The sequence below is a fragment of the Choloepus didactylus genome, chromosome 8, assembly GCF_015220235.1.
Source record: "Choloepus didactylus isolate mChoDid1 chromosome 8, mChoDid1.pri, whole genome shotgun sequence".
NCBI lineage: Eukaryota > Metazoa > Chordata > Mammalia > Pilosa > Megalonychidae > Choloepus > Choloepus didactylus.
This window is the reverse complement of record NC_051314.1, coordinates 124969324-125041412: the sequence shown is the minus strand read 5'-3', so window position 1 is coordinate 125041412 and position 72089 is coordinate 124969324. Positions and strand designations below refer to the sequence as shown.

Genomic DNA, 72089 nt, shown 5'->3' with positions numbered 1-72089 from the left:
TAGCTCCAGGAGCTTTGTTGTTGATTTTTCAGGATTTTCTGTATATAGAATCATATCATCTGCAAATAGAGAAGTTTTACATCTTCCTTTCCAATTTGGATGCCTTTTATTTCTTATTCTTGCCTAATTGCTCTGGCAAGAATTTCCAGTACAATGCTCAATAATAATGGTGACAGTGGGCATCCTTGTCTTGCTCCTGATCTTGGAGGGAAAGCTTTCAGTCTTTCATCATTAAGTAGGCTGTTAGCTGTGGGCTTTTCATATATTCTATCATCTTTATGAAGTTTCCTTCTATTCTTAGTGTTCTAAGTGTTTTTATCAAGAAAGGGTGCTCCATTTTGTCAAATGTCTTTTCTGCATCTCAACTGAGATGATCATGTGGTTTTTGCCCTTCATTCTGCTAATGTGTTGCATTCCATTAATTGATTTTCTGATGTTGAAACAAGCTTGCATACCAGGGATAAATCCCATTTGATCATGGAGTATAATTCCTTTAATATGTTGTTGGATTCAGTTTGCTAGTATTTTCTTTAGGAATTTTCCATCTATATTCATAAGAAGTATTGGTCTGTTGTTTTCTTTTCTTATAGTATCTTTACTATAATTGGCTTTGGAATGGGGGTGATGTTGGCCTCATAGAATGAGTTAGGGAGTGTTCCCACTTCTCCAGTTTTTTGGAAGAGTTTTAGCAGAGTTGGAGTTAAGTCTTCTTGGCATGTTTGGCAGAATTCCCCATGAAATCATCTGATCCTAGGCTTTTGTTGTTTGGAGGTTTCTGATGACTGATTCAATCTCTTTGTTAGTAATTGGTTTGTTGAGATCTTCTAATTCTTCTTGAGTCAATGTGGGTGGTTGTGTGTTTCTAAGAATCTGTCCATTTCATCTAGGTTATCTTATTTAATGGCATACAGTTGTTCTTAAGATCCTCTTATAGTCCCTTTAATTTCAGAGGCGGTTGGTAATAACGTCCAGTCTCTTCATTTCTGATTTTTGTTATTGGTATGCTCTCTCCTTTTTCCTTTGTCAGTCCAGCTAAAGATTTGTCAATTTTATTCATTTTTTTCAAAGAACTAACTTTTGGTTTCCTTGATTCTATTGTTTTTCTGTTTTGTATTTCTTTTATCTCCACTCTGGTCTTTGTTATTTCTTCTCTTCTGCCTGCGTTGGGTTTAGTTTGCTCTTCTTTTCCTTGTTCTTCCACTTTTGAGGTTAGACCTTTGTTTTGAAATCTTTCTTACTTTTTATGTAAGCATTTAGAGCTATAATTTTCCCTCTCAGCACTGCCTTCCCTGCATCCCATAAGTTTTGGTATGTATGTTGTATTTTTTTTTTCACTCCAAGATATTTCCTGATTTAACATCTAATTTTCTCTTTAATTCATTGGTTGTTTAAAAGCATGCTGTTTAATTTCCACATATTTGCAAATTTTCCATTTCTCCTTCTGTTACTGATTTCTAGTTTCATTCCATTGTAGTTGGAGAATATACCATGTATGATTCCAATTTTTTTAATTTATTGAAACTTATTTTGTCACCTAATATATGCTCTATCCTGGAGAATGATCCATGTGCTCTCAAGAAGAATGCATATTCTGTTTTTGTTGGGTGCAGTTTTCTGTATATGTCTCTTTGGTCTAGTTGGTTAGTGTATCATTCAAGTCCTATAATTTCTTATTGATCTGACCACACAGTCTATCCACTATTGATAATGGTGTGTTAAAGTCTCCTACTATTAATGTAGAATCATCAATTTCTTCTGTCAAATCTGTCAGTATTTGCTTAATATATCTTGGAGGTCTGCTGCAGTATTTATAATTGTTACATCTTCCTGTTGAATTGTCCCCTTTATTAGCATATAATGACTATCTTTCTCCCTCTTAACTCTTTTTGACTTAAAGTCTATTTTATCTGATATTAGTACAGCCATCCCAGTTCTCTTTTGATTACTATTTGCATGGTATATATTTTTTTCATCCTTTCACCCTCAACCTACTTGTATATTTGAATTTAAGGTGAGTCTTCTGCAGACAGCATATAGTTGGGTCAAGCTTTTTTTTTTTTTTTTTAATCTATTTTGCCAATCTCCGCCTTTTGACTAGAGAGTTTAATCCACTTACATTTAAAGTCACTACTGATAATACAGCACTTTATTCTGCCACTTTGCTATTTAGCCTTTGTAAGTCTTATTCCTTTTCCCCCCTCACTTCCATTGCCAGCTTTTTAATTTATTTGCTTTTTTGTGTTGTACCATATTGAGTATCTTTTCATTCCTATCTGGATTTATTTTTCATATATTTTCCTTATGTTTACCATGGGGTTAAAATTTAACATCCTAAATATAAAGCAATCATTTATGGTTTTATATGAAATGAACTTCAGTGGCATGCACATATACTTTTCCTATAACCTTCTGTACCCCTCCATTTTTTTGTACTTGGTACCATTTATACCTTTGTACACTGTACATCCAAAAACATAGATTTATCATTACTTTTTAGTCATTTACATTTTAGCACTGGTAGGAAGTAAGAAGTGGAGTAATGTACCAAACTATACAAAACCATAATACTGGCATTTATAATTACCCAAATGGTTACCTTTACCACAGGTCTTTATTTCTTTATGCTGCTTTGAACCACTGTCTAGTGTCCTTCCCTTTCAGTCTGAATAACTCCCTTTAGCATTGCTTGTAGGGCAACTCTAGTAGTGATGAACTCCCTTAATATTTGTTTGTCTGAGAATATCTTAATCTCTTCCTCATTTTTGAAAGACAGCCTTTCTGGATATAAAATTCTTGGTAGACAGTTGTCTTCTTTAAGCACTTTAAGTATCTCAACCCACTGCCTTCTTGCCTCTATGGTTTCTGATGAGGAATCCATGCTCAATCTAATCAAGATCTTCTTTTATGTAACACATTGCTTTTCTCTTGCAGGTTTCAGAACCCTCTTCTTGTCATTTGCATTCAATAGTGTGATCAATATGTGATGGGGTATATTTTTCTTCATGTTTATCCTGTTTGTTGTTCTTTGGTCTTCTTGGATGTGCATGTTCACATCTTTTGTTAAGTTTGGTAAGTTCTATGTCATTATTTTTTTGACTATTCCATCTGCCTCTTTCTCTCTTTCTTCTACTTCTGGGACTCTCATAGTGTATATATTGTTGTACTGATGGTGTCCCGGAGTTGTCTTAAGCTGTTTTTCCTTTCTGCTCCTCAGCCTGACTCATTTCAAGTGTCTGATCTTCAAGTTCATTGAGTTCTGCCAGCTCCAATCTGCTCTTGAAACCCTCCCGGGCATTTTTCATTTCAGTTATTGTGGTCTTTAACTCCAGTAGTTCTGTTTGTTTCCTTTTTAAAATTTCTATCTCATTATGTAGACTCATATTGCTCTTTCATTGTTTTCCTGATATCATTTAGTTCCTTGTCTGTATTTTCCTTTATCTCCTGGAGTACTTTTAATATCACTTTTTTAAAGGCTTAATTTCACATGTCCACATTCTGGTTTTCTTCATTGGTGTTTTCTGTATTTTTATGTTCTTCCTTTGGAAGTGACATCCTGTTTGTTTCTTTGTTGGTGTTATATTCTTTTGTTGCTCACTGTATATTTCTATATTTTAAAATTTTAACTCTGGGATTTATTCCCTGTGATGTTTGATTCTTGATTTTGTAAGCACCTAGCGATAATAAGAGATTTTCTTGAGCTTCAGCTCTCCTATTAGGAAGGTCTGCCCAAGGCACATGTTGTGTGCATGAGTTTTCCCTGTTTTTCTGGGTCTCTGGCTTGTCCAGGGCTTTTGCTTGTTAGATGTTTTGGAGTACCCCTGTTTATTGGAGTTTGGTTGTCCCCTTTGTTTCTCAGGAGGAAAACAGAGACTTCCCTCTCCTAGGTATTTTAAAGCTGGCTGACCTTTTTCCTAGACTGTCCACCTCTACCAGTTTTTATACTCCATTCATTGTCTCAAGCTACTTTTGCTTGGAGGGCAAATTCTGTGGGGAGAGGCACCTCAGGTAGTACTTTCCCAAGTCAATGTTTTGCAGCTAAAACAGGGCCAGGGACCCATGAAGGAGGTGCATGCTGGTTCCCAAGTGCTCTGTGGAGGAGATCAAGAATGGTTCCAAGAGTTTCTCCAATGAATCCCCATAGCTGAGCTTTCCTGGCCTGCGTGGCAAATGTAGCCCTTCACCTAACCCCACAACCCTGTGGAATCACTGCATCTTTAAATCTCCACTACCTCTGCCCCTGTCTGGGGAGGGTTGAAACAATTACTGACACATCCTCTCTCCAAGACAGGGTTGAAAGAATGGCTGCCACTGCCTTTGTCCAGGGAAGATGGAAAGAATAGCTGCTCTTAGAGTCAGGCCCCTCAGTGATCCAAATTCACTAATAAAAAGCCATGGTCAGTGATCAGTCATGCCTACCCCTGTTTCTGTCACCAGTGAGCTAGTCAGGGACTGGACCTGAAGGCAGCCTGCTGTGAGACAGGGGGAGGGGTGCTGCTAACCACCATGTGGAGAGAGCAATTTACTCTTCTTTACTGTAATTTATCAGCCTCTTCCTCCTGCTCTTCCCTGGATGCTGTACAGTGTTCTTCTGGCCGCCTGAGTTTCAAAATAGTTGTTTCAGACAGTTCTTGCCTGTTGAATAGTTGTTTTGGTGGAAGGACTGATTCCTGGAGCTCCCTACTCTGTGATCTTCCTTGGCAGTCCCACTTCAGAACAATTTATAGTGAGGAGTCTGAGGGCATTTCACAACAACTAGTTTTCATGTCTCACTGAAATAAAAATTTAAGGTTATTCTTTGTTATTTACTTGATTAGTAATTTAAAATTAAGAAAGAATTTACATGATGAGTAAATATTTTTAGAAGAAGGATCATAATGGAAAATTACAGATAATCAAATACTATAGCTTCTTTGTTATACTAGCCACTAACAGCTTTTTAAAAGTAACATGCTCTAGGGCCTTCTGGTTAAGGAGATCTCAATATTCTTTTATCTTTTTGATAAAAGAATGAGAATACAAAATATTGTGTATAAATCAAGAGGGTATATGATGAAGAAAAAAAGGAAAGAGTATGTTCACAGAACTTCAAAGAAAATGATTGAGTTTAGGCATGGATTAAGGATGGGGAAATAAATAAAGCAGAAGAAGCAAATATATTTCTATATTTACACTATTTCCCTTTGGAAGTTTTCTTTCATTATTAGTAACTCTGGCTTAGTTTCATCAGGCTGAACTAATGCATGCAGAGGTGATTAAAGTTTGAGAAGCAAATTTCACATGGAAAAATTGAAACTTCTACCTTGGAAGAAGACTTAATTTGTAAAGTCAACCACAGTTGCTAGAAGTGGGACAAGAATTCATTTGGGGGCCAGCAAGTATCATATAAATCTTAAAAGAGCAAGGGAAGTGGTTCCATACGGGTCAGGATGGCCCATCACAGAATAAACAGCAACCTCAAGCATGAGACTGGATAATGTTGGTATGTGTGTATGCAATTAGATGCCTGACAACCACTGATCCATTTCCTATCCACATAGTTTTGCATTTTCAGAGTGGCATATAGTAGAATATAGAACAGATACTCTTAACTTATGCTTCATCCATTTTGTTGTGTGTAAGAAGTTTGTTCCTTTTTATTGCTAACTGGTATTCCATTGTATGGATGTATCACATTTTGTTTATTCACAAGGTAAAGAAATTTTGGGTTGTTTCCAAATGAGGCAATTGTGAATGAAGCCACTATAAATATCCATGTACAAGTTTTTGTGTGCATATAAATTTCTCTTGGTTAAAGAACTTGGAGTGGGATTGTAGAATCCTATGTTAAAATGCATGTTCAACTTTTTACAATATTGCCACACTGTTCTCCAAAGTGGCTGCACCACTTTGATTCCCAAAAGCAGGGTATGAGAATTCTAATTACTCTGTATCCTGACTAAAATTTGGATTTGTCAGGTTTTAGAATTTTTTTTTTTTTTTATTTTGGCCATTCTAATAGCTATATAGTGGTATCTCATTGTGGTTTTAACTTGCGTTTTTCTAAGGACAAATCATGTTGCGCATCATCCATGGATTAATTTTCTATCTGTAAGATATTCTTTGGTGAAGTGATCGTTCAAATATTTCACATTTTTTATCAGTTTGTTATTTATTGTTAGTGAGTTTTCAGAGTTATTTTTATATTCTGAATACCAGTCCTTTGTCAGAAATGTAGTTGGCAAACATTTTCTCCCAATCTCTGGATTTTCTTTACATTTTCTTAGCATCTTTCACAGAACAAAAGCTTTTAATTTTGATAAAGTCTAGTCTATTAGTTTATTTTTTTTTCTTTTATAGATCCTGCTTTTAGTATCATATCAAAGAATTCTTTGCTTATCCCAAGGTGAAAATGATTTCTCCTGTTTTTTTTCCCTGAAATTTTCTTATCTTTAGGATTTACATATAGGTCTATAATTCATTTTGAATTAATTTTTGTATAAGATATGAGATATGAGTAGAAGGTGTATTTTTGTTTTTATATATGGATGCCCAATTTTTTCACATGCTAAGATGTTAGTTCTGTTTAGATTGGTCAATAGATACAAAAAATTAGCAGTCAGAATCCCAGAAATCAACAAGCTGATTCTAAATTTTATACAAAAAGAAAAGACTAGCAAAAGGAATTTTTAAAACTAAGAATAAATTTGGATTATTGTACTACCTGATTCCTAGGCTTATTATAAAACCACAGTAATAAAGAGTGTAATGTGATGGGGAAAAGCTGGACATTTAGATAAAACGAACAGAGGAAAGGAGGAAATGAGGGACAAAAAGATACAAATCAAAAAATAGCAAAATGGTAGAAGCAAGTCCTGCTTTATCAGTAATTACTTTAAATGTAAATGGAAGAAACTGTCCAATCAAAAGATAGAGAAGGAATAAAAGAAAACATGATGCCTCTATGTTTTTTATTGTGAACTTTAACATATATACATAACAGTGATAATATTCAATTTACAATTTCACAAGTAGTTAGAGAGCAAATCTCAATTAATGTCATGGGTCACAGTTCCACAACTTCAGCCAATTCCATTATTGTAAAATATAACATACATACAGAAAGGTGTCATCTCTTGATGTACAGCTCAATAAGCAGTCATATAGGTAATTTCAAAAATGGTTATGGGTTACAGTTCCGCAATTTCTGTTCTTTCCTATATTCTACTTTTGAAGACATTTGTTTTACATTTTTCACAGAGTTCACATTAGTGGTAACACACAATATCTCTCCTTTTAAGTCTGGCTTATTTCACTCAGCATTATGTCTTCAAGGTTCATCCACGTTGTCATATGTTTCACGACCTTGTTCCTTCTTATTGCCACATAGTATTCCATCGTGCGTACATACCACATTTTGTTTATCCATTTATCTGTTGAAGGACATTTGGATTGTTTCCATCTCTTGGAAATTGTGAACAATGCTGCTATGAACATCAGTGTGCAAATATCTGTTTGTGTCACTGCTTTCAGATCTGTGTATATGCTGAGAAGTGAAATTGCTGGATCATAGGGTAACTCAATATCTAATTTTCTGAGGAGCCACCAAACTGTTCTCCAGAGTGATTGTACCATTATACAGTCCCACCAGCAATGAATAAGAGTTCCAATTTTTCCATATTCTTGCCTGCATTTGTAGTTTCTTGTTTGTTTAATGGCAGCCATTCTAATTGGTGTGAGATGATATCTTATTGTGGTCTTGATTTGCATCTACCTAATAGCTAGTGAAGCTAAACATTTTTTCATGTGTTTTTTAGCCATTTGTATTTCCTCTTCAGAGACATGTCTTTTCATATCTTTTGCCCATTTTATAATTGGGCTGTTTGTACTTTTGTCTTTCAGTTGTAGGATTTCCTTATACATGCAAGATATCAGTCTTTTGTCAGATACATGGTTTCCAAATACTTTTTCCCATAGAGTTGACTGCTTCTTTACCTTTTTGACAAATTCCTTTGAGGTACAGAAGCTTTTAATTTTGAGAAGTTCCCATTTATCTATATTTTTCTATCATTGCTTGTGCTTTGGGTGTAAGTTCTAAGAAGTGACCTTATAATACTAGGTCTTGAAGATGTTTTCCCATATTATCTTCTAGGAGTTTTATGTACTGTCTCTTATATTGGGGTCTTTGATCCACTTTGAGTTAATTTTTGTGTAGCATGTAAGGTAGGGGTCTTCTTTCATTCTTTTGGATATGGAGATCCAGTTCTCCCAACCCCATTTGTTGAAGAGACCGTTACGTCCCAGTTCAGTGGATTTGGGGGCCTTATCAAAAATCAGTTGACCATGGATCTGGGGGTCTATTTCCAAATTCTCAATTTGATTCCATTGATCAGTATATCTATTTTTGTGCCAGTACCATGCTGTTTTGACTTTGGCTTTCTAGTAAGCCTCAAAGTCAGGAAGTGTAAGTCCTCCCACTTTGTTTTTCTTTTTTAGAATGTTTTTAGCAATTAGAGGCATCTTTCCTTTCCAAACAAATTTGATAACCAGCTTTTCCAATTCTGAAAAGTAGGTTGTTGGAATTTTGATTGGAATTACATTGAATCTGTAGATCAGTTTGGGTAGGATTGACATCTTAATGACATTTAGCCTTCCTATCCAGGAGCACAGAATATTTTTTCCATCTCTTTAGGTCCCCTTCTATTTCTTTCAGTAAAGTTGTATAATTTTCTGCATACAGGTCTTTTACATCTTTGGTTAAGTTTATTCCTAGGTACTTGATTTTTTTAGTTGCTATTGAGAATGGAATCTTTTTCTTGAGTGACTCTTCTATTAGGTCATTTCTAGTGCATAGGAACATTGTTGATTTTTGTGCATTAATCTTGTATCCACCACTTTGCTAAATTTGTTTATTAGTTCAAGTAGGTGTTCATTGATTTCTCAGGGTTTTCCAAACATAAGATCATGTCATCTGAAAATAATGACAGTTTTACTTCTTCCTTTCCAATTTGGATGTCTTTTATTTCTTTGTCTTGCTATATTGCTCTGGCTAGAACTTCTAGCAATAAGTTGAATAACAGTGGTGACAGTGGAATGCCACTATATGTTGCTTACAAGAGACTCAACTTAAGTCAAATACACAAATATGTTGAAAATGAAATTGTGGAAAAAGATATTCCATGCAAATAATAACCAAAGGAAGCTCTACATTAATATCAGGCAAAATAGACTTTAAGTCAAAATCTGTTAGAAGAGACAAAGAAGGTTATTATATATTGATAAATGGGTCAAGTCATTAGGAAGATATAGTAATTATAAACTATAATCATTTATGTGTCTAATAATAGAGTCTAAAAATATATTAACCAAACACTGATGGAAGTGAATGGGAGAAGTAGATGGTCCTACGGTATTATTATTATTTTTTTTTTTTAATTTTTTATCTTACAGTATTAGTAAGAGACAAAAACATCCCACTTTCAATAATGGTTTGAATATCTAGACATAAGATCAATCAGGAAACAGAGGAGCTGAAAACACTATAAAGCCAGAGGATCTAATAAACATACAGAACACTCCACCCCAAATCAGCAGAATACACATTCTTCTCAAGTGCACATGGATCATTCCTCAAGATAGACCATAAGTTAGGTCACAATACAAGTCTAAATAAAATTAAAAAGATTATAATTATACAAAGTATCATTGATTGCAATGGAATCAATGATGAAGGAAAACTAGAAAATTCACAAACATGTAGAAATTAAATGACACACTCTTAAACAACTAATGTATCAAACAAGAAACCACAAGGGAAAACAGAAAATATTGAGACAAATGAAAATGAAAACACAACATATCAAAACTTATGTGATGCAGCAAGGCAGTGATCCAAGGGAAATTTATAACTGGAAATACCCACATAATAAAATAAGAAAGATCTCAAATTAATAACCTAACTTCACACACAGAGGAACGAGCAAAAGTGCAGCAAACTACCCTGAAGATGATGACTGTCACCTCACTCACACCCCATCTCTGACTCCCGTCACACACTAAACTGATGAAGCCAGCTGCTGTGCTGTGAGCTGCCCAGGGGCAGGACTACATGACAAGAAACTGAGGGTGGCCTCTGGCCAACAGCAATGAGTAATGGAGGCTCTCTGTCCATCAGCCCTTGAGGAAGTGAGTCCTGCCAACCACTTCATGTATAGCTTGGAAGTTTATTGTTTCCCTGTTGAACTTTCAGAGGAGACCTCAGCAACTTTGAATGAAGCCTTGTGAGAGACCCTGAGCCAGAAGACCCAGCTCAGCCACATCTGGCTTCCTGACCCACAGAAACTCTGAGACAGTGAGTGTTGATTTGAGTCACTAACTTTGTGTATGTGTGTGTGCTTTAATGTAATTTTATTGAGATATACTCATGCATCATACAATCCATCCAAAATATATAATCAGTGGCTCACAGTGTCATCACATATTTGTGTCTTCATCACCATGATCATTTTTAGAACATTTGCATTACTCCAGAAAAAGAAATAAAAGAAAAAAGAAGACCCCAAATACCCAAACATTCCATTCCCCTATCCCTCCCTCTTTTGATCAGTAGTATTGCACTCTACCCAATTTTAAGATTTACAATAGAGGTAGGTTAACTAAGACAGTGTAGTATTGTCAGAGATAGACGTATAGATCAGTGGAACAGAACAAAATATCCAGAAGTAGATCCATACAAACACTTGAGCCACTAACTTTTGGGGTAATTTGTTATGCAGCGCTAGAAAATTATTATATATTTTCATACCAGGAAGTTGGCTGCTGCAGTAACAAATACTTAAAACTGTGAGAATGGCTTTGGCTTGGCAGTGGAGAGACATTGGAAAAATATTGAGGCATGTGTTAGAGAAAGCCTAGATTATCTTGAAGAGATTGTTCATTGTAACTGGAATAACTGGAACTTTCAGAACACTGCCAATGAAGGATCAAAGGAAGTGCAGAACTTTTTATTAGAAACTGTAATGAGGAGTACTTTGACGACTGCAATGAGGTACTCTCTGGGATATATTGTTATACATAGGACTCCATTTTTTGATGTGTTACAATTTATTCAATCAGCCTTCTATGGACAGCTATTTGGATTGTTTATAATTTTGCTGTTACATACAATGCTGAAAATGAATGCCTGCACATACACCTTTCCCTATATTTGATATATTTTCTTTCTCTTTGTTAGATTTTGGTTTTTAAAAAGATATGTATTATTGTTTTCAGTGTTACCTTTACACTAATATTTAAAAAATATACCTTTAATTTTCCTTTTTTGGCTAATGTTTATTGGTTTCTTACCATGAACAATATTGAAATGTTATTAACTCTATTTACTCCCTTCCTCTCAACTCTCCCCTAGCTTCTGTGTTGAATTAATATCTTTTTACTACTGGATAATCAGTAACTTTATCATACTATTTGTATGCACTCACACTTTCTCCACCATTTTTGATAATTGTAATATATTATCAAAGCCATTGCATACTATATTATATCTCTTACAGACAATATTTTATAAATAAATGATGTTCACACCTTCTACTGGTCCTTATGTCAAAGTCCCATAGAAATGCCTTACTGTTCTCTTGTGGAGCACAAAAAATTCCAAAGAACCTCAAGTTCTGACAGGGCCACTCTGAAATCATGAACACACAACTAAAGCATGAACATTGTCCAACAGCCCCCTCTCCTATCCTGGCTAATGTTAGTGACTGCTGCTCCTTTATCAAATAAAATGTTAGCCTCTCACTAGTTTTCCTTCCTTCATTAAGAAAATCATAGAATTACCCCACTTCTTGACTGCATTCAATATACAGCAAAGCCCCAATTCCTTAAGTTCCAAAAAATCAATAAACACAGACCAAATCCTAAAACAAACCCTTTCTAGCACCTTCTTACTGAGACAATCTAATGTTCTCCATGGTTTGCATTTTTTCTCACTGCAAAGAGAAATAAAAGTAACTTTGTTTAACTTTGGAAAGAGGACACTGACACAAGCAGCAAGGAATGCTGAGAGAGAATTAAGAATTAAGATAATGCTGCCATTTGAATCCTAGCTTCACCAATCAAAAGCTGTAAATTAAGCATGCTAAAAAAAAATCTCTTAGCCTCAGTTTCCTTACTTGTAAAATGAGAATAGGAGAAATACCTTTTTTACAAGATTGGGTTGAGGATTAAATGAAATAATACATGAATATCTGTTAGTTTGTTTTAGGTCTAAGAAACAAAACCTAAATAAAATTGGCTTTTAAAACAGGGGTTAAGAGCTTTCTGCCCCTCCTCCACACCTCCTCCAATCAGAATGGCTTTTCCTTAAACAAGATAGGAATTCTGGCAAACTAGAGATGTCTGGCATTGAGCTAGAAATAGGCTAAGCAGATAACAAAAGGCTGAAATTACTGGTTGCATAGCCACCTTACTTTTTCCACAGACTGAATTGCAAGAAGAGAACTGAACTGCCTGGTAGAGTCTCTTTCAGGAACAAACAGTGGAAAAGCAACTTCCTTTCCTTGTCTTTCTTGACAAAATGCTGGTTTTGTACACAGAACCAGGCCGCTAGGATTGCTCAGGGGCTTCCTTTGGGTCCAAGTCAAGCTACATGTCTTGATATGAAAACCTAATCTGTTTCTTGATGATGGCTTTGTAATCTTGCTCCTAAATCACGTCACCTTGATTAGAATAGCATCTTTTAATGTTTTCCTACTTTTAAAAATCAGCTTTATTGAGATATAATTTAAAGAAAAAAGGTGCCCATTTTTAGTGTACAGTTTGATGAGTTTTGACAAATGTATAGAGCCATGTAAGCAACACCACACCAAAATCAAGATACAGATCTGTTCTATCACCCTAAAAAGTTCTTTTGTGGCCTTTTGCAGTCAATTCCTCGCATCCCACACCTACCCGTTTCCCGACAACCACCAATAAGCTTCCTATCATTATAGTTTGCCTTTTCCAGAATTTAATATATATGAAATCATACAGTATGTATGTATGTATATAGCCTTTTGTGTCTGGCTCTTTCACTTAGCATAATGCTTTTGAGAATCATCCATGCAGTTGCATGTATCAACAGTTTGTTCCCTTTCTATTACAGAGAACTATTCCATTGGGTGGATATACTACAATTTTTTTTATCTCTTCACCACTTTCGATGAACATTTGAGTTGTTTCAGCTTTTGACCAAATTAAATAAAGTTGCTATGAAAACGTGTACAAAAAAAAATGGGGGTTAACATTGATATATAACAACCTTGGTCTTAGATGTCTGAGGGTGGTTGAGTGACTTACTGATGTTCAAGGAATCCAACCTCTTTACACCTTTTTCCTCTAACTTCCTCGCTGTGTCCTCAGTGCTGCCCCCTATGGTGGCAGGATGGTGTGGTCACTCCAAAGGTCACACTCACACAAGTGTCTTCAAAAGCATGAAGAAAGAAGGATGGCAGCCTGTCCTTCCATCTCTCTGTTTAGTGCAGGGAGAGCACAGTTTTCCAGAATTCCTACCAGCAGACCTTCCCCATGTCTCCCTGAGAGGCAGTCTTGTGCTGGTTAAGAGCTTGGACTCCAGAGCTAAACTGCCTGGTTCTGGCTCTGCCTCTGGCTCTGCCCCTGACTACCTATGTGTTCTGGACAAGCGACCTTGCCAATCTGAGTCTCAGCTTTTCACCTGCAATATGGGAATGATATTGTTTATGTTGAGAGTTGGTGTGAGGATTAAATTACATAACATATGTAAATAACTTAAAGCAGTGTCAGACACGCAATAAGTAGTAATTATGATATACTGTGTCACATCTCCATTCATATTTAAAGGGAGGCTGGGACTGAAAATATCTTCCCTTTTAAACCTCTATTTTAGGAGGCACTCTGTGCTTGCAAAGCAGAAACGAAAATGAAAAGGCTCTTATCTAGCCCTCAATAGAGCACTGAAAGAGAGGCGGGGCAAGATGGTGGCATAGAGAGGAGTGGAAGCTAAGTAGTCCCCCTGGAACAACTACAAAAAACCAGAAACAACTAGTAAATAATCCAGAATAACTGCGGGGGGACAAACGAGACCATCCACTCATCATACACCAACCGGAATTGGGAGGAATGCCCAAGAACACAGCATAAAATCTGTAAGTAAAACCTGCGGATCCAAGTCGTGAGACCCCCTCCCCCATAGCCCGAGCTGCAAAGCCTTGTGGTGCCAGAGAGAAGCTCTCGCCCAGCAAGCGAATATAGCTCAGCTGAGCTCCAACTGGGGTTTTAAGTAGTGAGTGTGAACTGCTCACTACAGGTACGCATCCCCAAAAAACAGAGGCTTTGGGTGACGACTGATCTTGGAGAGCCGGAGGGTTGCCTTGGACTGGGTCTGAAGGGGACTATCTGTTTCTTTTTCAGCTCAGTGGAGAAAGCCCCAGTCATTTTAAGTTTCCAGGGCTGTGACTCGGGGAAGGGCGGAGACAGCACAAGCAGAGAGAGAGACCATTGAAATGCTAATGACCTCCACCTGGAGGCTCTGTCTTCTCTAGGAGGAAAGGGGTGGGGACCTTTCCATTCAGAACCAGACCCCAGAGCCTGGGGGAACATAGCCATACCTCCTCACACCAGTCAAGAATTATAGGCTAACAGGCATCACCTGCTGGGCAGAAAAGCACAGTGACCTGAGGCATCAAAGGCTGGAGGAATTTTCTAAGACACACCCACAGGGAAAACAGATACTGAATATTTCTTCCCTCTGGGACCTGAGCCTGTTCTGGTCTGGGAAAACCTGATTTGGATAACCAAGGAAACCATGCCTAGACAACAGAAAATTACAACCTACACTAAGAAAAACAAAGTTATGGCCCAGTCAAAGGAACAAATGTACACTTCAACTGAGATACAGGAATTTAAACTAATGCTAAATCAAATCAAAAAGTTTAGAGAAGATATTGCAAAAGAGATAGAGGCTGTAAAGGAAGCACTGGGCATGTATACAGCAGAAATCAAAAGTTCAAAAAAACAACCAGTAGAATCTATGGAAATGAAAGGCACAACACAAGAGATGAAAGACACAGTGGACACATACAACAGCAGATCTCAAGAGGCAGAAGAAAACACTCAGGAACTGGAGAACAAAACACCTGAAAGCCTACACGCAAAGGAGCAGATGGAGAAAAGAATGAAAAAATATGAGCAATGTCTCTGGGAACTCAAGGATGAAACAAAGTACAATAATGTACGTATCATTGGTGTCCCAGAAGGAGAAGAGAAGGGGAAGGGGGCAGAAGCAATAATAGAGGAAATAATTAATGAAAATTTCCCATCTCTTCTGAAAGACATAAAATTACAGATCCAAGAAGTGCAGCATACTCCAAACAGAAGAGATATGAATAGGCCTACGCCAAGACACTTAATAATCAGATTATCAAATGTCAAAGACAAAGAGAGAATCCTGAAAGCAGCAAGAGAAAAGCGATCCATTACATACAAAGGAATCTTAATAAGACTATGTGCGGATCTCTCAGCAGAAACCATGGAGGCAAGAAGGAAGTGGTGTGATATATTTAAGATACTGAAAGAGGAAAACCGCCAACCAAGAATCCTATATCCAGCAAAGCTGTCCTTCAAATATGAGGGAAAGCTCAAAATATTTTCTGACAAACAGACAATGAGAGACTTTGTGAACAAGACACCTGCCCTACAGGAAATACTAAAGGGAGCACTACAGAGTGATAGAAGACAGGAGTGCGTGGTTTGGAACACAATTTTGGGAGATGGTAGCACAACAATGTAAGTACACTGAACAAAGATAACTATGAATATGGATGAGAGAGGAAGGTGGGGAGCATGTGAGACACCACAAAAAAGGAGGAAAGATAAAGACTGGGACTGTGTAACTTGGTGAAATCTAGAGTATTCAACAATTGTGATAAAATGTACAAATATGTTCTTTTACGAGGGAGAACAAGCAAATGTCAACCTTGCAAGGTGTTAAAAATGGGGAGGCATTGGGGGAGGGATGCAATCAGCATAAACTAGAGACTGTAACTAATAGAATCATTGTATCATGCTTCCTTTAGTGTAACAAAGGTGATATACCAAGGTAAATGCAAATAAGAGGGGGGGATAGGGGAGGCATGTTAGACACTTGACATTGGTGGTATTGTCTGATTCTTTATTCTACTTTGATTTAAGGTTATTTTTCCTTTTGCTACTTCCTAGCAGTCATATGTTTTTCCTCTTTCTTTTGCCTCTCTACCTTTTTTGACTCTCCCTCCTGCCTTGTGGAAGAAATGTAGATGCCCTTATATAGATAGTGGTGAAGGTGGTGAACACATAAATGTATGACCATGCAGAGAACCATCGATTATTCACTTGGGATGGAATATATGGTGAGTGAACAAAACCATATTAAAAAAAAAAATGGGTTGATGACAAAACCTCAAGGGCAATATACTGAGTGAAATAAGCCAGACACATAAGGACTATTATGGCAGGGTCTCACTGATAGGAACTAATTATAATATGTAAACTCATAGACATGAAATATAAGGTGCCAAGATATAGGACGAGGTTTAAGAATGGGGAGTGGTTGCTTAGTATGAGCAGAATGTTCAACTAGGATGAACTTAAATGTTTGGAAATGAACAGGGGTGTTGGTAGCAAGATGTGAGAACAACTAACAGTGCCGAATGGTGTGTGAATGAGGTGGAAAGGGGAAGCTCAGAGTCATATATGTCACCAGAAGGAAAGTTGGAGGTCAAAAGATGGGAATGTGTAAAACTGAATCCTATGGTGGGCAATGTCCATGATCAACTGTACAAATACTAGAAATTGCTTCCATGAACCAGAACAAATGTATGACAATACAATTAGAAGTTAATAATAGAGGGGCATATAGGGAAGAAATGTATGCCTATTGCAAACTATATACTACAGTTAGTAGTATTTCAACATTTTTTCATAAACAGTAACAAATATAATATACCAATACTACGAGTCAACAATTGAGGGGGGTTGGTTAGGGATAGAGAAGGATTAGAGTTTCCTTTTCTTTTTTTCTTTTTTCATCTTTCACTTTATTTCTTGTCTGGAGTAATGAAAAGTTTCTAAAAATTGAACAAAAATTAAGTGTGATGGATGCACAGCTGTATGAGGGTAACCAGGGGCAAGTGATTGTACACTTTGGATCTTTGGATAATTGTATGGTATCTGAACAATCTCAATAAAAATGAAAAAAAAAATTAGAAAAAAAAAAAACTGAAAAAAAAAAAAAATAGAGCACTGAAGAATCCCTGGCACGGAGAAAGATCTCAACAAATAATTTCCATTATTTGCATAATATTCTGCCCTGATCGAGTGGCACACTAGTCTGAAATAAATCATCATCTGATAAAAAGATCCCCAAATCCAACAACATTAATATGCCCCTTCATTGCATGGCCAACCACACTCTTACTCTGACCCCACAGACTCCACGGACTCCAGTGACTACATTAGAGGCAGGAGATTACACTACACAGAGGAGTGTTTTGAGGCAGTGGCTTACTCCCAGAGTGTGGACACATGTTCTGGAATTTCTTCTTCCTGCTCTTTGAGCTGTGCGAATGCCACTCTATGCATTTGAGCAGATGGCTCCCATCAGTATCCACTGAGGAAGGAAAGGGAACAGCTTTCTCTGTTAGACCACTTTATCCATGTTGCTTGGCATACTTAATTCAATTCTTAATTTAATTTCTTTTTCTCACTGTTTTTACTGCTTGCCCAACAAATTTTTCATCCATGACTCAGACTCAAGAACTCCAGGCTGTTGTGCTAAACTTCCAGCTCTAGTAGCTGACATTATAGAACTATGGGGTTAAAAATGAAAAGTATGAACTATGAGGGGAAGAACATCCAGCTGTCTATACCTAAACCTCAAATTAGATACATGATTAAGAAAGTCACTTATTCTCTTTATTCTAAAATGATGGGATTGAACAACAGTAAAAGATTTGTGCATCTAAAATACTAGTTTCTTGATTAGATTGTTCTCAGTCTTGTGAGAATTTGAAAAGGCCAGCAACTCTCAACAGAACTATGTGTCTGATTACTTACTATATAATTAATCTAAAAACATCTGGACCTACTTTCTAAAATAGTGACAAAATATAAATTAGGAATATCTGGATAATATCAACAATGAAAATTAAATAATTGGATTTCTAAATTATAAATTATTCAGGATCAGGATCTATCTAATTGCATATTCACTGGACAAAATATTTTGGAAGATGCAGTGTCCTCTCAGAAGGTAGATAATTATGCTAGTGACAAAGCATGTAGATAACTTTATAGACAAGCACGTAGATTACCACGTGATCAGTGACATAGACAAGCTTTATAAATCTAGGACACACTCAGCTCTTGAATCTCTTGGATGAGAGATATCTTTATGTGGGATTTAAAGACAACATTTAGATGCCCACAGATCAAAAATTTCTACCTTGACCCAAGAGTCAGAGTAAATTATTTCTTAGCATCAAAATCATTTATTCGTGCTTTAAAGTTCTCTCTAAAATATTATATCTGAGAATATAAAAGGGAGCCTTTGTCAATTTCTACCAAAGTTGTGCCTCATATGAGATTACGGAGGTTGCTTGGGGTAGAATAGATGTCATATAGTCACGAGAAACAGACATATCTCAGTGTGGGCTAATTGTGATAATGGACCAGGAGGTCTGGGTGGCCAGAGGAGCTAGAGGGCCCTGGGCCTGGCAAAGGCTGAGCCTGCTAATGTTGAGGGCACGGAGCAAAGCATCAGATGTGGCCAAGGGAACAGTGATAGTGAGCAGGTGCTCTGTAACAAACTCCAGCAACTTTATGATTGTGCTGAGCAACAGGTCTCCTGATACCATATTGAGACCAAATGCCAAAGTTGGCATCTCCTAAAGGGGTTATTGTTTTTATTGTTATGATGAATAGTTTGAGTTCCTTCATTAACACTGTTTTCAATTCTCTCCCCTGTCACTCTCAACCAGTAATTACAGTCCTTGAGAAGTTAGTGGCCTCTGGCTCTGCACTTGCCTGCCATTAGTACAGAGACAGAAGGTGAAAAATATGTTTGAAAGCATGCAAACCTCCAGGGACAGACTGACGTCTTCATTAAGCCTGAGCCTCTGAAGAATTCTGAGCTTTGAAGTTGTGCTCTTCTCTGGACTGTCAACAAAACCAAGGTCTCTGACAGTTCAGATTATTGCCTGGCCCAAGAGGCAGAATATTAAATTAGGAAAGTTAAAAAGAAGCAAAAAGGAACTCTGACAAGTTACAGCAAACAGAATAGACTTGTAGTCTCACTGATGTAACAAATTGAGAGTCTTTAAAACAAGGGAAGTCAGAATAATATAAATAAAAATAAAATTTTAAATTTCCAAAGTCTTCATAGTAAGCATTTATAAAATATAACTAAATAATCAGCAGGTGGCAAAAATAGTAGCATCCTATATATCCTTCTCCCAGCTTCTCCTTATGTTTAATATGTCACATAAGCATAGAATATCAAAATTAAGAAACTAACACAACTTATTAGGATCTCACCTGTTGTTCCATCCTTTTTCTGTTTCAGGATCCAATCCAGGATTGTACATTGCATTTAGTTGTCTGGCCTCCTAAGTCTCTTCCAATCTATGGCAGTTCCTTGGTTCCTTGGACTTACCTTTCATAACTAATACTTTTGAAGAGCACTGGTCAGATATGTTGTAGAATTTCCCTCATTTTGTGTTTGTGTGATGTTTTCTCATTATTGGATTGAGGTTATTCAGTGTTGGGAAGGATGCCACAGAAGCGATGTGCTCTCCCCGTGCACTATTTCAGGGAATATGTGGTGGCGATTCACGTGACTCACGACGTTAACCTTGATTGCTTGGCTAAGGTCTTTATGGTCTTTTTCTCATAATTTTTACAGGTGAAGAATGAAAGGCTTGATGAGAAAAAACCAAGTTGGCTCACATAACCTAAATGCAAAGTCTATGTCCAAAGTTCATGAACTTTCCAAAATTCACTCCATTGCCCCAGTTTTATTGGAACTGTAGAGAAAGCTATGTCTTTGTTTTGCATTGCACTTCCCTTGCTTAGAACCCTAGGTGAGGAGAGCAGCTGAAACTGTTACCCATTGTGTATTCCCACAAAGAAAATGAGGATATAATTCAAGAAAAAATTACAGAAAGTTAAAATCTGTGGTCTCTTGGTGAGCAGGGGTATCAAGCATCAATGACCTATCTTTTCTCCTGAGCCACACTTGTTTTCTTAAGATTCAGGACAAATCTAATTTTGTGAATGTAAATATTAATATTATCATCACTGAGAGATCTGCACACAAACACGCTGAAAATCAAAGATTAAACAGTTTTGAAGGAAGTTTTCTTTGAGAAATCACTCATAGCCTTGAGGCAAGGACTCTGTTAGGCTCAAAAATTGGAAAAATGAGAATAAATGTTCCTTTCTGCATCTCAATTCCATTTCTCCCCATATCAGTGCTGTACCTGAGACAATTTAGTATAGTTGTCCTGAGAAATATATCACATCTGATAGACTTCATATTCAATCAAGAAGAATTCTAATCAGTGGTATCATAATGTTATACAAAAAATTACCTAAATATTTTATATAGTAAAATAAAATTGTATTCAATTAGTTTATATTTATTTTTATATTTACCCATACCCAGAATAGATTTCTTACATTGGAATATGATAATATATGAATACACTATCTCACATAAGGCTCCAAATTCCTCCCAGTTGTTCTCTCATTTGGACAAAGCTATCAATGAGTCACTGATACTAGAGAGGACATCAGAAAGCATGTGGCCAGCTCATTCTTTCAACCACAAATATCATGTTCACGTATTAGAGTGAACATGAGCATTGAGGTGAGCTCAAGCATCCTGTATTCAAGTTTTGGATTCCCAATTTACTAGCTGTGTAGACTTCACTAAGTTACTTAATATTTCTCTGTCACAGTTGTCTCATTATAAAATAGTACCCATCTCGTCTGTAAAATCTGGATAAGAACAGTAACCACTCCAAGTGTTGTAATGAAGATTAAATAAGGAAATATACGTAAAGCACTTATACAGTTTTGCACAGTTTAATCACGCATCTCAGTTTGCCTGGGATAATCTTGATTATCCCCACTGTCCTAGCATTAGTTAGGATATTAATTGGACTCCCTTTCACTCGCATAATTGTTCCAGTTTGGAATATAACTTGCATAGACATCCTAGTTACAAAGCACATAGATAATACTATAAAGTGACTAGTTATAATCATTGTAACTTTGTTCTAGGCATTGGGGATACAGCAATAAACAACAACAAAATCATGATCCCTGCCCCTGTGAGTTTGTATTCTTGTTAGGAGACTCAATCAATGATCAACTCAACAGGTAAAATATGTATTATAGTAGATGGTGATAAATACCATGGATTACAACAGCACCTAAGTAAGTTCCTGGAAACTGCCTCATAGCCTATGGTTTCAAAATGCATTAATAAAATCTTTAAACTCACCTGAATAGAAAAATAAAACAAGGTTTGTGATAGAACAAAAATGTTATTTTCAGGGCATGTCTACTATGTTGAGTTAAAAGGAAAGGATTGAAGAAAGAGCCATGAATGTTTTGAGTAGGGTTGGTTTGAGGTCATCACAGTAGAGGGGTCCTTTCAAAAGAACACTTCACATAATATATAACCAGGACCCCCCACCTCAGTCTTCTTGTGGCAGACTGTTGATTGTACCCCATATCCATTATCCCCTTCTTCCTGAGTACTTGTCCACACAGGTAGAGACCACGTTTCCTGACTTTCACCCTTGAGTGTGGCTACATGATCCAGTACTTGACAATACCTGAGTGAATGTAGAAGTACAACTTGGTTTTGTTTGCCTAAAAGAAAATCACTTGTCCATTCTACCTTTAATTCTCCTTCCTGTGGTTGGACCATGGACATACCAGTGACCCAGATTTGACCATGAGAAAAGCCTTTCTCAAAATGGTTCCCAGAGAATGCCTTATAGACATTTATTTGAGGCACCATTTTCTCAGTTCTCTCAAGGATGGTATATAGCTTGGATCATTCTATGTGCATAGGAAATAAATGAATTCATTACATAAAATGAATACATTGGGCATTGGGGCTTAAATTCTCTCCCAGAAAGGGTTGAGGAGGATGATGGATCTTTAATGTAGAGAAATCCTGATTTGCTGAATTACCTCATGGAGCAAAGCTGCCCAGCCAGTCTAGATATGTCAGAATTTTACTCTGAAAGAGGAACAAAACTTTGTCTTAATTAGTCCCTTGTATTTCTGGATATCTTTGTTATAACTGTGTTCCCTTTACCCACAGCATTAGATATCCATTCTTATTTTAAGGAGAGTACATACTACTGCACTGAAGTGTATTGGGCTAAGGTAGACTGCTTCAATATTAGCTCATAGGTGGTTTGGATACCTAGGTATTTTTACCCTTACAACAACAGATTGATTTTGAACGATAGCTGTGTAGGTACACTGAATCTAACCTATCCCTTAATATATCATAGCAAGCGAGAGAAATTATTTGTTTCTCTCACTCAACTCCTTATTTTCTACCACTTCCACATTTGCCTTCAGTAATAGACTTGATGGCATAACTGGTTCTGATTTCACAGGAAATGACTGCATTGAGAATAGAAAGAAGAGAAAGATGGAGAGAAACCACAGAGAGCATAATAGGGTGAGATGGTGGGTATAAGGAAGAGGTGATTATCAAAAGGGAGAGAACAGAGAGAGAGAGTACAAAAGAAAGCAAGGAGGAAAAACAGATTAAATCTCAGGAAATAAAGTAAAAAAGCTACAAGAAGATAGAAAATCTTCCAGTATGGTAACCATATTCAACAGGTAGGCTATGATGTGGCAACAAGTAACATCAAAAATCTCAGTGGCTTAAAACCATAAAAGTGGATTTCTTGCTTCCACTACACATCTCATATGGATCAGTGACAAGGATGGTATGAAGCTCTACTCCATATAGTAATTTGGGGATTTTGGCTGAAAGTTCTATCACCAGTTGATGTCAACATTTCAATAGGAGGATTCACAATTTGCTGCAGCAGAGAAGATGAGAACTGGATGGCCTCACACCAGTATAAAGACTCTTTTCTTGAGTAAATACCTAGGTCTGGAATGACTGGTCATATGTATATGTAATTTAAGATGTATTCCTTTTTAAAGAAACTGCCACTTTGGCTTTGCAAAGTGGTTGCACTATTTTACAGTCCTAGTGGCAACGTATGAGTTGCAGTTGCTCCACATCATTAACAACACTTGGTATGGTCAAAATTTTAAATTATACATTCTAGTGTTTGCATAGTGATATCTCATAAAGAGCCAGTGTGGATTAAAACAGTTCAAAATAAAGGAGAGGATATGACTCTGAGTGACAGATGGGTCAGAAACTCTTGGCACAAACCCCAGCAGGACACCCAAAGCTATCTGCATGGTTATGGCTAAAATGGTATAGTGGTGGTGAAGAAACTTTATTGGGATTTCTGGACATTGATGCTCAATGTACTGTCATACATAAACCCACCAATGAAATAAAAGAGCAATATAATTAAATTAGGATGATGTGGTAGTGCATTTCTAGAAAGTATGCAGGTGAAATGATGACTGAAAATAGGAATTTATGAATGAAGATAATGTGTGTGCTGCCTCACCCTTACCAGATTGTATTATAGAAATGGATGTGACGTCTGAATGGATGACTTTTCCCTTACTCAAACCATTGGGAGAGGAATATGCAAATCTGCACTTCTTCCTGTTTTATTTGGGCTTTTTGGTTGGGAAACTTTTAAATCCCCTGAAGTGGTTGATGTAATGCAATGTAAGATGTCTGGGGGGTAAATTAAATCTCAACTTTAATTAAGGATCAGTTAGATAGAGGTGTATAACTGCCCGCATATTCTTTGTTTGGTATCCAGCATGGTTTGTAAGAAAACCAAATGGATCCTGGAGATTAACTATACATTATAGAGGACTGAATAAAATGATGCCTCTAATAGCATCAACCCAATACAGTATCAGCAATTCATGATTGCACAAAGTGAAGGAGTGATACTCGGTGACCAATTTGGCTAAGGTTTTATTTTCCACCTCTATTTAGGGAGGAAATCAAAGGCAATATGCATTCACGTGGGGCAGACTCCAATATACCTTTACTATGTTACCACAAGTTTGTTTAAATTCTCTTGCTTATGCCACTTAGATCTAATTCAGTGAGAAAGCTTATGATATAATGTTGATATCTCAAGCTAAGATTGAGATATAAGTGCTTGCTAATCATATGACCAGCAGATGATGGCTGATTAACCCAAGTAAAGTACAGAGAAAATGATAATATTCCTAGGCATCACATGGACAGGGGCAACTAAATATACCCTCAGACAATCAAAAATAAACAGTGTCTGCCAGCTCCAAAATCAAAGCAAGTGGCAAAAAGATCGATCGGGTTGTTTGGATGCTAGAGAAATTACCTACCCTTGTTCATATACCTATCAAGAAAAAAGCTGAATTTGAATGGAGTTTTGAGCAAGATTATGCATTCCTGGAGATTGAAAACACCATAATAGAGCCCTCTGGGGCCTTAGGAATCCCAAGCCCAAATGATTTTGGAACGTCTGCAACACGCAGCTTCTGGCAAAAGCCTGTTATTGCCACCTAGTGGGCTTGTGGGATTTAGAACTTGAAAGTTAATCCAAATCTCCTTTTGAAAGGAAATTGTTAGATTGTTAGTAGATATAAGTCAAAACTCTTTCTGTTACTGAAAGACATAGCATTATTTTAAGATCCAACACGTTGTGGTTTATTTCTGATTATTAGTCCAACAAGGATTGAATTGCATAAGTGAATTACTTCACTGAATGAAAAGGATGTAGTCAAGAGAATGTGATGTGGTACCCACTGCATAGATGAACAAGCAGCTTCATGTTTTTGATCCCTTCATTAGGTCCCCTTGAAGAGGTAGTTAAGCCCATAGCCAAATGGGCCCCTCTGTGGGATCAGGTATCAGATGATGACAATCAAGCAGTGTGGTTTACAAAAGTAGTTCAAAGTGTAATGGACCAGCACTCCATCTGGAAAGCAGCAGCTCTGTGATAGTTGATAACTGCATGTTAAATAAAAGGGCAAATGATAAATCTACTCAATGGAAAAAATTATATATGGAGAGCAACTAGATATTAACAATAATGCAATGGCATGGATTTTTACTGATTCTTGGGGAGTAGCCAATGTACTGCCAATATAGTTCGGGAAATAAGCCTTAGATGACTAGAAGAGAAAAGGAGCACAATTCTGGAAATCTTTATGGATGTGGAAGGGTGAATTGAAAGAGGGACATGTAGTTTGTCATAAAAAGAACCCCCTTTCAAATTACTAAGAGGGCTGGAACCAAAAGCTGGATGCCTTTGTTAACTCTTTAGAAGAGGCCTCTTGGGTATACAAAATGAGTGGCCATGAAGATATTCAAGCAATGAAACAACAGGCAGGAAAAATGTATCCCACTATTACCTTAGAAGCTCAAAATGTGACTAACAATTGCTCTGCTTGTCACCAGAACATGAGAGGTTACAAGTAGCCATGGGTCACAAACCAGGGAATTTGGGTATCCCACAGATTGTGGGAGGATTACAATCCATTACCCATGGCTCTGGGTGGATACTGATGAGTCTTGACTGGGATAGATGCCCATTCTGAATTTGGAATGGCATATCCAGTAACTGGAGAAAATACCTATAATATTATATTTGGATAGTTTCTTTTGCTGTGTCTTCGCGTTCACTGATCTTTTTTTTTTATTAAATTCAGTTTTATCGAAATACATTCACACACCATACAATCATCCATGATATACAATCCACTGTCCACAGTATGATAACATAGTTATGCGTTCATCACCACAATCTATCTCTGAACATTTTCCTTACTTCAGAAAGAACCAGAACAAGAATAAAAAATAAAAGTGAAAAAAGAACACCCAAATCATCCCCCCATCCCACCCCATTTGTCCTTTAGTTTTTATCCCCATTCCTCCACTCATCCATACACTAGATAAAGGGGGTGTGATCCACAAGGTCTTCACAATCACACTGTCACCCCTTGTAATCTACATTATTATATAATTATCTTCAGGAGTCCAGACTGCTGGGTTGGAGTTTGGTAGTTTCAGGTATTTACTTCTAGCTATTCCAATACATTAAAGCCTAAGAGGTGTTATCTATATAGTGCATAAGAATGTCCACCAGAGTGACCTCTCGACTCCATTTGGAATCTCTCAGCCGCTGAAACTATTTCGTCTCATTTTGTATCCCCCTTTTGGTCAAGAAGATACTCTCAGTCCCACGATGCTGGGTCCACATTCATCCCCGGGAGTCATACTCTGTGTTGCCAGGGAGATTTACACCCCTGGGAGTCGGGTCCCATGTAAGGGGGAGGGCAGCGAGTTCACCTGTTGAGATGGCTCAGTTAGAGAAAGAGAGGGCCACATCTGAGCAACAAAGAGGTACTCAGGGGGAGACTCTTAGGCACCATTACATACACGTTTAGACTCTCCTTTGTGGTAATGAGCTTCATAAGGGCAAGTCCCATGCTCGAGGGCTCAGCACATCAAACCGCCAGTCCCAATGTTTGTGACATCAACACCAGTCCAGCTGAGGATGTCCAACACATCCGCACCTTCCTCCTGATCCTCAGGGCTGGGGAGGGGGAGGCTGTAAATATATTTTTTATTATCTGCCCAAATTACTCTAGGATGTGTCACTATTTCACTCCAGCCTATACTAACCTACCGTATCTCACTTCCTATTCAAAGTTCCATGAAATTGTGGTGTTTGAACAAATAGACTGTAGAGTTGTACCGTTTAGAAAATTTAGATCCTGTACCAAATAGATATCTATTCCCTTGGTCTCATATGAAAGTTGAAGTTTTAAAACACAATCAGTTTCAACCTTTACCCTTTGGCCTGGCTTTCCCTGGTCTTAACCAGACCTGCTTCATTCATATCACTAATTGAAGTCTGGGCTCTTTTTCAGCTTTTTTTTTTTTTTTTTTACAGTGGCTGTATGCACTAATACTGACATTCATATCTGCCAAGCTCTAGCTCTGAGTTTCAGGTGTCTCAGAGATATTCATTGTTCCAGAGACCAATCAGGTTATACGCCATGGGATCAGCATCTCAAAGTTTAGAGATAGGCCTTACAATTCAGGGATAGAGTTAACTGCTGTAAGAGCTTACAATCTAGGGACTATTACAATTATTGTGTCCACGTTAGGCTATGTTCTAAGATTCAATTCTGAGTTTACACATTGTAGTTAGTCCATATTGGTGAGGCATCATCCCTCTCACCATGTTTTCTCCAACACTTTTACTCCTATATGTATATATTCCTACAATTTTATAGAGTTATATTCACATACCATACATTTATCCACAGTGTACAATCAGTTGTTCATGGTATCATCATAAAGTTGTACATTTATCACCACAATCAGCACTTGAACATACTGATTACTATAGGAAAAATTTTTTTTTTTTAGCAATAAGAAAAAATGATAAAAAGAAAAATAACATGTCATACAACACAATATACTACTAAGGACAGCAAATAACACCACTACTAAGAATCCCATATTACTCCCCTATATCCCCCTCTCATATACATTTAGCACTGGCATATTGCCTTTGTTACATTTAATGGAGGTATATTACAATGTTACTGTTGACCATAGACTCCAGTTTGCTTTGATTATGTTTTTTCCTGAATACCATCCCTTTTTCTAATTTCTACATGGTTGACATTCATTTGCATTCCCACATGCAAAAACATTTTTATATTTATATATTTAGTAACAGTCATTGGCCACTCCAGTTTTTGCCATGTTATACAGTCCCAGTCTTTATCATCTATCTTTACCTCTGGTGTCATACATTCTCCTATCCCACCTCTTTCAGCTTTACTCACAGACATCTTTGTTCAGTGTACTTACAATACCGTGCTACCATCACACAGTATTATGCTATCTATTTCTGGATCTATGCAATCAATCCTAAACATTCTGTAGTCCTTCAGCATCAAATGGCTGATCTCTGTCCTCTTTCTATCTCCTGGTCGCCTGTGTTGTCAGCTTTTAACTCCCAAAGTTTGTTCATTAATGTCTGTTCATATTAGTGAGACCATACAGAATCTGTCCTTTTGTTTCTGGCTAATTTCACTCAACATAATGTCCTCAAGGTTCATCCACATTATTACATGATCCATGTCTTTGTTCTGTCTTACAGCTGCATAATATTCCATCATGTGTATATACCACAGTTTGTTTATCCACTTGTCCTTTGATGGACATTTGGGGTGTTTCCATCTCTTGGCAATTGTAAATAATGCTGCAATAAACATTGGTTTACAAATGTCTGTTTGTGTCTTAAGTTTCAGTTCCTCTGAGTATATACCCAGGAATGGAATAGCTGAGTCATATAGCAAATTTATATTTAGCTTCCTGAGGAACCTCCATACTGTCTTCCAGAGTGGTTGCACCATTCTACATTCCCACCAACAATGAATAAGAGTGCATCTTTCTCCACATCCTCTCCAGCACTTGTCATTTTCTGTTTTTTGGATAACGGCCATTCTGTAGGTGTGAGATGATATCTCATTGTGGTTTTGATTTGCATTTCCTTAATAGCCAGTGAAGTTGAGCATTTTTTCATATGTTTTTGAGCCATTTGTATTTCCTCTTCAGAAAAATGTCTGTTAATGTCTTTTGCCCATTTTTAAATTGGATTGTTTGTCTTTCTGTTATTGAGATGCAGGATTCCTTTATATATTAGGGATATTAAACCCTTATCTGATATGTGGTTTCCAAATATCATCTCCCATTGTGTAGGCTGCCTTTTTACTTTTCTGACAAAGTCCTTTGATGTACAAAAGTGTTTAATTTTGAGGAGATCCCATTTGTCTATTTGTTCTTTGGTTGCTTGTGCCTTGGGTATGAGGTCTAAGAAACCACCTCCTTTCACCAGATCTTTAAGATATTGCCCTACATTTTCTTCTATGAGTTTTATGGTCTTGGTGCTAATGTTTAGGTCTTTGATCCACTTTGAGTTAATTTTGGTATAAGGTGTGAGATGGACATCCTCTTTCATTCTTTTGGAAATGGATATCCAGTTCTCCAAACACCATTTATTGAACAGGCTGCTCTTTCCCAGTTGCTTCAGCTTCACTGCCTTATCAAAGATCAGTTGTCCATAGATGTAAGGGTCTACTTCTGAACACTCAATTCAATTCCATTGATCAGTATATCTGTCCTTATGCCAGTACCATGCTGTTTTGAGCACTATAGCTTTGTAATATGCTTCAAAGTCAGGTAGTGTGAGACCTCCCACTTCATTCCTCTTTCTCAAGACATTTTTGGCTATTCGGGGCAACTTACCCTTCCAAATAAATTTAGTTATTGGTTTTTCTATTTCTGTAAAGTAAGTTGTTGGGATTTGAATTGGTATTGCATTGAATCTGTAAATCAGTTTAGGTAAAATTGCCATCTTAACTATATTTAGCCTTCCAATCCATGAACATGGTATGTTCTTCCATTTTTTCAGGTCTTGTTCAATTTCTTTTAGCAGTTTCTTATAGTTTTCTATGTAAAGGTCTTTTGTGTCCTTGGTTAAGTTTATTCCTAAATACTTGATTCTTTTGGTTGCTATTGTAAATGGGATTTTTTTCTTGATTTCCTCCTCTTGTGGCACATTACTTGTGTATAGGAACACTACAGATTTTTGCGTGTTGATCTTGTAGCCTGCTACTTTGCTGTATTCATTGACTAGTTCTAGTAGCTTTGCTGTAGATTTTTCTGGATTTCCTACATATAGAATCATGTCATCTGCAAATAGTGAAAGTTTTACTTCTTCCTCTCCAATTTGGATGCCTTTTATTTCTTTTTCTTGACCAATTGCTCTAGCTAGAACTTCCAGCACAATGTTGAATAACAATGGTGATAGTGGGCATCCCTGTCTTGTTCCTGATCTTAGAGGAAAAGCTTTCAGTCTCTCCCCATTGAGTGTGATGTTAGCTGTGGGTTTTTCATATATTGCCTTTATCATATTGAAAAAGTTCCCTTCTATTCCTATCCTTTGAAGTGTTTTCATCAGGAAAGGATGTTGAATTTTGTCAAATGCCTTTTCTGCATCAATCGAGATGATCATGTGGGTCTTCTGCTTTGATTTATTGATGTGTATTACATTAATTGATTTTCCTGTGTTGAACCAGCCTTGCATACCTGGAATAAATCCCACCTGGTCATGGTGTATAATTCTTTTAATGTGCTGCTGGATTCGATTTGTGAGTATTTTGTTGAGGATTTTGCGTCTATATTCATTAAAGAAATTGGTCTGTAATTTTCTGTTTTTTTTTGTAGTATCTTTGCCTGGTTTTGATATTAGGGTGATGATGGCTTCATAGAAAGAGTTAGGTAGCTTTCCCTCTTCTTCAATTTTTTTGAAGAGATTGAGCAGGATTGGTACTAATTCGTTCTTGAACGCTTGGTAGAATTCACATGTGAAACCATCTGGTCCTGGGCTTTTCCTTTTTGGGAGCTTTTTGATGACTGACTCAATCTCTTTACTTGTGATTGGTTTGTTGAGGTCATCTATTTCTTCTTGAGTTAATGTTGGTTGTTTATGCTTTTCTAGGAAGTTGTCCATTTCATCTAAGTTGTCTAGTTTATTAGCATATAGTTGCTCATAGTATCTTCTCATTATCTCCTTAATTTCTGCAGGGTCGGTAGATATATTTCCTTTCCCATTTCTGATTGCATTTATTTGCATCTGCTTTCTCTTTTTTTTTTTTTTTTTTTGTTAGCCTAGCCAGTGGTCCATCGATTTTATTGATTTTCTCAAAGAACCAACTTCTGGTTTTGTTGATTCTCTCTATTGTTTTCCTGTTCTCAATTGCATTTATTTCTGCTCTAATCTTTGTTATTTCTTCCCTTCTGCTTGCTTTGGGGTTAGTTTGCTGTTCTTTCTATAATTCCTCCAGGTGAACAGTTAACTCTTCAATTTTTGCTCTCTCTTCTCTTTTAATATAGGCATTTAGGGCAATAAATTTCCCTCTCAGCACCGCCTTTGCTGCATCCCATAAGTTTTGATAAGTTGTGTTTTCATTGTCATTTGCCTCGAGGTATTTACTAATTTCTCTTGTAATTTCTTCCTTTACCCACAGGTTTTCTAAGAGGGTGTTGTTTAGCCTCCATATGTTTGTGAATTTTATGACCTCCTGCCTTTTATTTATTTCCAACTTCATTCCATTCTGATCTGAGAAAGTGTTTTGTATAATATCAATATTTTTAAATTTGTTGAGACTTGCTTTGTGACCCAACATGTGGTCTATCCTAGAGAATGTTCCATGAGCACTTGAGAAAAAAGTGTATCCTGCTGTTGTTGGATGTAGTGTTCTATAAATGTCAGTCAAGTCTAGTTCATTTATCATACAATTCAACATCTTTGTTTCTTTAGTGATCCTCTGTCTAGATGTTCTAACCATTGATGAGAGTGGTGTATTGAAGTCTCCAACTATTATTGTAGAGGTATCTATTTCTCCTTTTAGTGATCGCAGTGTTTGCTTCATGAATTTTGGGGCATTCTGGCTTGGTGCATAAATATTTATGACTGTTATGTTTTCTTGATGAATTGACCCTTTTATTAATATACAGTGTCCTTCTTTGTCTCTTTTAATTGTTTCGCTTTTGAAGTCTAACTTGTCTGATATTAATATAGCTACTTCTGCTTTTTTCTGGTTGTTGTTTGCATGAAATATCTTTTTCCAACCTTTCACTTTCAGTCTATGTATGTCCTTGTGTCTAAAGTGAGTTTCTTGTAGACAGCATATAGATGGGTCCTGTTTTTTAATCCATTCTGCCAGTCTGTGTCTTTTTATTGGGGAGTTTAATTCATTTACATTTAGTGTTATTACTGTAAGGGCAGTACTTTCTATTACCATTTTGTTTTTTGGAATTTATATGTCATATCTTATTTTTTCTTCTCCTTTTACCTTTCCTGATAATCTTCATTTCTGCACTCTTCTCCAACTCTCTCTCTCCTGTCTTTTCCTATCAGCCTGTAGCACTCCCTTTAGTATTTCTTGTAGTGCCGGTCTCTTATTCACAAACTCTCTCAGTGTCTGTTTGTCTGAAAATGTTTTAATCTCTCCCTCATTTTTGAAGGAAAGTTTTGCTGGATATAGAATTCTTGGTTGGCAGTTTTTCTCTTCCAGTATCTTAAATATATCATGCCACTGTCTTCTTGCCTCCATGGTTTCTGCAGAGAAATCTGTACATAGTCTTATCGACCTTCCCCTGTATGTGATGGATTGCTTTTCTCTTGCTGCTTTCAGAATCCTCTCTTTGTCTTTGACTTTGGACAATCTGACCAGTAAGTGTCTTGGAGTAGGTCTATTGGGATCTATTCTATTTGGGGCACGTTGTACTTCTTGAATCTCTAATTTTCTGTCTTTTATAAGAGTTGGGAAATTTTCAGTGAATATGTCTTCTATTACTCTTTCTGCCCCTTTTCCCCTCTCTTCTCCTTCTGGGATACCCATAACATGTATATTTGTGCATTTCATGTTGTCACTCAGCTCCCTAAGACCCTGCTCATATTTTTTCCATTTTTTTCACCATCTGTTCTTTTGTGTGTATGAATTCGAATGACCTGTCTTCCAGTTCACTGATCCTTTCTTCTGCCTGTTCAAATCTACTGTTGTGTCCCTCCATTGTGTTTTTCATCTCCTCCATTGTGGCCTTCATTCCCATGAGTTCTGCCATTTGTTTTTTTAAGTTTATGAACTCTTCTTTATGGTCAGCCAGTGTCTTCTTTATATCCTTCAGCTCTTTTGCTGTATCTTCCTTCATTTCATCAAATTTATTTAGCATTAGTTGCCTCCACTCCTGTGTCTCAGCAGAGCTATCAGTTTGTTCCTTTGGCTGGTCCATGTTTTCCTGTTTCCTGGTATGGCTTGTTATCTTAAGTTGTCTAGGCATCTGATTTTCTTGATTAGTTTATTTTGGAGCTTGTTTTCTGTCTTTTACCTAGTGGTTTTCTTGTTGGTTGGCTTTGTTCTCTGGCCTCTGTTATTCAGTTCAACTTATTCTAGGCCTCTAATTTAGGTTCTATTTAGTTGATCAGAATTTTTCCCCTCTTGTTTTTTCTGTTTCTTGCTCTGCCTCTATGTAACCTTTTTGTGAGTGGGTCTCCTCAGATATGGTCGACCCTAGTCAGATTTTCCCAGTCTAGTGAGGCCCAGGTCTCATTGGGAGGGTATGGAGTTTTCCTGAGAATGAGACCCTCCTATGAGGCCTTTAGAATTGGTGATTTTCCTCTCCTGTCCAGCAGGTGGTGCTAGCCAGCCCGCAGCTTCCCCACCAGTGTAAGGAGGAGTGTAGACTTTAGTTCTCCTGGTGACTCTGATCCTGTCAGGGGCGTGGCTGACTGAAGCTGGAATCTGAATTCCAGCCCCTGGGGTCTGAATTCCCAGAAGGAGGACTGCCAGTTGAACTGGACCTCCCTCCACTCTCCCAATCCTCAGAACTCCAGTTGTCTCTCAGGGGCACTATTCCCTTCTCCCCTCTCCTCTTTGGGGCCTCTCCAGGTAGATTCCTTGGTCAGCCTGATTTGCCAATTAAAGATGGGGGTGGAGGCCTTCAGTAGTGAATATGGAATTCAAAGACACTGTGGGTACTCTGTCTCCCCCAAGCCCAGCCTAGTCCCTCAGCCTGGGCTTTCCAATAGAAAATAACCACATATATTACTTTTAGATTAAAAAAAAAAATAGAAAAGAAATCAAGAAAAAGAAAAAAGGGAAAAAAAAAAAAAAAAAAAAAGTCTCTTTTAAAAGTCTTTCCCCAGCCTGGAAGTTTTGTCAGTCTCAGAATAGAGCATTTAAAGATATGCTTTGGGCTATTGTCTGATAATTACTCTCCAACCGCTTCAGTTACACCCCTGCCGAGGGCTATTGAAATGAAAAAGATAAGGGATCAGTGAGAAGCCAGAAGGGACAAAATGTAGGGGAAAAAAAATGGCTTTTTTGGAGTCTAGGAATGGGTGCCCGCTTTTACGTGCCCCTACTTCTTGGAGCTCAGCCCTTCTTTAGCACCCCAGCTCCCAAAGTTAGTTAATTAATTTGTTAATTAATTCTGCAGTTGAGGCTGGGTTGAGCCTCCCTTCTTGCCCTAAGCAGATTGCTGTTTTTTGGGTTTTTTCCCCCCCTTTCAGGGAGCCAGCAGCAAGACAGCCTGTGAGGTCTGGGTGGGGAGGGGCGCCAGACCCCTGGTCCGGGGAACTTACAATGTTCGCTGTGACCTCAGCTTTTCCTCCAATTCCAAACTTGTGTCCAATGTGTGACTGGTTACTGGAGACCCCGAAAACGCTGTTTCATATAGTTCTTGGGTAACTGCCAGCTGCTCTAGGGGAGAGATGAAATTCTGCTCCTCACCACTCTGCCATCTTGCCCCGCCTCCTGACTGATCTTTTTTCAGCAGTGTCTAATCTGCCCTTAATGCTATCCAGTATATTTTTAATGTATACCTTGAAATTTAATTTGGGTCTTTTTATATCTTTCATGTATCTCCTTTGTATGCTCTTGTTTTACTTTGCCTTTTTGAACATATGAAATATTTTTAAAGTACTGGTTTTAGTGTGGTGGTCTACTAATTCTATCATCTATATCATTTCTGGGTCTTATTCTATTGATTAATTTTTCTTCTCATTATATACATGGCTTCTAGATTTTATTAGATGCCAGATACTGTAAATTTATATTGTTGGATGATGAACATTTTTTTGTATTCTTTTAAATAATTTTGACCTTTGTTCTGGGATGAAGTTAAGTTACTTGAAAACAGCTTGATCTTTGTAAGGCTTTCTTTTAAGCTTTGTTAGGTTTGACCAAGAAAACCCTTAGTCAAGGACCAATTTTTCCCTGTTATCAAGGTCATAGCTTCTGAATACTCTACCAATGCCCCATATAGTATGAGCTTTCATTTTGGCTGTTGGGAGCATGAACAATTCCTGGCTTTGTGTGAGCTCTGAAATTGTTCTGCATACTCCTTTCCAGTATATTTTACACTATCCTTAGGTCATTTTCTCATACAAGTGCAATAACTACTCAGCTGACTGTTTGAGGGGAACTCTCTATGGGTCTTCAGTGTTCTCTCCTTGTGCAGCATTCTTCTCTCCAGTGTGCTGCCTCTCTGCCTTGGATTCTCTGAATTCTCATCTCTGTCTCTTCAACTCAGAGAGATGAACCTTCTTAGGTTCTCTCTTCCTGTACTGCCAACTAGAAACTCTGTCAGGCAGTAAGCTGGAGCAGTCACAGGATTCATCTCATTTGTTTCCCTTCCAGTGGTCATTGTCCTGTGCTGCCTCATGTCTAATGTCTGAAAGCTGTTGCTTCATCTCTTTTAAGTGGGAGAGTAAATTCAACCCTATTATTCCATCATCACCAGATACAGAAGTGTTGCCTTTAATTTTCAGTCCCAAAATACTCTAAAAAAATTATTCTTCTCCCATAATTAATAAAGGTATTTAACTGTTCATTAGATTAATAAAATATTTTCTATTGCTCTATCATATCCATTTAATTCATGTGTCCAAGTTGTTCTCCCTTTTATTTGCTTTGTCTTACTTCTCAGAACAAATACGTACCTTGTTCATATTTTGTATCCAGACTTCAATAGTCAGAAACCTCTATAAGGAGGTGTCTTATTTACTATATTGGTAAATCAAACTATCTAGATTTGGAGAAAGCAAAAGGAAAATAATACAAGTTAGACCTCCTGTGTAAATAATAAATATCTTACATTCTATCATCTGTTCTCCAAAGCCAAGTTCATTTTGCATCACATGAAAGTGGTCTATCTAAAAAAAAAAAGAGACTTAAAGTAGATTAAATAAAAAATGTGATTTACCCATTGACACCCAGGCTGAAATTTAACTCTTTTAAAACTTTCATTTATATGTAACACTTAGGCCTTACAAAAATCTAAGAATATTGGTAATAAAATAAAGCCTTAGTTACCTAGTAAATAAGCAAAAGAAACAAATAGACTATTCATTTAAGAGGAAATAAAATTATAAATGAAGAGAAAATTAGGCAAACTCGGTAAGAATCAAAGAAATGGAATTTAGGAAAGCATCAGTGAATCAGTTGCTACATAAAACTTTGGTAACTAATAGATGGTAATATCACTTTGTGTGAACTATATTCATATATATAGGTTGGAGAGTTGAAAATTTAAAGAGCTTCTTGCAAAACAATATTATACTTCTCATGGAAACTTCAACAATGTTTCTACCTTTTGAATCAGTAATCGGAACTGCATCCAAAAAATTATGCTAAAGAAATAAATTTAACAACAATATGTCTATATGCACGGCATTATTCAGGTTAACATTATTTAAAATAGTAATGAAATTGTAAATGTAAGATTGTACATTCCCCACCTTTGGTTCTTTAAATTAATCTGAATCCTGGGAAACCATGTGTCCATTTCCTAGTATGGGTGAGCCGAGCATTCTCCAAGGTAACTTGCGGCCCTTCTCTTGTACCCCTGTTCCAGCTCTAACATTGTCTCTGTCTGAACATAAGGAACTGGTTCCAGTCTCTGGCTCTGACCTGCTGATGGCCCTGGGTTGGTTTCATGTGCCCCGTTCTCTAGGTTGCCTCATTCTCACCACCACTCTCCAAGTGCCCAGCTCTCTGCAGCTCCTCCACAAAGCCTTCCCCTGGTGATAAAACCCACATGCATTTTTTTCTTTAGTAATTTTAATAATGTAAAACTCTAAGTGTAGCTAGCATATGTTGGCTGATTTGGATGTTCATGTTTAAGACTCTTTTCAAACAGTTTTATCTAAATTAATTAACCTAATTCTCTCAGTGTTTTAAATATCTCTATTCTCACACGCATTCCAAACCCAGAAAAAGTTATGAACTATTCGCACTCACTTTTTTGACAGCTGCCTCAAGGAAAATAATGCTAACAACTATGGAGCGAATAAATATGTTACATCTCTTTCTTGCTATGTCATTCATTATTTATCACGTTTACCTAGGGTGCTTCAATAGGTTTCATTTTCTCATATTCTAAAAGAGCCAGTTCTTAAACCTAAATGTTTCCTACAAACAACCACAGAAGATAAAATTCAAATCACAGCAACAGATTTAGGAAATTCCTTAAATGAACTTGGCTTAATTTCCTTATTTAAAAAAGTGGAAGTAAAAATAGAAGTGTTATAGGGATGATGTGAAGGATACTAAATAAGATAAACTGTGAAAGTGCTCAGCATCTACTTGGAGTCTAGGTTGTCCCAAAAACTACAAGCTCAATTGGCATATACTGAATCTGAGTCTGTTAAAAGAATCATTTGGAAGGGCTACAAGAAGAAGAGAATGAGTTGAAAGTAAGTTCTGTGATCTGAGAGAAAGGGTCTTTGAGGATCAAAAGGCCTATATTAGGTTTAATTATGAGACAGCATGGGAAAAGGAAGGAGGAATTGAGATTATATCAACCCTACCCTTAATTCCTAAGCTGTTTTCATGTGCCTGCCCAAGGTCACTGGAAATCTTATCTTAGATTATTCCTCCTGGAATATTCTTCTTTCTCAAATGCCAACTATTTCTTCACATTGACTTTGAATTCTACTTCTTCCATGAGACCTTAACTTACCATGTTAGTCTTCTTTTTTTTTTTTTTTCAGTGTTCATGCAAAAGAAAGTTTTATTCTACTCATTTCTACAGGTCTTTAGAGCATACAAGGTAGTTTTCTACATGACTGCTCTCAGGCATTTCAGGGAGGGTACATTTTTCCTAAAGCCATGAGGTGTATTTACATATCTTTAGTCTTAAGGGACAATTTCTTTGGGGGCTAGACAGGAAACAGTGGGGGTGGGAGACAGGAGCATGGAAGGAGCCTAGCAGGAGCTCAGAGATTATTACCTCATCTAAATTGCAGTCCGCTTTCAGACATGCAAGGTTTTCGGCCTTTTGTAAGCCCAGTGTCCGCTTTCAGACATCTGGAGTTTTGGGAAGGCCCTGCTCTATAGTTTTTTTTGTTTTTTTGTTTTTTAATCTTCATTTTATTGAGATATATTCACACACCATGCAGCCATACAAAACAAATTGTACATTTGATTGTTCACAGCACCATTACATAGTTGTACATTCATCACCTAACTCAATCCCTGACACCTTCATTACCACACACACAAAAATAACAAGAATAATAATTAAAGTGAAAAAGAGCAATTGAAGTAAAAAAGAACACTGGGTACCTTAGTCTGTTTGTTTGTTTCCTTCCCCTATTTTTCTACTCATCCATCCACAAGCTAGACAAAGTGGAGTGTGGTCTTTATGGTTTTCCCAATCCCATTGTCACCCCTCATAAGCTACATTTTTATACAATTGTCTTCAAGATTCATGGGTTCTGGGTTGTAGTTTGATAGTTTCAGGTATCCACCACCAGCTACCCCAATTCTTTAGAACCTAAAAAGGGTTGTCTAAATTGTGCGTAAGAGTGCCCACCAGAGTGACCTCTCGGCTCCTTTTGGAATCTCTCTGCTACTGAAGCTTATTTCATTTCCTTTCACATCCCCCTTTTGGTCAAGAAGATGTTCTCCGTCCCACGATGCCAGGTCTACATTCCTTCCTGGGAGTCATATTCCACGTTGCCAGGGAGATTCACTCCCCTGGGTGTCTGATCCCACGTAGGGGGGAGGGCAGTGATTTCACCTTTCAAGTTGGCTTAGCCAGAGAGAGAGGGCCACATCTGAGCAACAAAGAGGCATTCGGGAGGAGGCTCTTAGGCACAATTATAGGGAGGCCTAGCCTCTCCTTTGCAGCAACCGTCTTCCCAAGGGTAAAACCTACGGTAGAGGGCTCAACCCATCAAACCACCAGTCCCCTATATCTGTGGTCATGTTAGCAACCATCGAGGTGGGGTAGGCCAATACCCCTGCTTTCTCCACAGGCTCCTCAATGGGGCTCTACGTATTTTTTTTCTTGTTTTTTTTTTTTTTTTTAACTTTTTTCTCCTTTTTAAATCAACTGTATGAAAAAAGAAAAATAAAAGAAAAAACAAAACAACAAACCCACAATAAAAGAACATTTCAAAGAGACCATAACAAGGGAGTAAGAAAAAGACAACTAAGCTAAGAAAACTACTTTACTTCCAACCTGTTCCTACTTTACCCCAAGAAAGTTACCTAATATAGCAACATTTCTGTGAATTTGTTCCTACTATATCCATCAGAAATTAACAGACCATAGTCATTCCTGGGCATCCCCAGAACATTAAATAGCTTATCTTTTCTTCTTGGATTATTGTTCCCCCTTCCTTAATTGCTCTCTATTGCTAGTTCTCCTACATTCTACATTATAAACCATTTGTTTTACATTTTTCAAAGTTCACATTAGTGGTAGCATATAATATTTCTCTTTTTGTGCCTGGCTTATTTCGCTCAGCATTATGTCTTCAAGGGTCATCCATGTTGTCATATGTTTCACGAGATCGTTCCTTCTTACTGCCATGTAGTATTCCATCGTGTGTATATACCACATTTTCTTTATCCACTCATCTGTTGAAGGACATTTGGGTTGTTACCATCTCTTGGCAATAGTGAGTAATGCTGCTATGAACATTGGCGTGCAGATATCTGTTCGTGTCACTGCTTTCCGATCTTCCAGGTATATACCGAGAAGTGCAATCACTGGATCAAATGGTAACTCTATATCTAGTTTTCTAAGGAACTGCCAGACTGACTTCCAGAGTGGCTGAACCATTATACAGTCCCACCAACAATGAATAAGAGTTCCAATTTCTCCACATCCCCTCCAGCATTTGTAGTTTCCTGTTTGTTTAATGGCAGCCACTCTAATCGGTGTTAGATGGTATCTCATTGTGGTCTTAATTTGCATCTCTCTAATAGCTAGTGAAGCTGAACATTTTTTCATGTGTTTCTTGGCCATTTGTATTTCCTCTTCAGAGAACTGTCTTTTCATATCTTTTGCCCATTTTATAATTGGGCTGTCTGTACTATTGTCATTGAGTTGTAGGATTTCTTTATATATGCAAGATATCAGTCTTTTGTCAGATACATGGTTTCCAAAAATTTTTTCCCATTGAGTTGGCTGCCTCTTTACCTTTTTGAGAAATTCCTTTGAGGTGCAGAAACTTCTAAGCTTGAGGAGTTGCCATTTATCTATTTTCTCTTTTGTTGCTTGTGCTTTGGGTGTAAAGTCTAGGAAGTGGCCGCCTAATACAAGGTCTTGAAGATGTTTTCCTACATTATCTTCTAGGAGTTTTATGGTACTTTCTTTTATATTGAGATCTTTGGTCCATTTTGAGTTAATTTTTGTGTAGGGGGTGAGGTAGGGGTCCTCTTTCATTCTTTTGGATATGGATATCCAACTCTCCCAGCCCCAATTGTTGAAAAGACCATTATGACTCAGTTCAGTGACTTTGGGGGCCTTATCAAAGATCAGTCGGCCATAGATCTGAGGGTCTATCTCTGAATTCTCAATTCGATTCCATTGATCTATATGTCTATCTTCGTGCCAGTACCATGCTGTTTTGACAACTGTGGCTTTATAATAAGCTTCAAAGTCAGGGAGTGTAAGTCCTCCCACTTCGTTTTTCTTTTTTAGAGTGTCTTAAGCAATTCGAGGCATCTTCCCTTTCCCAATAAATTTGATAACTAGCTTTTCCAAGTCTGCAAAGTAGGTTGTTGGAATTTTGATTGGGATTGCATTGAATCTGTAGATGAGTTTGGGTAGAATTGACATCTTAATGACATTTAGCCTTCCTATCCATGAACATGGATTATTTTTCCATCTTTTAAGGTCCCCTTCTATTTTTTTAGTAGAGTTATGTAGTTTTCTTTGTATAGGTCTTTTACATCTTTGGTTAAGTTTATTCCTAGGTACTTGATTTTTTAGTTGCTATTGAAAACGGTATCTTTTTCTTGAGTGTCTCTTCAGTTTGTTCATTTCTAGCACATAGAAACATTACTGACTTATGTGCATTAATCTTGTATCCCTCTACTTTGCTAAATTTGTTTATTAGCTCTAGTAGCTATATCGTCGATTTCTCAGGGTTTTCCAGATATAAGATCATATCATCTGCAAACAATGACAGTTTTACTTCTTCTCTTCCAATTTGGATGCCTTTTATTTCTTTGTCTTGCCGGATTGCCCTGGCTAGCACTTCCAGCACAATGTTGAATAACAGTGGTGACAGTGGGCATCCTTGTCTTTTTCCTGATCTTAGAGGGAAGGCTTTCAGTCTCTCACCATTGAGTACTATGCTGGCTGTGGGTTTTTCATATATGCTCTTTATCATGTTGAGGAAGTTTCCTTCAATTCCTACCTTTTGAAGTGTTTTTATCAAAAACGGATGTTGGATTTTGTCAAATGCTTTTTCAGCATCTATTGAGATGATCATTTGATTTTTCCATTTCGAATTTTTAATGTGTTGTTAATACACTGATTGATTTTCTTATGTTGAACCATCCTTGCATGCCTGGAATGAACCCCACTTGGTCATGGTATGATTTTTTTAATGTGTCTTTGGATTCAATTTGCAAGTATTTTGTTGAGGATTTTTGCATCTAATTTCATTAGGGAGATTGGCCGGTAGTTTTCCTTTTATGTAGCATCTTTGGCTGGTTTTGGTATTAAATTGATGCTAGCTTCATAAAATGAGTTAGGTAGTGTTCCATTTTCTTCAATGTTTTCAAAGAGTTTGAGTAAGATTGGTGTCAGTTCTTTCTGGAAAGTTTGGTAGAATTCCCCTGTGAAGCCATCTGGCCCTGGGCATTTATTTGTGGGAAGATTTTTCATGACTGATTGGATCTCTTTGCTTGTGATGGGTTGATTGAGTTCTTCTATTTCTTCTCTGGTCAGTCTAGGTTGTTCATATGTTTCCAGGAAATTGTCCATTTCCTCTACATTATCTAGTTTGTTGCCATATAGTTGTTCATAGTATCCTCTTGTAATTTTTTTAATTTCTTTAGGATCTGCAGTTATGTCACCTTTTTCATTCATTATTTTGTTTATATGGGTCTTGTCTCTTTTTGATTTTGTCAGTCTAGCTAGGGGCTTGTCAATCTTGTTGATCTTCTCAAAGAACCAACTTTTGGTGATATTTATCCTCTCTATTGTTTTTTTGTTCTCTATGTCATTTATTTCTGCTTTAATCCTTGTTATTTCTTTTCTTCTACTTGGTTTAGGATTGGTTTGCTGTTCATTTTCTAGCTTGTTCAGTTGATCCATTAGTTCTTTGATTTTGGCTCTTTCTTCCTTTTTCATATATGCGTTTAGTGCTATAAATTTCCCCTTCAGCACTGCTTTTGCTGCATCCCATAGGTTTTGGTATGTTGTGTTCTCATTTTCATTCATCTCTATATATTTAGCAATTTCTCTTTCTATTTCTTCTTTAACTCACTGATTGTTTAGGAATGTGTTGTTTAACCTCCAGGTATTTGTGAATTTTCTAAGTCTCTGATGGTTATTGACTTCTAATTGTAATCCATTGTAGTCAGAGACTGTGCTTTGAATAATTTCAATCTTTTTAAATTTATTGAGGCTTGTTTTATGTCCCAGCATATGATCTATTCTGGAGAAAGTTCCGTGAGCACTAGAAAAGTATGTGTATCCTGGTGATTTGGGATGTAATGTTCTGTATATGTCTGTTGAATCTAATTCATTTATCAGAGTGTTTAGGTTTTCAGTTTCCTTCTTGTTCTTCTGTCTGGTTGATCTATCTATAGGAGAGAGTGATGTGTGGAAGTCTCCCACAATTATTGTGGAAACATCAATTGCTTCCTTTAGTTTTGCCAGTGTTTCTCTCATGTATTTTGTGGCACCTTGATTGGGTGCATAGACATTTATGATTGTTATTTCTTCTTGTTGAATTGCCCCTTTTATTAGTATGTAGTGGCCTTCTTTGTCTCTCAAAACATCCCTGCATTTAAAGTCTATTTTATCTGAGATTAATTTTGGTACACCTGCTTTCTTTTGGCTGTAGCTTGCATGAAATATTTTTTCCATCCTTTCACTTTCAATTTCTTTGTGTCCCTGTGTCTAAGATGAGTCTCTTGTATGCAACATATTGATGGTTCATTTTTTTTGATCCATTCTGCGAATCTATATCTTTTAATTGGGGAGTTTAATCCATTTACATTCAACGTTATAACCGTGAAGGCATTTCTTGAATTAGCCATCTTATCCTTTGGTTTATGTTTGTCATATTTTTCCCCTCTCTCTATTAATATCCTTTATTTTATCCATACTGAATCTCTTTAGTCCTGAACCTTTCTCCAAGTCTCTCTGTCCTGTCTTTGTTTCTCTGTCTGTAGGTCTCCCTTTAGTATCTCCAGTAGGGCAGGTCTCTTGTTAGCAAATTCTCTCAGCATTTGTTTGTCTGTGAAAAATTTAAGCTCTCCCTCAAATTTGAAGGAGAGCTTTGCTGGATAAAGTATTCTTGGTTAGAAATTTTTCTCACTCAGAATTTTAAACATATTGTACCACTGCCTTCTCGCCTCCATGTTGGTGGCTGAGTAGTCACTACTTAGTCTTATGCTGTTTCCTTTGTATGTGGTGAATTGCTTTTCTCTTGCTGCTTTCAGAACTTGCCCCTTCTCTTCTGTGTTTGACAGTGTGATCAGAATATGTCTCGGAGTGGGTTTATTTGGATTTATTCTATTTGGAGTTCGCTGAGCATTTATGATTTGTGTATTTATGTTGTTTAGAAGATTTGGGAAGTTTTCCCCAACAATTTCTTTGAATACTCTTCCTAGACCTTTACCCTTTTCTTCCCCTTCTGGAACACCAATGAGTCTTATATTTGGACATTTTATATTATCTATCATATCCCTGAGGTCCGTTTCAATTTTTTCAATTTTTTTCCCCATTCTTTCTTTTATGCTTTCATTTTCCATTCTGTCATCTTCCAGGTCAGTGATTGGTTGTTCAACTTCCTCTAGGTTTGTACTATGAGTGTCCAGAATCTTTTTAATTTGGTCAACAGTTTCTTTAATTTCCATAAGGTCATCTATTTTTTTTATTTATTCTTGCAACGTCTTCTTTATGCTCTTCTAGGGTATTCTTGATATCTTTTGTATCCCGTACTATGGTCTCATTGTTCATCTTTAGTTCTTTGAGTAGGTGCTCTAGGTGCTGTGTGTCTTCTGACCTTTTGATTTGGGTGCTTGGGTTTGGGTTATCCATATCGTCTGTTTTTTTCATATGCTTTATAATTTTCTGTTGTTTTTGGCCTCTTGGCATTTGCTGAACTTGATAGGGTTCTTTTAGGATTTGTAGACCAATTGAAGTCCTTATCTCTAATTTATCAGATGTATAGCTTCCTGGAGTACACTTTCTCTAACTAACCAGCAGGTAGCATCCATGAGCCACCTGTTCTCCACAAGTCAGTTCTCCCCTGCTTTGCCTTTGTGGTGAGTGGGGAAGTGAGTCTTGTGGGGTCCAATTGGCATACCAAGGTTGCTTGTGTATTTGGTGTTGTCCGCCCTGTATATGGGGCCTGTTTCTGGGCAGTCAGGGAAGGAGGTGGCTCTAACAATCAAATCTCCCTGATGATCCTGGAGTTTTAAAGCTGCTGCAATAGTCTAATCCTTCAGTTCAGTCCTGCCACAGTTTGTCTCTGCCACTGACCCACAAGTCCTTGGTATTGGCGTCTGGCACCTGAGACTTGCGACTGCGTCCCTCTTCCAGGCCGTGTACCCCCTGGTCCTCTGTTGAGGGATGACTGTGCTATGTCACAGGTGAGTGCCATCCCCCCAGGGTGGTTCTGGGCTTCTGGGCTGTGTAGGAAGGCTCCCAGGCTGCTGAAATGATGGCTGAATGGGGCTTTGTTATTTCACACTGCTTCACCTTCCCAACTCTGGGACAATCAACTGAGGTTGCAGGGAAGGCTAATGTCCATGCCCAGTTTTGTGGTGTGTGCCTGTTATTTGAAGCACTTCCGTCACACTGGGTTGTCTGGGGCAGCTCTGGGCTATGGGGTTGGCAATGGGCAGGAGTGTTTCCTGTCCACCAGGATGATGTCTGTGAGCGGACACCCCCCTTTTCTTGGGAAGTTGTGATGTTTAGTGAATTTTCTCAGCCACTGGATTATTGCCTTTTGTCTCAGAGCTCTCTTAGTTCTGCTCTTGTCTTGACCTGCCCAAATTGTAAGTTTTTGAAGCTTTCTGTATTGGGCTTCTTAGAGTAATTGTTTTAGAAAAAAGAAAAAGGATTAAAAAAAAAAGGGGGCCCTCCTCACAGATCTAATGGGTTATTGAAATGCTAAGAGACAAAGCAATTAGGGCCATTGAGGAAAGGTCCACAGGGCAGAGAGATCAGCTTTTCTTCAGGATTTGCATATGAGCCTCAGGGCCTGAGCTCTGTCCTTCCCCTTTCTATGTTCACCAGAACTCCAAAAATCCTCCGCTGTTATTTTGGAGTTTTTCGTGCTGTTTTTTTCTATGCCTGTCTCCTCTCTGCTGGGCTGGCTGCCCTCAGATTCTCTGGTGTCTGGTCTCAGTCTATCTATGGTTGGAGTTTAGATCAGTAGAATGAGTTTCCGATAAGAGCCGCCACTGAAGTTCTCCCTTCTCCTCCCTGGAGCTGACAGCCCCTCCTCTCATGGGACTGAGCCTGGCAGGGAGGGGTGCGGGTCCCCTGGCCACAAAAACTTACAGAGTTCACTGATCTCAGCAGTTTGATGTGTTCATAAGTGTTGTATGAAATATGCCCAAAGTCAGATTGCTCTGTGGTGTCCAGTCAACGCAGTTCCTGGTTTTCTACCTATTTTCCTGGAGGAGTAACTAAAACATACAGCTCACCATTCCGCCCTAGTCTTCTCCTTTATACTCATAGCAACCTATAAACCACCTTGCAGTTATTACAGGGAAAAATATATTTGGAAAAGAGCAAGAAATTTGGATTCATTTGCTCTTCCATCATTCTAGCTGGGTGATCTAGAGCAGGTCTTTTATCTTCTGGTCCTAATCTTGGCTATATGTAAAATGTTGAGCTACCATCAACATTCTTTTTGAGTTTCTTACATAATCACCATCATCCTGATTGATCTAATAGACTCCAGGGAAGACAGGAAGCCAACATCAGTATATACTATTCTTAGGCTCTTTCTACATTTATTCTTTATAAGTGAAGAGCACAGATTTGGTGTCACATTGATACCAAATTTTACCAAGAATCTAAGACTTTCAAAGGCAGAAGTTCTCTATTTCAGCAAATATTGAATCCTGCTTCAGTAAAATTTTCTAGCTTCTGGGCTTCTGCCTCAGCTCTTGGCTCCTGGCAGGGCAGATAGCAATTCGATTTGGAAACAGGATTGTTTTTATTAATGACAAGCAGAGGCATTCATCTAGAAAGATATGATTAATAGAATGACAGAATGTTAGAACTGGAAGGAGTCTGGAACAACATATCACAATTCTTATGTTCTGAGTGAAAAATCTAACTCCCAGAAGGATAAAGTCAATGACCCAATGTTTCACTAGAGGCAGTGTAGAATGGGGGTGGGGCGGGGGGATAAGGTTACCTGAGACAAAACTGAGCAATTCCGACTAAGTCTGTGATATTAGCCAAATCATTTAAATTCTTTAGACTTCAACTTCTTAATCTGTAAAGTAATAATACTTTCCTAAATAAAAATACCTACTCAATGTTTAGTTTACTTGTACCTGTCACCTGCATGACTGGCTAGTGGTTAGTCATAATTAAAGATTTTTTTCCCCTTCCTCTCTCTGGCTAACTTTCTGCATTAAATTCACACTCTATAAACAGTTTCAAGATGCTGAAGAGATGCTTCTTTTTCACATTTAGATTATGTGCTTTCTTGAGCGGAGAGGTGAAAGTACAAGAAAGAATCTATTTGTTGTGTCTTTTACATAAGCATTCTGTTATTTTGTCCATAGAATGATCTATACCCCAGAACAGTCTCTCTGTTCCAATCATCTCCACCTTAAAAAAAATCAAACTCTGGTTTGTGAAAAGAAATATAAAATAGAAGACTCAATAACAATGGTGTTATTTGATACCTATAACACCATTACAAAGGTGTTATTTATAACATTGTGACTTTTATTCATAAGAAAAGCTCTTTAAAGCAGACATTTTTACAGCTTTACTGAAAATTAATCTCTAAGAGTCACAGCATACCTAGACCAGTATATCAGGACAAGCACAATATGTAAGAGGAACAGACTTTAACCAAAAGAATATGAGTTGATATGTACTGGAGCACGTTTCACTGAGGAACCTTTATTACCTACCAATCTATCACTGTAGTGACGTTCCTACCATCTCATAGAGTAGGCATTAGTTGACCTTCCCTAAATGGGCCATGTGTAGCTCTGTGGGTCTGCAACAGTCAAGGCAACTCAGCTTAGTCAGTGGACACAGATCTGGAAGGAACAGGACATGCCATCATTAGATTTGGATTTAAAGGTTCTTGTAGGGAGGGAGGTAAGTGGAGCATTAGGTGTTCACTTAAAAGGCAGAGCCTGACATCCACGAGGCATTATAAAGGAATAGAGCAGAAATAGAAAAATCCCCATCTAGGGCCAGGAAAACACAATAGTGGCAAACATAATGGTAGCAGTGACAAACTTGAGCATACTGTTCAAACTTTTAACAACTTCATTATAGTGCCTCGGGAGCCTGTTACCTGCAGATTATAGAGAGTCTGGTCAGCAGCCCAGTGCTCTGAGAGGGTGAAGCCTGTGCCCTAGCATTTGTGCAGAACCTAGTGACCATCAAGAGACTTGGAGAGGGTGGTGCCTTCACCAAATTGTTCCAGGAGGACATGGCCACTGGGTAAGTTCTTGAAAGGTGTGGGTCTATCACTCTATCAGGAATGGAGGACAAAACATCACTCTATAGATGACTCTCAGACCTAGAAGTATGATGGTGCATGTTCTGAGGGATTTCAGAATTGTTTCAGAGCCACGACCTCTGTTTTCCTTCCAGTTTCTCCCTATGGGAATGGGAATGTTTACCCTATGTGTGCCCCTCCATTGTAAATTAGAACCAGATAACTTGTTCACTAAGTGTCACAGGTCCACAGACAGAGGGGAATTGACCCCAGGACGGACTCATGTATAAACAGTTTTGATGTGACTTTGTACTAAGCATTGGTTCTGGATGCTTGAAATGACGTAAGGCTTTGGGGATATTGTGATTGAATGAATGTGATTTTTGCATGTAGAAAAAAAAGCCTTTTTATGGACCAGAGGGTGGGGTGTGGTGGTCTGAAGCTGTATGTAACCAGAAAAATATGTTTTTAAATCTAACCCATTCCTGTGGGAGTGAAACCACTATTAGTAGGACCTTTTGTTGAGGATATTTCAGTAGATTAAGGTCTTAATCCTCCATCAGTATGGGCCTTATTCTTATTATTGGAGTCATTTATGAGAGAACAGAATTCAGTCTGAGAAAGGGAAAGCCATAGGAGGCAAGAAGCTGAACCCAGAAGAGAAAGGAGAAACCATGAGATGATGCCTTGTGCCTTGCCATGTGACAAACAAAAGACCCCAGAATCACCATTACCAGCCCCAGAATGTCACATTCTTAGGAGAGAAAACAACACGTTGAGGCTGCCTTGATTTTGTTATTTTTCGGGGGTCAAAACCATCAGCAAATAAATTCCCAATGTAAAGCTGAAACCAATCTATGGTATTTGCTTAGGCAACCTAAGAAACTAAAAGTAGTTTAACATATTGCAGGTGATACGTATCACTAGTGTGGAGAGGTAGAAGATGAAGTGTTTGAAAAATCTGACTATATTAGTAAGCAACTCTCTTCAAGTAAGGTTGGGATTCTCTCAGTAAGTCCACTTTCTCTAGCTATGTGATGGTCATCCTCAGTGATAAAGCTCTGTTGTTTCCCTGAGTTGCTCCATTATTTTCCCTCAGGACTTTACCTAAGCTTTGATCAATGAGTTTTATTGGGAACTCATGGACGAATACAGGATACAATAAAAAGTACTTTAATCAAATATCACTGATTCTTTCTACCATGAGAACCAATAATTCTATAAAATTTAACTTTTATTTAAATATGAAGCAAATAATAACCAGAGTAAGAAGAACAGAAAGGAAACATATTTTTGAGTGCCTAGTTTATTTCCACATTCATGATTTCATTTAATCCTTACTGTAACTTTCTGTTGGTTTTCATTTATTATATGTTGATGGAGGTAAGAAAATTGTGACTAAATGACATGCTGATTGAGCAAAACGAAAGGAAGAGTAAGCTAGGAAAGGTGCTGAATTTGAACATTTTTCTCAGATCACAGAGCTTTTTCAACTATGAGTTGCTGTCTCCAACGATAATGGTGTCACTTTATGAAAGAGCAATTTTCATTGTTTTACTGAAATGCATTTAACTCATGTAACATCTTGAATCTTTGTTTCCATATTATTGCTCATTTCATAGCAATCATGCAGCTTGAATATTAAAATCTTTGCATTTGGGAAGGAACTTGTCCAAGTAATTTTTTTCTTGAATTCTTATCTGATCTCAATAGAATTATGTAGCGTTTGGGAAAAAATATACAAGCCAATAAACCAGCACTGGAAGCCAAGATTGAGAAGGTTTCCAAAGCCACCATGGCCTTGCCTTTGGTGCTCAGATAGGTGGGTATGAAAGAAATCCACACACTGCAAAAAACCACCATGCTGAATGTGATCATTTTTGCCTCATTGAAAGTGTCCGGCAGCCTCCTGGCCAAAAAAGCTATCGTCAAGCTCAATAATGCCAGAAAGCCCAAGTAGCTTAATACACAGTAGAAGGCAGTTGTAGATCCCTCGTTACACTGAAGGATGATTTGTCCAAACTCGGATTGTGTGTCCATGTCGGGGAAAGGGGGGAAAGTCACCAGCCAGAAAGCACAGATACAAACTTGATCAAGGGAGCCACTATAGACTATAGCATTTGAGAACTGGGTCACCTTCCACATATGTAATGTGTTTCCTGGTTTGATGGCTTTGAAGGCCACAACAACAATGAAGGTCTTTGCTAAAACAGCAGAAACAGCCACAGAAAATATAACTCCAAAGAATGTTTGTCTCAGGATTCAGGTGACTGAGTTAGGCTGACCAATAAACATCAAGGAGGAGAGGAAACAGAACATTAAGGCAACAAGGAGGAGGTAACTTAGATTTCGGTTATTTGCTCTGACAATGGGTGTGTCTTGATACAGAATAAAAAGTCCTAAAATCAGAGCAGTGAGTAGAGAGAAACTAATGGCCATACAAACCAGAAGAAGTCCTAGGGAATCTTCATGAGACAAAAAAGTCATAATTTTGGGGAGACATCGATCTCTCTGTTTATTTGGATATTGGTCTTCAGGACACTTGACACATTGATCCATATCTGAAAGGAACACAATGCATTTATTACATTCCATCACCCTATCCCCTAATATGGGTATAAAACAATATATCTTGAACTGAACCATATGTGCATTCTGAATGTAATGTACCCTTTTTTATACATTGAACCAAAACATTTAAAAATGAAGACCTTTCTTCATGAGTTAGGAATAATCTATTATACATTTGAATCCATAGAAAATACAGAAAGGGGAAGTTCAATTGACCACTGAAAGGGCTAAGAATTTATGAAACGATGCTGAAGGAAAAACACAAACTGTAGGAAAAATGGTGTTGAATAATTTACAAAAGGAACATGGAACATCTTCTGAGGCTTCTAGCTTAAACTGTGGAAGGAACATCAAATAAATGGTCTTAAAATTTTTAGTATCTTTGATTCAGAAACTATGGTTGGTACATCTTTTTAAGTTATAATTTGATTTTGATCACAGCTTTATAAGGCATTTAGCACTATTTTAGAGTTTAGAGTAAAGAACAGAAAAGAAAAGAAGAAAAGGGACAATTACATTTTTAAAGGGAAATATTTTGAAATTTAAAAATAAAAATAGTAAAATGTAAATTTGTGTTCATTATGGTAAGACTTCATTCACTCTGAATGATACTCAAACATGGCACTTTTTTAATCAGAAAAAAGCAATTACCTATTCAATGTGTGTTTAAACCACATGAAAACTTTACCAAAACTGTTGAAGATATATTGACCAATTTTAATGAGTTAAATCTTTTTTTTGAAAGAGTGATATGAATCAGTTGATTTTTGGTACAACAACTTGTGTTTATAAAATACGTCTAGTATTTTGTAAAAACTTACTAGTATTGGTTTTTTAGTGCCATACATTCTCCATCTTGCTTTCTTATGTATTCCTTTAGCACACTGGGGATTCCAACAAAAGAACACAAGAAATCTAAATTCATTGTAGGGGAAAGGAGGAGCAGGATCACTGGACAGAGGTTATCAATAGGAGGTGAAAGATGTATTAATAAGCATAGCTAAAAATATAAGCCTGTGTGCCATAATAAGAAGTCTGACTTTATTTTAAGAGATGTAAGAGGAGCTCTTGTTGGAGTTTAAATAGAGTAATAATATTAGATTTGCATTTTTGAAAGACACTCCAGCTTTATTTCAGTAATTTGGATCTGAGAGAACATGACTAGGGGATATTTAGGGATGCTTTTTCAATGTGGGGAAGCTATTTTAACCATTACAAAAATAGAGAATGGAAAGTGAGGAAAACACAGTTCCACACTGTTTACAGTTGTCTGACTTGGGAACCTTAGTGAATGGATGGTGCAGCAATTCACTGATGAATCAATGTAAGGAAGAGCAGGGTAGGAGTGGACAAGAGGCACATTGAGTTGGAAAAAAATGAGGTGCTGTGTTTGTTGATATTTGCTGCATCATCCCAGTTGAGGGGATTATACTTGGTTGAATCTCAGAAGGGAAATGTAAACTGAAAATTTAGGAATCATCAGTCTGTAGAAGGTGGTTGAAGTCCTGGAAATCAATCAAGTATTAAGAGCCTTGGAAGTTAATTCCCCAAGCCTTATTCTTCTTTGAATCCCTCCAACATGCTAGAAATATCTCCTGTTCTAATAAAATTGTAAGACAATCTTGGTGTGTGGAATTATGTACTCCCAGAAAAAACAAAAACAAAAACAAAAACATGTTCATAACCTATATCCATTCCTGTGAGTGTGAGACCATTGTAAAGCAGACCTCTTGGAAATGTTATTTTTAATTAAGAAATGGCCCCTGTGAATAAGTTTGTGCCTTAGTCCTTAATTACTAGAAGCTTTAGGTCACAAAGCCACATGGAAGAAGAAGATGGAAGTCAATGGAACCTGGAGGTGGAAGAAAGGACATATTGATGTCCATTGCCATGTGATGGCAAAGCCAGGGACCAAGGATCACAGGAAGCCGGCCCCAGAACGCCAGTCTTTGTTGACTTGCTGATGCCTTGCTTTGGGCCTTTAGCTTCAAAACCCAGAGCTCTAAATTCCCATTCTTTAAGCCAATCTATTGTATGTGTTTGTTTTGCAGCTGTGAAACAAAAATATTTGGCAATAAAGAAAGCTTTCTATTTTAATTTCTACTGGTTTCTGTCATTCAATTAGCTCAAATACAATGCAAGTTATTTATTTCTTGAATCTCAAAAGCCTCTTAGTGGAAATCGAGATGCACTACCCAGATTCCATTCAGGATGGACTTCTCAGTAGCCTCAAGCTGTGAGCTCTTCCAAGTTTGTCTCAGCTGCAAAGAGACCCTGCTGGAGAGAAAACTCTTACCAAAGCAGCCCCGAGTAAATGACTTACTGCAAGATGACCATAATGTTCTAGACATTTTTGCCCATCACAGGAAAACTCTGAAGGGCCATATATGTACCAATGTTCCTCCTGGAGTTGGCACAGGCTTTGTCAGAAATGCATCTCTGCTTGACTCCCTGCCAACCCCTTCAACAGAAGTGGATCCTAGTAAATACTCTGTATGCAAAACTTGATCTCAGCATCTGCTTCTAAATAACCCAACCTTTGAAATTCCTATAAATTCTGATTCTGTCCAAGCCAGTTTCCATATTAGCAAACACAATGGTTTTTAATGTGAATCTTACCAAGACCCTACCCTTTTTACTGACTTCCAAGATCTCTGGCCTCTGTCCACATCTCTAATATTGAATAGAGACATTCCTCCATTCCTTCTATCAGGACTATCAAAATTCATATACTTTCCATTTGCATCAAGCTTGTTTTTCTGCCTCAGATATTGGTATATATTTTTTCCTTGCCTGGAACTATTTTTGCTGTTCTTTTTAGAAGCTGGTTCCATTTCATCACTGACACCTCAGTTTCAATAACAACTATATAAAAATGTCTTTTTGAAAAAAATATGATTCATTGTTATGCTGTCTACCAGAGACTCACCTTCCCCCAAGGATAAAAACAGGTAGAAAGTGAAAGGTTGACAAAAAGTCACCACAACAATGATAAGGGTCAACATTAGGGGGTTTAGGAAATATGGGGTTTCCCTTATTGGGGTATTGAAATCATGTTACAATTGTAATGTGATTGTAGGTTCATTACAGTTGATTGTGGTGCTGAATGCACAACTTTGTGATTATATCAACAGCCATTTATTGTCCACTTTGCATCGAGTGTATGGAATGTTATTATATGTCAATAAAAGTGCTTTAAAAAAATACCCAGAATCCAACTTTCTGAAATGAAAATATCAATGAAATTAACATACTTATCTTCCCATTTCCATGAGAGTTTATCTTAGGCATCTGGCTCCAAACTGTAACTACATTCATGCCATAGACAAATAGGAAGTGTTATTTTTCTTTTGGATACTAATAATTAGCAACTCAAAGTCCACTCAAATTTCAAGTTACATTTACAATTAACTGTGGTTGCCAAATGGTGCTGTAAAGTCTCCTTATTTAAGAAATAGTGTTTTCTTTATCTTGAAAATAGGAATATAATATGTTATATCTCCTTGGCTATGTAAGAGTGAGATTTCAGTCATTCTGTAAAATTTCTTTGGCAGATTGCCTCTGATGCATCACAGAATTTTGGTTTTGTCTTATGCAATACTAAAATTGTTTTTCTTCTTCTAACTTTGTAGTTAGGTGTTCTGGATTAAAAATTTTGTTTTAAATTATATTTCCCCAGTACAAGGCAATGGGGAAAGATGAGAATATGTTTTATATAAAATTGGCTGCAAGAGATATACTTTTAAAAGGAAAATGTATTTAATCATCCAATAAATATTCAATCATTCAATAATTATTTAGGAGGCTTCTCTTATGAACTGCAAAGTGTTTCTCAAATACTGTGACTGTGGGGTACTAGATGACTAGAGATGTACCTGACATTGCCCCTGGAGTGCGAAGGTTTCTAAAAGGAACTCTGATTTGACACACCCCTAGATTTTGTCTGAGCTCTGCTCCTTAGCTGCATAACTTTGGCAATTTTTCTATCTGCAAAATGGGCAATAAAGAAAATAAGGCATGTAGGGTGCACTACACAGTTTTTGGTATATAGGAGGTGCTCAATAAATGTTACCTGGGATTATACTGTAACAAGAGTAGAGAAATCAGGGGAAAGTAGGAAATGGAAAGAGCAGGGCCTGGATTCAATGCAGAAATCCTGAACACAGCTGAAATCAAGAAGTTGAAAGAAATCACTTGGGAGCTTGTATGATCACATATCCTTGGGAATGATCAATCCATTTCTTTCGTGTGCCATTCTCACATGCAGAATAAGTTTCAGAACCACCTATCTGTTTTATTTGCAATCTCCCCATCTAGACAGGGAACACAATCATAACAACAAAATGGTTTCCCTTCTTGAGCTGCTTTTCTGAATCCAGGTGGACACACGCGACTGCAAAGGGCATAGGGAGTCTAAGAGGAAAGAGAAGAGGTAAACAGCTTCAAAAGCAAACTCAGTAATGACATATAGGTGGGAGATGTTATTACAAGTTATAAGAGAATTTGACTGTTTAAAAATATTTGTTAGCATAATTTCTATAAAAGATTAACATAAAACCTAAAAGATTAACCAAAACGTACTGATCTTTGGAAAAGGTTTTATTGTCGCCATTCTCCAATCACAATTGTATTCATCAGAACTATGCTTCAGAAAGGTCTACTCTTTCCATCAAAATAATGAGCAGGAATTAAAATAAATGTGTGTATAACAACCATAATCTGAAATGGTAAAAAACTCAAATTATCATGTCCCATTGCTGAGACTGTCTTTTTCACAAAGCACTCATTTCTCTTCTTTCACATCAAACCATTCTGGATACTCCCCATGCCATGATATGTCTCATGTATCTACTTTAGAAAATTGATGAATGTGATTTTTCTTTTCATGTAAGTAACAGATCTACTTGATCATTACAGAGACATTGTATTCAATGGTTTCAAATAATTCAAAATAAATAAATTGTATTCACAGTGATTCTGAGTCCAGAAAGTTCCAATATCTGGTCCTACAGCAAAGGACAAATTAACATGAATGATGCCCTAATGGAATTCAAAGGAAGCTTACACTGAATGCTACAGGGTGGGCATCCATCTTTCTAAGTATAACACTGTGTTGCCTGTTGAAGATTCTTACCTCATTGTAGTATTCACCCCATGTGATCTGTTCATCATTTAAAGAGAAGTGCTGAACATTGTGAGATTCAAAGATGAACTCTCCAACTTTCACTTGAGCTTCAGTATCATTCAGCAAAGACTGATAGTTGAAGATATCAAACTTGGTTGATGAAATTCTCTCATTCTCTATTTTCTCCTTACCAATACTTCTATCAAGTTGATGTTTTTGCAGGAATGGATGGAGCTATAAACACAATAGAATTCTAAAATATGCAAGGCACAGAAATCTGAAAGAGCCTTATTACTTCAATTGCCTTCTTTTCTTCTAAATATAAGTTCCAAGAGAATCCTTGTATTTGTTAGTCTATCTATCAGACACTTATATAGGTGTTAATATGAACCATACACCATTCTATATGCTTTAAAATATTAATTTATATCATTCTCACATTAAATTTCTGAATTAGTTACTAAAGTGATTCTGATTTTACAATTAAAAAAACTGAATATCCCATGGTCACAGAGCCTGTAAGTGATGAATATGTCACTCTATGAGCACTAGGCGCTAATTCTTAGCTGGAAACTAGAAATATAGATGAACACTTTTTAACTCTCTAAAATGATTGTTCAAGAAAAATATTCTTATTCTTTCAGAAACAAGAAATAAAATATTTAAGATATAAGACAATAAACATGTCAGTAGAAATAAGTTATCTTATTGTTTTTAATAATGTGAAGTACAATCCTCTGAACTTACATTGTTTTTCAGGTTTATATTGTGCTCAAACAAATTGAAAATTATTTTCATATAATATTGTGTGGACCTGTAAAATCTAAAAACAAAAATCTAAAAGTTTTAAGAAAAAAATAAGAATATAAGGAAAATAAAAAAATACAGAACTAGAAGAGAGAAGTCAATAGTGGCCCTCTGATTGGGAGGGCAATGTGTAAAGGCTTTGGAAGATTTCCATTCCAACCTCAGAACAATAAATAATCTGAATAAACTGAAAATCAGCAATTGTTTTGAGTCTTATCAGAGAATTGATGTCCCTGGAGAAACTGTTATGAAATAAAAACAAACAAACAAACAAACAAAAAACCATGCTTACAATTAACAAAAGACATTGGATCTAGGAAAAGGTAGGAAAATTTAAATTGGAATTCATGAACTGCTGGAGCTGGGGAGTAGACTAACTGAAGAGTTAAAAATTCCTGGGGTACCAGTCTTAAAGTGGCCCCCACATTTTCATGAATTTGCCTCTACTAGCTATAAAAGTTCTCTTAAATAACTTGTGGAGTTCAGAGGAAAAAACCCTACTGCTTCCAGCATGAGGAGGTGAAACATAACTACTTTTTAAATATGCCAGGGGAGAAGTATCCAGTTCAAAATATGCCCAAAGAATTCTATTCTGCTTCTGACATCAAAGAAACCATTTGACCAGAATGAAACCAATATTGGGGGAAGGGAAGGTGTGAAAGTCCTTCCCGTCTCACCTGAGATGGTAAAAAGGGAGGAGGAAACATGTGAAAGTCAGAGACCAGAACAGAGAGACCTGGCTTATTATTATCTAAAGCTTCCCATCCCACACACCTCACCACCACTCCCACAGGGCTACTATATAATGATAAAGTATTACAGCAGAAAGAACAGCAAGATTTAGAATCCATGTAAGAAGGAGTTCACTGGGCCATGCAAAGACCACAATGGAAGCAAAACCAGCATGTGAGGAAATGCAAACTTCTAACTCCTACATATAAGCCATCAGCACAGACGGCCTAACTCCTAAGCAGGTCAACACAAACCTTCAAGACTAAAGGCCTATTCACCCCAGTTTCTAGTACTGATGCCATGTCTGACTTTCAACAAAAAAATTACATAGCTTAATGAAATGTAAGAAAAAAACCAGTTTGAAGGGACAGAGTAAGCAACAGAAACAGATTCAGATATGATGTAGATATACCAAGTGTCTGTCTAGTAATTTTGAATGACTATGCATCACACACTAAGGGCTTTGTGTAAAAGTGGACAACACACAAGAACAGATGAGAAATCTAAGCAGCAATATTTAATGTTGAAGAAAAATCAAAAGGAAATGCTACAAATCAAAAACAGCATGGGCAAAATGAAGAAGCCTTAGACAGGCTCATCAGTAGGCTGCACATGACAGAGGAAAGAATGAGTAGGTTTGAAGATATGTCAGTAGAAACTTCCCAAATAGAAAAAAATAACAATACTTAAATAAGGAACAGAATGTCTGTTGACTGCTGGAAAATTAAATAAGGTGTAACATATGTATAATGGGAATGCCAGATGTGTAAAAAGAGAAATGAACAGAAGATATATTTGATGTAATAATTACTGAGAATTTTGCAAGATTAATAATAGCAAAGCAGAGATTCTGTAAACTCAGAGGACAAGCAAGATAAATATCAAGAGAAAAAAAGATATTTATGGATATCATGGTCAAATTACAGAAAACCAAGGACAAAAAATAATCTTGCCAGAAGAGAGAGGAAATAAAAACACCTTACCCATAGAGGAAAAAGCATAGCAATTACATTGTATTTCTCTTTACAAAGCATGCAAGCAAGCAAGTGGAATGAAATATTACAGGATTGAAAGAAAAAAACACCAACCTAGAATTTTGTATCAGCAAAATTGTGCTTAAAAAGTGAAGGAGAAATATAGAGATATCCAGATAAACAAAAACAGGGAATTTATTGAGAGTTGACATGAAAAGTTAAAGAAACTGCTTGATAGAGAAGGAAACTGATAGAGATCAGAAACTCAAATCTACATAAAAAAGGAAGAACAGTAGAGGAGGAACAAATTAAGGTAACATTAAACTTTTATTTTCCTTTTTCTCAATTGATTTCTTAGGAAATCACTCCAAATAATAATAATAACAACCATGTATTAAGTGAGTATAGTTTATGGATGAGTAGAATGAATGAGAGCAATGTTACACATCACAGGAGGGAGGAACTGGGAGTGATGTGTTGGAAGGTGTGGGTGTGAAGCATGCTCATGAAGTAGTGCAATTAAATTGAAAGAGGACTGAGGTTAGTTGTCATGTATATTCCAAACTATATGGCAACTTAAAAAATAATATAAAAGAGGTATAATTGACATGCAAATAGAAGGGAGAAAATTGTAACATATAAATTGCAATTAAAACATGAGAAAACAAAAGAGTGGAAGATAAAGAAAGAAAAAGAGGACAAGGACAGAGAATTAAACACTTACAAATATGGTAGGTATTTATCCAATTACATCAGTAATCACATGGAAAATGAATGGTCTAAATACACCATTTGTTAAAAGACAGATTGACAGTGTATTTCAAAAATACTTAACAATTGAATTCTAACAGTCACCAATGTCAAAACTGAAGATAGTGGTAGATTAAAAGTAAAGGGATGGAGAAAGATATGCCATGTAAAAACAAATCAAAAGATAGCAGGAATCAGACAAAGCGGACTTCAGTACAAGGAAAATTATCAGGGGTAAAGAGGGGCATAACAATCTTTAATGTATATACAACTAACAACAGAACATTAAATCAGATAAGCAAAATCTTCTAGAACTGCAAAGAGAAGTAGACAAATCCACTACTTTAGTAGGAAACTTAAATGCATGTCCATCAATAATTGACAGATCCAAAAAAGAGATCAGACTTCAATTAGAGATTTGAATGAAATGGACTCGGTAAGCACTTAGGTAAAGTAGACTAAAGGATAAAGGATGATATTGATGGTGTTTTTAAAACTTCATTGTCTGTGTGACACCAAAGGAAGAGATATTTATTAGGTGGAAAATCTATATTTTTTGTAACACAGTATATAATTGAATTGTATGGTCATTTTATTCAAACAGCATAATTACATGGAACATTGAATAGCCAGTGAAATCTGTTTGGTTTATACAGGTTAATGTGACGCTCCAATACATCCAGAGTAATTAGTGCAGAGAATAAAGATGTATTTGCAAAGCCCCCTTCAGTGATGGGGAAAATTTGGGAATATTAAATTTCCCCACCTGGGAATTAATGATATCCCCACAAGCACTGGGGAATAGCACTCTAGAAAGCCGAGCCCATGATCTAGGCGTTTGCCCTTAAGAAGCTTGTTACTGCAAAAGAGAGGCTAATCCAACTTAAAGTTGTGCCTAATAGTCACCCCAAGTGAACCTCTTGTATTGCTCACATGTGGCCTCTCTAAGACAACTCTGCAGGTGAACTCACTGCCTCCCCCATATGTGGGACATGACTCCCAGGGGTGTGGATCTCCCTGGCAACATGGGATATGACTCCGGGGGATGAGCATGGCCCTGGCATCATGGGATTGAGAAAATTTTCCTGGACCAAAAGGGGGAAGATACATGAAATAAAATAAAGTTTCAGTGGCTGTGAGATCTCAAATAGAGCCTAGAGGTTTTTCTGGAGGTTATTCCTATGCATTATACAGCTATTCTTTTTTAGTTTTCTCAATGGAATTAATCTAGATATTACTAACAGAGTGAGAGGTGGAAAACTCCCAAAACAGCTGGCTATCAAATAAAATATTTCTATATAATGCATGGTCAAAGAAATCTCAAGAGAATTAAAAAAAAATATATTTTGAAATAAATTAAAAACAAATCTTCAATATTGCAAAATTTGTAGGATACAGAAAATCAGTGTCTATAGGGAAATTTATAGCATTGGATGCATATATCAGTAAATGAGAAGATCTAAAATCAATAATGCAATTTTCAACCTCAGCAGACTAAAGAAAAAAGAGCAACATAAGTTGGAAGCAAGTAGAAATAATAAATAATAAAAATTCAGAGTAGAAATCCATAAAATTGAAAACATAAAAACAATAGAGGAAATTGATAAAATCATAACCTGGTTTGTTAAAAAGATCTATAAATTGATAAACCTCTAGCAAGGGTCACCAAGGAAAAAATGGGCAGGTACACTACTAACACTGGAAATGAAAGGATATCAGTACTGGTCCATAGACATTAACGGGTAATAAAGAAATATTTAGAACAACTCTAGACCCACCTAATTTCATAATTACATAAAATAGACCAATTCCTTGAGACACACAATCTACCAAAAGTCACATAAGGAGAAACAGATAACCTGAATAGGCTCAAATTTATTAGGGAAATTGTATCAATAATCAATAGTTTTCCATAAAGAAAAGCATCAGGTCCAGATGAATTCGCTGGTGGACTTGACCAAACACTTAAGGTAGAAATGATAGCAATTCTCCACAAACTGTTCCAAAAACTAAAAGCACTGGGGACACTTTCAAACTCATTCTGTAAGTACAGTGTTACCCTGACACAAAAACAGGATAAAGACATTACAAGAATGGAAAACTAAGATCAATATGACTCACGTACATAGATACAAAAATCAACAAATATGAGCAAATTGAATCCAACAATGTGTAATAAGAATTAAACACCACAACCACGTAGGATTTATTCCAGGTATGCAAGTCTGGCTCAAATTCAGCAATCAATAAAGTAATCCATCGTATCAACAGGCTAAAGAAGAAATATTATATGATCATATCAATAGATGCTGGAAAATCATTTGATACCAAAGCAGGATATTTGTGAAGAAAAATTAACCCAGGCAGTGCTAATGGAAAGTCTTATAAGCCATGACCTTGAATATTCCACATTAGCAGAAAACTGGAAATGGGAACTCTGTGAGAGGTAACTGCTTGTTCCCATAGGAGAGAGAACATGTAAGTTTTGAGACAAAAAAGAACAGCTTAAATAATATCAACTGTAAAAAAAAAATGCAAACAAACATAAGCAAGTCTATGGAGAAAAGAATCTTTTCAGTGTAATGACTGTGAGAAAACTTTCAGCAATATCTCAACCCTTACTCTTGATCAAAGAATACATGCCAGAAAGAAGCCTTAGGAATGTATCAAATGTGGGAAGCCTTTAGCCAGAGTGTGCATCTTAATTAACACAAGAGATTTAATATGAAAGAAAAACATTATCAGTGTAAGCAATGTCATAAAGCCTTCAGCCAGCTTCACACACTGTTCAACATTGAGAATTCACACTGGTGAGAAACTTTATGACTGTAAGGAATGTTTTAAGGCCTTTGGGCAGATTGCATATGTTGTACAACACCAGAGAGTTGATACTGGTGAGAAGCTTTGTGAATATACTGAGTGTGGGAAGGCCTTTTGCAATAGCTCATACCTTGTTCAACAACAGAGACTCCACACTGGCAAAAGAGCATATGAACGTAGGAATATCTTCAGACAGAGGGCATCCTTTATCAGGCATCAAAGATGTCACACTGGCAAGAACCTTAGGAATGTAATGTTTTGGGGAAAGCTTTTAGCCATCGTAAATTGTTTACATCAGGGAATTCATACAGGAATAAAACTTTCTGAGTGTAAAGAATGTAGCAAAGCCTTCAGTCAGATTGGCCATCTTACACTACATAAGAGAATCCATACAGGAGAATGTCCCTATGAATGTAAAGAATGTGGAAAAGCTTTCAGGCAGGGTATATCTTACTCAACATAAGAAAATTTATACTGGAGAGTCATACCCAATCATTCTGTCATTCTCATTCCCACACCACCCAATCTCTAGATTCATCTCCTGAATTCTTATGGAACCCATCCACTTTTTTCTATTCTGTATCCCATCACTGTAGTCCAAGACACAACCATCTTATGTGGATTAATGTGAGTGGTGCAATCATTTTTTTCTCTTTCTCTTCTCAGAAGCATTTTTAACACAATAGCCAGATTAATCTTTTGAAAATAAAAAAAATTATATTCATATTAATCCCCCCCCCAAAATAAAACATATAAAGCAAAAATGGGCAGAACTTAAAGGAGAAATGACCAAATCCTTTGAAATGAGAAATAATCAAATCTATAATCATAATGGAAGATTTTAACATGTCTCCCTCAATGGCTAATATACCAAATACCCCCCAAAAAAGCTACATGAAAAAAATAAACATAAAAATATCAAATGCACTTCTATCAATCAGCTGGAAATAGAATTGAAAGCAATATTTAAAGTAATATAGCTCTTACACTTGCATCAAAATATTAAATATCTGTTATGACTTCAATGAAAAATGTTCAAGGAGTTCACAATGAAAACTAGAAAAAATGTGAGAACTTAAAAGACTTGAATGGAGGGATATATCATGATCATGACTGGAAGAGTTAATGTTAAACAAATGTTAACTTGTCCAAATTAATCTGTAAATTTGGTGCAATCCCAGTCTAAATTTCAACAAAATGTCAAGAACAAAAAGCCAATCTTCCACAAGAAAAACAAAACTGAGTAATTAAATGCCAGATACTCAAACCTATTATAAAGTTATACTAATTAAGACAGTAAATTTTGAGCAAGCATAGACTAACTGACTATTGGAGCACAATAAAGTGTTCAGAAACAGATTCACATATTTAGAGTCACTTTATTTATGACTAATGCTGATAACACAGACAAAGCATTAGGGAGGGTGTATTTAATAAGTCAACAGTGCTGGGATAGCTGGATTTCTATAGTATAAAACAAACTCTTCATCTCTCACCTTATAGGATGAAAAAAATCAATTTCAAATGTATTGCTGACAGAAAGGTGAAACATAAAACAACAAAGTGTTCCAAATAAAGCTGGAGAAAAACTTCACTACTATGAAGTTGGAAAAGATTTCTCAAACAGACAAAAAAACACAACTAAAAACAAAAGAGGGATACATTTTGCTATACTGAAGTTAAGAACTTGTGCTAATCATAAGAGACGTTTAAAAAAGAGATATATCAGCCCACAGAGTAGTAGAACATATTTTCAATAAACATACCTAATAAAATTTGTAACAAATTTCTATCAATTGAAGTCAATAAGAAAAAGATAGAAAATAAATAGAAAAATGAGCAGAAGTCTTGGGCACCACTTCTTAAAGAGGATATCAAATTGCAAAGTTAACCTATGAAAAGACTCTCAATATTTTGAAATGAATGAATGAATGGTTAAAGAAATTATTCAATTACCATGCCACAATGAAATAAATGAGAAACCTCTTATGTGCTGATAAGGAACAATGTATACATCATAGCCTAAAGTATGTTATCATTATTGTTTTTTGAAAAACTAAATAAATACAAGAGTACATATCTATACTTGGTCATTTCTGCCTAGATTTGAGTTATCTCCGTAAGGATGAACGGGAAACTGTTAATGAAATTACCTGTGTCTGGCAAGGGAAGCTTGATAGATTGCAATGAGTGATTATTGACAAGGTAACTAGAATGTACATGATATATGCTCAGTAATATAAAACAATGAATTTCTGGATTCAGAGATAAACATATTTAATGAAAACAGCATTATTGAAATTAAAAGACTTGAGTACACCTGATACACATTTAGTTCAATTAATTTTGAAGAAGCCACTTATCCTTTCTAAACCCATTTAACAACAACAACAAAAAAAAAACTGTAAAATGATGTATATGGATCAAAATATACTTGAGTCCATTCTAATGGTTTATTTGCATGCTTGTGAAAATTCTTTGACTTACGTATTTTATTTTGTCCCCAAAGGAGGAACCATTGAGGAAGTAAATGAATTTTCAAAGATGTATAATAATTAAAGTCTCAGCATAACTGATTAAATATGTTTATGTTCTGATAGATAATTTCTCACATATTGTGGAAAATTTTTAGATGAAAATATTACATTTTGAGGACATGAATAAGGAACTTTCTGAAACTTATTTTGTTGAAAAAGGACACATTTTCTTAAAACAAGTCAGTCTTTCTCTCATTTGAGGATAATGAGAAAAATATCATTAATGCAGAAATAGAGTGAAAAATTCTAGCCCACTGCCCTAGGAAAATGAAAGATGAGGTATTGCTACATGCCATGGATGTGGAGCCAAAGTTGCAGTTTTGTCCAGTGTCTCTCCCTCCAGTTTCAGTGTGAGCTGTTCATGAAGTGCGTGGGCAAAAGCGTATACAGCAGTGTAGACACTGTAACTCTGGAGTGACATATTCGTTTCCCAAAGATGAAAAGGAAGAGTGTCCAGGGTGTCATTGTGGTCACACTGTCTAAAATACCTCAGCAAATTTTCATCAAAATATGCACATCTAAACAGTGTAAACCGTATATCCTTAATAAATATATCACGAGGATATTTTACAGGGTGAACACTTTGGAGAAAATCTTTAAAACCAGGAATCTCATCAATGTGAAGAGAAAGTGATAAGCATCCTCCAAAATATTTATATGTCACACTTTCTACAGTGGATACTAGAGTTATATCCCAATCAGAAGTTGTGACCCAGACTCTACCTAATAGAGTAGAGTGTATAATGTGAAATACAAGTCTCATGAAATAATGGGTATTGCCAAATGCAATGATGACATTTATAGCTGTGAAACTTTCTTTAAAAAGCTCTCTGTTAATTACTTCATTCGGAAACTCTGGAATCCTCTCTGTAAAAGCAACACAGAGTCCATTGTTGACCATTTCCTCTGTCATGCCCCTGAGGAATGTTTCTCCTCTGAGATCATCTGGAACCACAAGGCCAACCCAGACCCAACCAAAATGCAGCATTAGTCAAATAATCCCCTGATGCAGAGCTGTAGGGTTCATGGGAAACTGGTAAAGAGACTGGAACTGGGCTCTGTCCATGAGGCTTTGATCAAAGGCTCCATAGGAGATCTAAGGAAACACAAAATTACTGCTTACAGAACATCGTGATGTTGCCCCATAAACCACATAATTTATCCTACCTCTTACATACCCTGTGGAAGAAATGAAATAAAATGAATAAATAATTTTACTAAGATAAAGCAATATGATGCATATCATTCATCAGTTAATTTTTACTGCTTACAGTTTATGTTGTACTTAATTTTCACTGCTTGCACTATGCTTACTACTTGTATACTCCTCTAGACATTGCTGCTTGAAACTCTTTTTTCTGGCTTTTATCCCCATTTCTCGTGTAATTTTTTAAAAACTAGGTTACTATTTACTTCTAAGTTGCTAAATCAAAGGACCAATTATCAAATCTCAAATTCCCTGTCCAGCACTGGCATATAACACTGTCCTCCATAAAACACTTCCCTTAGTCGATTTCCAGCATTCTGTTCCCTCAAGTAATTTTAGGATATGAACCCATAATCAGGCTTTATTGATACTTTCTCATTTCCCAAACCTCTTTATGCCTGAGCACCCCGAATTTCATTTGTCTTTTGCCACAAGGACGAATATTTGAATGATCACATTCAGCTACATTATATGTCCACCCCAGAGAGTAACCCAAACACTAACCCTTTGACCATCAGCTTGTCAAATACCTACATTTGAGTGATTAATAGTCCTCTTACACTTCTGGGATACAAAATAATGATCTTTAGACATAGATACTTAATAAATTCTTGAATAAGTGGGTGGATTAATGGAAGGTTTTAACATTTAATATTAAAAAATGCAAAACCATAAATGCATTAAAAATGCAGACATGAATGTTTGTCAGATTTTTAGGAGATGGCACAAAACATAAAGAATCAGAATGAGATGTGAAAATCAGTATTTAATACATGTCTTCAAAAGAGCAAGAATTAGAAAAGAAACATTAACAAAATTTTGATATTTGTTGAAGATTGGTCTGAGATACATGGAACCTTTATAAGCCAGTCTAATTAGTTTTATGTTTGTTTAAAATTTTCTAAAATACAAAATTAATAAATGATCTTTTAAATTCTCAATTTTAAAAATATATATTTGAAAGATGTGGCTGAAAGGCTTGATTTCTTTAACATAGTTTGAAATTTTGTTTATGGTAGAAGGATAAAGAGGATGATTTTGAAAATCAGCAAGAAAAGGATGACATTACATACATGCCAGCATATATGAAAAATATGATTACAAATAAATGAAAGAAGTGAATGTGACTCAACATAGAGAAATTCAAAATAAATAAGTAAAAAACAACAATATAACTGAAATCAATTGTAAAATATTTAGAAAACAATAGCACCCCTCCCCATCCCTAGGTAATGATAAACAGGAAATCAACAGTTTTATATGCAATGCTAACTACCGACAGAGTAAACTGATACGTTTCTAAATGACAATGCTGCAATTCAAGATAAAACCTTACAAACCTGAAAACAATTAATGCACGAATGCCACTACTAGGAAAATATCTGAAGGAAATTATCATGGAAAAACAGAAATGGTTTTTTAACGGAATGCAAACTGAAAAAATCTTCATAACGGGGGAATTGAAAACAACCTAAATGTCTAACTACAAGAAATCAGTAAAATAGTTGTCAGAAATAAAGCGGTACCTGTAAGGGAATAAACGCTCTCTCGGTTCTGGAGGAGAAAAGAATTTATTTATAATCTTGCAAGATAGGGCGTCCAGCCAAACACATGGAAGGCTGGCACAGCAGAGGAAGAGAATGGCGATCTTTAAATCTCCTACTCCTAATTCGCAAGTCCCTCCCCTGTTTCCCCATTGACTGGGTACTACAGAGGTTACAGCCTATCCGAGAACACTAACTAATCATCTTTTGAGATTGTAATTTGTACAGCCAATCCCAGAGAGCCAACTAGCTCATTATTGAGATTTTGAACTGATCAGCCTATCCCCCCCCAAATTTTTATTTTTTTGCTGTGAGTTCCCACCTCTGATATTACCTCATATCTCTTTACATTCCAGTAACTATGGTTACTTTTCCATAAAAGGAGCAGGCAGATTCTCTCTTCTCTTTGTCTGGGGCTTGTTTAAACTGGTTTTGCCTCCATTTCCCTTATTCCATGCTGTCTCTGTGTGAAAACGAAACTTATTCCTTTCTTACATAGTTTCATGGAAAGAACACTGTTTTGCCTTTAAAAATGGTTTTAAACTAGAATAATTGATCATGAAGGGAAAATATTCATAGTATGTCATGTAGTGGAAAAAGAGTATCAAACAATTTGTAAATAGAATCCCCATTTCACCCATATATTGATGGTGGACTACAATTATATGGAAAAAGAGGGAACGCTAACACCAATAAATATTAACCGTTATTCTCTCTGACTGGTGAGATTATACATTATCATTTATTTATCTCAGTGTTTTCTCCTTTTTAAATTTTTCAAGAAAAGAAATTTTATTATACAAAGACAATTCTATATTATGAATAAGCTATATTCAAGAGGAAAAAGGATAATTAAACATTTGTAAGAAATCACAGATCTTTTCAGTAAGGATAAAGAGAATTTTGTGTGGCACTCATTATTACCAAGTTTAACTTTATAGCTGGAATACTGTAATTACCTGTGGGACATTGTAGAGACCAAAGATTCTGGAACTCGGGGTTGATATTCCTGTTGAAACTCCTCCTATTACACCCATCAACTTGTCTCTCTTCTCAGCCCTGCAATTATAATTAGGAACTGGTGGACTCTCTCCTGAAAGCAAAGACATAGAACTCTCTATGGCTCTCATCTCATCAAAGTCAATGTTGAAGAGATAGAATCCCAGAGACATATTGAACAATATCTTAGGATCCTTGTTGATTTGTTCAACAGCAAAAATCATGGACAGGAGATGCTGGTAATGCTTAGTAAAGTCCCTAGAATGCAAATGAGAAAGGGCAGTTATTTTTATTTTTATTTCTTAAAAAGCATAAACTTTATGCAAAGAAAACACATGATAATCTAAGAAAAAGTAGAAATTAGAGAATGCCCTATGTTGAATAATCTTGGGAAATTTGGTGTCTAAAAAATGATATTGTGCCAATTTTGGCTTTTCAATGTGCACCTTAAGTGTGACAAAGTAATGAAAGAGATTCAAGGAAAGTGAAAACAACACCTTAAAATTCAAAGTATCAAGTTTTCCTGCCCTAGATAACATGATATATTTCAGGAAAATATTCAGAAAATATATTTTACCATACTCAACAGATGCAAATGAAAAAAATCTCAATGCAATGCCCTAAGTACTTTTACAAAGAAAAATCATCCTCAGCTGTGGGCTTTGTTTAAATGCTCTTTTCATGTTTTCTCTCCTTTATGATCAGAAATGGCTTAGCTGAAGTCACACTTACCCATGGACAATACTGTATGTATTGAACTTTTCTTTAAAGCCAAAGTTGCTTCTCCTGTCATGATCAGTCACTCTTAGAGAAAAGAGCACACCAATAATGAAGTCCCCATCTTGATAGTAGCCAGGTAAAGCACGTCCGTTTAGTGATGGCATAGGATTGTGTTCCTGGGATACAGAGAAGAGAACAAACAGCAGAGGAAAAACAGCTGGTAAATTCGTATTAACATTAAGGTAATTAATAAAATCTCAGAAGTACATCTGTTAGGAATTTTGGTGATGAACAGCACAATCCTAAGCATACTTGTTCAGACTAGACACAGAACAAGTGCCACTTTCAATTAATGTGGGGCAAATTTATAAAGCAATAGTATAGTATTGCTGCAAAAGCACTAGTGTGTAAACTTTCCTTTGCTTCCGGGCAGGAATGTGCTCTGCACCTGCTCTACTTGCACTTCACCATCCGTTCACAGTCGGTGTGGATCTCCAAGGGTTGACCAACCTCTAGCTGCATCTGGTATCCTGATCCTAATAAGAAAATCACTTAATTGAGAGCAAATTATGAAACTTAAGAGAACTCTGAGGGATTTTGTGATCTCAGTAGGTTAAGGATTATTAGGAATTCCCAAGGGATGTTCTTATTTGAAGTCCATAGACTGCTGTCCTGGAGTTGTTCTTCCATGTGTCTGGAGCCTCATCTGGACAGTGTTCCCATTATTACAAATGCTTACTCCATCTTTCCTGGAATTGTAACTTTTTGTTTACACTACATGATTTTAAGTTTTCAAAATACATCTTATCCAGTGTTTATATGTCTAGAGCAGAAGAAATGTCCCAAAGTCAATGAGTCTGACATCTTAATCTGACTGATTGCTCCTTTACTCTCTGCACATCTCTGATCTCATACCAGTTCTAACAAGAAGGGAGCATCTCTGTCTTGATCACCGTTTCTCCCAGCACCCACCCCAAATGCAGCACATGGTCAATACCTAATGGAGAAGGGAATGTCTCCATTGCAGTGTGTATGATGCCCTTTTGAAAAAACATGTTGATATACTTTATGATACTATACAATAGCTATTGCAACAGAACAGAGTTGGGTGAGCCGTTTTCTCACTGCCACAAAATACAGTAGTGTTTCTGCAAAGAAATGGCAACCTAGTTCTGTAGTTGATAGAAATGTTGGTTTTGCTGGCAAAAGAGCAAGGACAAATGTTCTTCTGATGTGCTCTTAGGCAAATTTTCTTATTTCCATGTCTTCTGTGATAAAACTTGTGAACAAATTAGAATTCACAATTCAGCTCTTAGTTAACATTGATTTTTCATTCAAGTCCTTGCAATATGTTAACTGTAATATTTAGGCTTTTATTACTAGTGTTATGACGTTTCTGCATGAAATTATTCGTATTTTTTATCACCAAGAGTATTTCAGGGAGAAACTAGTGTTATGAAGTTTCTGTGTGAAAGTATTCATATTTTTATCACTAAGTGTATTTTTGAGAGAAATTGCTTTCTGTAAACATTAAAAAAATAGTCCTTAACTCAGCAAAAGGAAGATATTTGATAGTGTCATGCAATGACAAACTGCACTATGTACATACATTCCTGCAATAAAAAAAATTATAGACAGATGTAGCAATTTATTTTCAGAAGGAAGTGTTAGAAATTTCAACTGAGCTCCTTAGAGAACATCTGCTCTAGGGAAAGGAAATGAATTTTTTCCTGCCCCAAATGAGTCTATAGATTGATGGCATGTTCAAAATTTTTTTCCAGTTTTTAATGAAAGACCAGTTCTGCAGCTTTTTAGCAAGACCATATGTAGTAACCCTCACAGTCATTGTTAAGTCTGTTGCATCAAGTCTTATTCCAATGAAGTAGAGACTGGCCCTCTATTCTGTCATTTTATTCATATTGACATCTTCTCCCCCCCCCCCCCAAAAAAAAAGCCTATTTCAAAGGATACTTTAGGTAATCAAACACCACCGACTACACTGCCTGTAGAAAAATGCCCTGGAAATATTTAGGCAATTTAAGCATTGAGAGTTTTTGAAAGCAGGAATTTGTCTATGTAACTGAAAATGTCAGTGCACTTTGGAAATAGAGTACTCTTTGGTTAATTGAAAAATTTATATTTTTATAATTGATTAACTGATTTAATGGATTAATACAGGGTTTCTCAACTTCAGCATCTATCATTTTGGAGGACTGTCTTGTGCATTGCTAGATGTTTATCAACATCCTTTTTCTGTATCCGCTAGATGACAGTAGGTAAATATGGCAATTTAAAACTAATGAAAAACAAGTGATCCATTAAAAAAACAGCAACCAACAACAATAAAAAATGCTTTTCACAAAGAATAAAGAATACTCCTACAATTTTGAAAAATATATCAGTCAGAGACAGGGCGACAGTAGAATTAAGAAAGCACATACTTCTTTTCTCACCTCCAAAGACACCCATCCAAAGCCTTATGCAGACAAAATTCTAAAGTAATATCATGAATGCCACCCAGTATAGAGGGAAGCAAACAGAAGTGATAAGTAGGAAAGCAAGAAGAAAAAATGTTGACTGACCCTTTAAACCAGGCAGCACAGGAACACGAGGCAAGTGTGTCTTACATAGAAGAGCTACCTGCATCAGGGAGGAAATGAGACTCCCTGATCTTGGTTACTGAAGCCCACTACTGAAGGTGACCTTTCTCCATTTCCCTTCTATAGGACAAAAATGTCTTCCCATCAGAGCCTGTGTGCATTATGCTGTGGCTGCTGATCTGTCTTAGAATGGGTTGACATTTTTTTCTATGTCTCTCCAGACCAATATAAACTTTGGGGATTCACAGCTTGCTAATATGTAATTTCTTCCATTTCTTTCCAGTCTTTGTCTGATTACTCCACCTACTTCCATGGACTGGTTTTAAAATACCATTTTGATTTTGATAACTTCCCAAATTTATATTTCTAATGAATAACTCTCCTCTGAACTCCAATTTCATCGTAGTTGCTTATTAGACATTTCAATTTTCATACATCCTTAATTTCACAAGTCCAACATTTATGAAATCCTAAAATGAACTCTAATTCCATGTTACAAATCTATTTCTTTCTTACCCTCCACATATAAGTGTATTGTATAATTTCCTTGTACCTGTATGAATCAGAACTTAGGAATCATTCTTAACTCCCCCTCACCTCCATAATGGAAATCATGCAGTGTTCTCTTCAGTCTGAGAATTTTAACTCCATTGGAAATCTCATCATAACCCAGCAGTGATTTATGAGACTCTCCATCAGTGCACACCAATTCTCACAGATTCCAGGCTACTGTCTTAAAATGACTTGCCCCAATTCTCATC

The 72089-nt window shown here is 36.7% G+C and overlaps 1 pseudogene; it reads right to left on the bottom strand.

The window, feature by feature from the left end:
• Positions 1–49583: 49583 nt before the first annotated feature.
• Positions 49584–69250, bottom strand: LOC119542924 (annotated as a pseudogene).
• Positions 69251–72089: the final 2839 nt, after the last annotated feature.